This window comes from Neofelis nebulosa, chromosome 2 (genome assembly GCF_028018385.1).
Source record: "Neofelis nebulosa isolate mNeoNeb1 chromosome 2, mNeoNeb1.pri, whole genome shotgun sequence".
In the NCBI taxonomy this organism is placed as follows: Eukaryota; Metazoa; Chordata; class Mammalia; order Carnivora; family Felidae; genus Neofelis; species Neofelis nebulosa.
In genome coordinates, this window is record NC_080783.1 from 44877831 (window position 1) to 44949919 (window position 72089).

At 35.4% G+C, this 72089-nt stretch overlaps 1 protein-coding gene across 1 annotated transcript; it reads left to right on the plus strand.

The window, feature by feature from the left end:
• The first annotated feature begins 17881 nt into the window (after positions 1 to 17881).
• Positions 17882 to 25574, plus strand: MSTN (myostatin). The gene is made up of 3 exons (XM_058711326.1): positions 17882 to 18401; positions 20169 to 20542; positions 23674 to 25574. Exons 1-3 carry the CDS (start codon positions 18029 to 18031, stop codon positions 24052 to 24054), a joined length of 1128 nt encoding a protein of 375 aa, XP_058567309.1. The 5' UTR covers positions 17882 to 18028; the 3' UTR covers positions 24055 to 25574.
• Positions 25575 to 72089: the final 46515 nt, after the last annotated feature.

Below are 72089 nucleotides of genomic sequence, written 5' to 3' on the forward strand. Positions count from 1 at the left end.
AAATAATACAAATAGAAGCTCTGTGACCTGTAGGACAACATCAAGTTGTCGAATTAATTTATGTGCAATTAAAGTCCAAGAATGGGATGGGAAAGAAATAAGTATTCGAATAAATAATGGCTAAATTTTTCCAAATTTGATGAAAACTATAAACTCCCAAATCCAGAAAAGCCAATGAAGCCAACAAAGAAAACCACATCAAGGCACATTATAATGAAGTGGATGAAAACCAATGATAAAGAAAATAATCTTAAAAGTAGTCAAAGAAAAAGACAAATTGTACAAGAGCAATGACATGAATTACTACTAATTTCTTGTGGGAAACAATGTTACCTAGAGGACAATGAAATGGCATTGTTAAAATGCTTAAAGGAAATTTTTGTTAATAGAAAATTCTACATCCAGTGAAAATATTCTTCAAAAATAAAAGTAAAATAATGCCTTTTTCAGACAAACAGAAGCTGAGATGACTTGTCACCAACAATCCTGAAGTAAAAGAAATGTTCAAGAATATTTTTTTAGGCTTAAGGAAAATAATTTCATATAGAAACTTCAGTTGACTCCAGTAGTTCTCAACTGGTGACAGTTTTATCTTTCAACTGGTAATAGTTTCATCTCCCAGGGAACTTGTGGCAATGTCTGGAGACATTTGTTTGTTGGCAAAAAAATTGTTTTCAGGTTGGCATGACCTGGGGGAGAGTTGTTATTGCATCTAATAGTAGAGCCAGTGATGTTGCTAAAGATCCTACAGTGTATAGGACAGTCACAGTAAAGAATTATCCAGTCCAAAGTGTCAATAGTGCTAAGGTTGAGAAAGCCTGGTCTACACAACAAAATGAGGAACATCGAAAATGATAAATATATGCATAAGTATAAAAACTTTTTCTAGAAAATTGACTGTTTAAGGCAAAAAATAATAATGAATGTATTAGGAGATTTATAATGTAGGTATGACAGCAACCACACAAAGGATGGGAGAGGAGAAATGGAAGTACATTGTTATGAGGTTCTTACATTATACATGAAGCAATAAGATATTTAAAAGTAGACTGTGATAAATTAAAGATGCATATTATAAACTCTAGAGCAACCACTACATACATAAAACAATCAGGCATTGTGAATAAATCAATAATGGAGATAAAATTAATCACTAAAAAATAATCTGAAAGAAGATAGAGAAAAACAAACAAAAAAACCCAGGTGGGACAAATAGAAAACAAAAGCAACATGCTAGACTTAAACTGAGCCATACAGATAACTGCACTAAATGTAAATTATCTAAATATTCTAATTAGAAGGCAAATGTTGCAAGACTGAATTAAAAAAAGGAAAACTCAATGATATGTGGTCCTCAAGAAACACACTTTAAAAATAAAGGCACAAATAAAATTCCTACATGATTCCACAATTCCATTACTGGGTAATTTACCCAAAGAAGACAAAAATACAAATTTGAAAAGATATATGCACTCTATATTTATTGTAGCATTATTTATAATAGTCAAATTATGGAAGAAACCCAAGTTTCATCAATAGATGAATGGATAAAGGAGATGTGGTATATATATACAATGGAATATTACTCAGCCATATAAACAAATGAAATCCTGCCATTTGCAACAGCATGGATGGGAGAGTATAATGATAAGTGAAATAAGTCAGAGAAAAACACATAGCATATGATTTTACTCATATGTGTAATTTAGGAAACAAGGCAAAGCAAAATACAAACTAAAAAACAGACTCTTAACTATAGAGAACAAACAGATAGTTACCAGAGGGGAGGTGGATGGGGGGATAGGTGAACGGGATTAAGAGTACACTTATTATGAAGAGCACTGAGTAATGTGTAAAATTGTTGAATCACTATATTGTACACCTGAAGCTAATATAACACTGTATGTTAACTATACTGGAATTAAAATTTTTCAAAACAAAAATAAACATTCAGACACAGATAGGTTGAAAGTAATTGGCTGGGAAAAGAAATTAGTGCAAACACTAATCTTAAGAAAAATGGAGTAGCTATATCAATATCAGACAAAGCAGAATCCAGGACAAGGAATACTACCAGAGATAAAGAGGAACATTGCAAAATGATAAAAGAGTCAAATTCATCAAGAAAGATTAGAACTGTAAATATGAATGCATCCAATTATGCAGCTTCAAAATACATGAAGCAAAAACTGACAGAAATGAACAGAGAAATGGTCAGATCCAACATTTTAGAGCTGGAGACTTCAATATTCCTCTCTCAGTAACTGATAGAACAAGTAGATAGAAATAAGTAAGGATGGGATGCCTGGGTGGTTCAGTCAGTTAGCCAACTGACTTGATTTTGGCTCAGGTCATGATCCCACAGTTGTGAGATCCACCCCCACCCCCCCAACCCCCACCACCACATTGGGCTCCACACTGGGCGTGGAACCTGCTTGGGATTCTCTCTCTCTCTGTTTATCTTTCTCTCCCTCTGTCCCTCCCCCACTCGTGCATGTGCTCTTCTCACACTCTCCCTCTCTCTCAAAAAAAAAAAAAAAAAAAAAAAAAGAAGAAGAAGAAAAAGAAATAAGGATATATAAAACTTAATCATATTTTACCTAATAGACATTTTTTGAATCCTACAGGCAACAATAAAAGGATACATATTCTTTTCAAGTGCTCATGAAATACCCACCAAGATAGACCGTCTGCTGGGTCATAATACCAGCTTCAATACATGAAAAAGGATTGAAATCATATAGAGTATGTTCTCGGATCAGAACAGAATTAAACTAGAAATTGGTAACAAAAGTATATCTAGAAAATCTCTAAATATCTGGAAATATCTAAACAACATACTTGTAATTAACAATTAGGTGAAAGAACTAACCACAAGAAAAATTAGAAAATATTTTATGTTGGGTACCTGGGTGGCTCAGTTGGTTAAGTGTCCGACTCTTCATTTTGGCTCAGGTCATGATTTCTTAGTTCGTGGGTTTTAGCACTGTAAGGGGCTCTGAGCGGACAGTGGGGAGCTTGGTTAGGATTCACTCTTACTCTCTCTGCCCCTCCCTCTCTTGCTCTCTCTCTCTCTCAAAATAAATAAATAAACTTAAAAAAAAGGAAAATATTTTGTACTGTGCATGACTTTTTTTAGAGGTTTTCTTTGCCATGCTAAAATCAAAAACTTTTACTGAGGCACATTTATCAAGCTACAATAGAAAAAATTGATAAATGTGACTAGTGAATTTTAAATTTCCATCATGGGAAAGAAAACCTTAAACAAATTCATGTGCATATATATGCTTAGACCGTAAGGCACCACTTCAAAATTTACATAATGGTATACAAAAAGCACTCACATTTTTCTTTTCATACTTTTCTAGTTTCATTTTTGAGATTTAAATTTTTGACTTATATGAAATTGTCCCTGCTTTTATGGAGCTTACAGCCAGGGGTCCATGTGACTCTTGGTCTGTCTCAATACTAATACATAATGCATCTTTTTAGTGGCCTAACTTAAAAATGACCCTTGCTTGGTTCTATTTTTCACTCCTTTTTTTTTGGTGTCACTTCTCTACCTTTTTATTTTCTGTCAATAACATGCTATTTTAAATGACCAGTTCTTAAAATGTTTTCATATCCATGAATGTTATTCCCCTCTCATTTCTCTGCCTTTGAAAAACTTACCTAGCTATTCTGAAGTACTTCTTATGTTTAAAAACTGACTGCTATTTTAAGTGGAAATTACACTGCATTTGTAGATTGAAGAGAATGGGATTTATACAACATTGAGTCTTCCTATCCATGAATAGGATGTGTTGTTCCATTTATTATGATTTTTAATATTTTCTTCATATGGAGCAGCAGTTTTTTCTTTGTATTTTACAATCACTTGGATGGAAAAATACAGATGTTTAGGCCCTACCCCCAAAGGCTTAATTGGCTTGGTGGCGAGCACAGGCGTTGTGTATTTAGTAAGAGCTTCACCCCAGTCAGGGTTAAGAACTACTAATGCAGAGCCCACACACCTCTAGCTGAGTTCTCCTTAGGTGTTTTTTTTATCTGGTTTGGTTTAATTTTGGCTATTATTTTGAATGACATCTTTTTTTTGTTCATTACATTTTCTTGTTATTTACTTTTGGCATAGAGAAAAATCTGTGATTTCAGACTATATTAATTTTGTAACATGCCATCTTACTAAATATATATATATATTTTTTTTTTCAGTTGATTCTTTAGATTTTTTTTACAGGCATTAAATTATACCATCTGTAATATTGTCTTTTATTGTCCTCTATCTGTGGCTCTTTTTTCCCCCTATATTTGCACCCCTTATCCTACTATCTTGTCTATTTTTCATGGCTAGTAATGCCATAAAAATGACAAGTAATAGTTATAATTATATATATATGAAGTTATGAAGAAAATTTATGATTATATATGAATATATAATTCATATATTTCCAATTTTAATGAAATATGCATAGTGTTTTATCATTAAACATAATACTGATTTATCACTTTAACAAGCTCTCCAACTCCTCATATTTTACTGAAGGTTTTTAAATAAAGACTGATCCTAATTAAAGGACTTCTGTCATGTGCCTTACAGGAATCTATTAAGACAATCATGTTCCCACCTCCTTTTACCTATTAATATGTTGAAAGGTATTAATAATTTCAGATATTGAACCATGTCTGCACTGCTGGAATGACTGGGCTTGGCTACAGTATGCTGTTCTTTCAATGTGCTGCAGAATTGTACTTGCTAATATTTAATTTAAAATTTTGTGTCAATATTCTTTTCTTATTATCATTGCCAGGTGTTAGCATCAGTACTATGGGAGCTTAAATTTTTTTGTAAGCTTTCTGTCCATTTATTTTCATTCTTTAATTTACTAAAATTCTAGAAAAGTTAGCTTTCAGAGTGTTTTGCTTGTGACTCACAATAAGAAATGCAGCTTTAAAAGGAAACCTGGTATAAATATATACATTGAACCAAAAGTTTCACCTAATAATACTTGCCTTTACTATGAGAATACAGTTTATATTGTTATATTTCAGTAAAAAAAATGCTCACCTCAAAACACTATTTTGAAAAATACTATCTGTCCTTTGAAGATTTGCAAGAATTATCTATAAACTGGCACATTTCAGAAACTAGTTCTCTGGTAATTATTCCATGTTCTTTCTTTGTTGTGTTTTTCTCTAGAAAATCTTTATCATCTTATTTTCACACAGGTCTTTAAATTTATTTGTATAATACTTCTGCAGTATACTCTTAATTCTTTAATTATCTCACAGTGTCTATAAATCTTTTCTTTTTAATTTAGAATATTTGTGCCTTATTTGTTTTGATGAGCTTAGCTAGTGTATTATGGCTTTTTTTTCCGCAAGAAAACAGGTCATAGTATTAATTCTACTGCTTTGCTCTTTCCAACTCAATTTTAGTTTTTCTTCTGCTTTTTAAGGTTTAATTTATAGTTTATTTTGTTGCTTTGGGGATTTTTTTAATTTTTTTTAAATTTTTATTTTTATTTTTTTTTATTAAGTAGTCTTCACGCCCAGGGTAGAGTCCAACATGGGGTTTGAATTCATGACCCTGAGATCATGACCTGAGCTGAGATCAAGAGTCAGACACTTAACTGACTGAGCCACCCAGGTGCCCTTGTAGTTCATTTTCTAATTTTTTTGAGTTAAATAGTTTGCTATCCTCATGTTTTTTAGTTTAGCAATACATGTTTACAGCTATTAATATCTGCTAAACACACTGATAGTTATATCCTATAGGTCTTGGTATATAATGTTTTAATTATTATTTTCTACATAGTGTTTTAATTATTATTTTGTACACATTCTGCAATATCAGTTTTACTTCCAATTTGTACCCAAAATTCTTTTAAATAACTTTTGTATTTCCAAGTAGTGGATACATTGAATTTTATTTTGGTTATTCATTTTTGCTTAATTACACTGTTATCAGAGAATGTGGTCTAGATTATTTTTAATTTTGGGAATTTATTGATAAGTTTTTTGGGTAGAAGCCAATATATTTAGTCAATTTGGTAAATGTTTCATGAGTTTTTTAAAATAAGATTATCAGTTAACAGGATATCTATTTCATCTATTCCATTAACCACATTTATTTCATCAACCTTATTGACTTTGTTGCTCAGGTATATTCTTACTAACTTTTAACAGCTTGATCCATGAAGTGAATTAAAGTAGGCTGCTACTATTTCATGTCTGATCATTTTTCCTTGTATTTCTGCAGTTTTTCTTTATTTATTTTTGTTATTATATTGTTAGTGATTGAATATATATGAAAGGTATATCCTTTCTGTAAATCCTTTGTCATCATAAAATTTCCCTATTTGTCCTGTCTTACACTTTCTGCCTTAAATTTAGTTTATCTGTGATTAATATCATGACCCCAGCTTTCTTTTTGTTAACATTTACCTGGCATATTTCCCCCCCCACATTTTTCTTTGTAGCTTTTTTTTTTTAGTCATTTTGCTTTAGATATTCCCCTTGTGTACATCATATACAGCTGACTCTTGAACAACACAGGTTGTGTTGTGCAGGTCCATTTATACACAGGTTTTTTTCAGTAAATACAGTACAGTACTGTAAATATATTTTCTCTTATGAGTTCCTTAACATTTTCTTTTTTCTAGCTTACTTTACTGTATATGTAATACATTATTTTTATCTAATAACATACAGAATATGCATTAATTAGCACGTATGTTATTGGCAAGGCTTCTGGTCAACAGTAGGCTATTAGTTAAGTTTTGGAGAAGTCAGAAGTTATATGCAGATTTTCGACTGCATGGGGGCTGGGGCCTCTAACACCTATATTATTCAAGAGTCAACAGTATACTCATCTCTCACTTTACAAAATTTCAATTAATAAATTTTCAGTTTTGCAAAGATTTCTAATACAAATTAACATTAATGATATACATATTGTTAGGTACAACTGATATTATTATTACATGTTGACAGTGATTTTAACATTGAATATTTACTAAGTGCTTACTCGGCACCAGGCACTGTTCTTGGCACTTCATCTCATTTAGGCCTCACAATGTGACCTATATTTCCATTTTGCAGAAAAGGAAATGAAGGTCACTTAATTTGGTCAAAGTCAGAGAGCTCATAGAGACTGTTTAGGGAAGAGTATTTATTTATTCACATGTTTTGGAAAGGGGAGGTTTTATAATCTTGTTTCCAGTCTCTCATTTGTCCACCACCCTCCAGCCTGCCTCCCATGTACATAAATTGTTCCGGCTATACCCAAGAAACTGTTGGTTTGTCCTACAGTCCATACTCCATTCCATGATTTCACATTTGCTGAGTGCTGTTTTATAACTATTATCCACTGAAATGGGGCAATGTTTTCTATAAATATACTCAGTGCCTACCTACAACCAAACACTAGGTATTCCGCAAATATTTGATGAAATGAAATGCTAAGTAGAGCCTTTCCCACATTTTTTCAAGTATTTACATTTCACCTGTTCTCTTATCAGATTTCTCATCTGAGTTTGAGTGCAGATGAAAAATATTAGATTTCTTCATACTGAAAACCAGGGTACAAAATTTGAATTATGGTAGATTTAAATTCAATGTGCCATGTAAAAATGTCCAATATTTAACACAGATTTCGAATTTCAATAATAGTAAAGCATTAGCTTTACTTACAGATTTTATTTAATACATTTCTGTATGTTACAAAAAAGAGAGAATATATATAAAACTGAATTCAAGGTTTAAGTCCTTAGACCTTAGAAAAATTGGTAGTACAAGCGATGTAGTTCTTAGAGTTCCCAGCAGGGGCCAGAACGTTCATGTTAAATCTAATTAAATGAAATGTTTTTCCTATAATTAAAGGTGGTATGTTTTTTTAAACTAATAAAAAAAGGTCAGAGCTCTCTATGGTTAAAATTACTAGAAACTACTGACTTATTCATTTGAAATTTCCAGAATGCAAGTACATAATTCAAAATATTGAAAAATGAGTTTAACAGAAAGGGTGACATTCTATAACAAAAGGCTGACCCCCAATATCTAAGCAAATGGGCAATCAAAGTATGTTTAGTCAGTAGACACTAAAACTCCTATACTAATTGCCAAATGCAGGTCATTGGGTCTTTCAGTTGCCAAGCCAGACTATGGACTGGTTCCAAGAACAAAGGGCACCACTGTGGCATTGACCCAGGAAATTGAGCACTGACCTTATTTGTTAATTTTAGAACATTAAAAAAAAAAATCTTAACTCAATATAAAAGAAATACTTGGTGCTTCAAAAGTACTTCAATGCAAATTACCTTTGTAAATCAAACAAGCTTTTTAAAATTTCATAATTTAAGTTATGCAACCTTTCTCTGGGCCTCAGTTTCTCCATGTGCTCACAAGTAGATTAGACATAACAATCTTAAAATTCTTTTATTTTTAAAATTCAGAGTTTTTTTCCCCTAGGCAAAAAGCATCATTTTCCCCCCCTTGTTTCCAATTCTTGGCATAGTACCTATCATAAACCAGGTACTAATAAGTGTTTAATGAACAAGTAAATGAAAACATGACCAAATGGATATTATTTTTTGAAGAGTTCTTTCTAGGAATTTACAAAAGAATTTGGAAACGGAATGCTTCTGGAAGCCAATGCTCTATGAATTATAAAAAACAATGCTGCAGGCAATTCCAAAAAAAGAAGAAAACATTTTCTGAATACTCTTGGAAGGAACTAAACTCTTCTAAGGCTATCATTACTGCCAAGCCACTAATTGAGTACAAAGGGAGTTATTTTTTTAAAAAAGCATTTTAAGATTTTACATTTTAAAACCCAAATCTAAAAAAAGTTAAAATATTTCTTTTTATTTCCAGAAAAACACTCTTTATTGGGACTACTATGGTTTCCAAAGGCCCCCAAAACAAGACCCTGAAAACTGCAAGATTTTCTCTTGAGAAGTGGTTCTTTACCAGAAAGCTTAACTCAATAATAAGGGTAAAGATTTTAAAACAAAAGATATGCCTTTGCCAATTCAATCTATATTGTTATCTGCTCTGGAAACCCTGTGCTTGTTCTAAAGTAAATCAAAATATTATGAAGGAAATTGGTCATCAAAAATAATGAATATTAACTTCTTATTATACTTATTATATTTCTCATTTGTAAATTTTAAAAATTTGACTTCATTAAATTTTGGGAAAGAAAATGTATAGGTGCAGGCAGAAGTTTGTGCCTTCTTAATCCAGGATGACGGGCAATGTGTGGAAGTGTAGGCTGAAAGTGAGGGTGTGGCTGGAGCAAATTAGAGAGCCCAACTAAAGACTGGTATAACTTGCAATCAGGCAGTCTGAAACATTCGACATGCTGTCTCACTGCATATACATTCAACATACACAAAAAAGAAAAAAAATTTTTTTTAATATTTATTTATTTCTGAGACAGAGAGAGACAGAGCATGAGCAGGGGAGGGGCAGAGAGAGAGAGAGAAGGAGACACAGAATCTGAAGCAGGCTCCAGGCTCTGAGCTGTCAGCAGAGAGCCCGACGCGGGGCTCGAACTCACAGACTAAGAGATCATGACCTGAGCTGAAGTCGGATGCTCAACCGACTGAGCCACCCAGTCTAAATTTTCTAAAAAGAAAATTTAGCTCCAGCAAAAAGAGATAAATTAGTGAATTACAGACTTTTTCCAAACTAAGCCACTGTCTTTGGGCAAAGAACTGAAGTAGCTATGCTTATTTACTATGGATAAAATAAGGAAATTATTTGAGCCAGGTTCTCAAACTTGAATAATGTAAAGATACCTTTCAAAAAAAATTTTTTTAAAGAATTCCCATGAGTAAAAGGTAACCCCTATCACTCTAGGTGGTACTTGAAGTCAGCTTGATTATAGCAAAAACAAAACAAAACAAAACAAACAAAAAAACAAAACCCTCACCTGTAAACCCTGTATTTGCAGACAGTGTAGAAAATGAAGACATTGAAGCAGTAATCAGATGTAAGGTGGTTATCTGGATGATCTAGAAAATGCATAAAGAGCTAAGTTTTATGAAATTACTTATGGAACTCACAGACACCCCTGGGAGCTAAGGAACTTTATTTAAGAGGGCATTCTGGGAAATAGATTGACCTCTGGCCCACCTTGGCTGTTCACTCAAAGAGCTATGCCATCCTGGGTAAACTGAGGTGATAAACTCTATCCCAGTTTTGGAGGAAAGCTCCTTCTTTCTCGTATGAAAAGAAAGCAGGGAGAGAAGGATCACTGAGAAACTTAGTACTTTACAGAAAAGAATATGAAGGAGAAGTGAAGACTATGGCACATATAATCAGTTCTCAGTTCTCTGCATTGGGTCAAGGTAAAAAAGTTGTTCTACCTTTGCCTTGCTTAAACACACACACACACACACACACACACACACACACACAGAGACATACACACTGCTCTTTTGAGATTTCTTTTCTCTTCTCTGGCTACCTTTGATACTCCTGAAAATCAATTTGACCTAAATATGACCTATGTTGGGTGGGAGCTCTCGTCTTAAGGTCTTAAATAGTGGTGTCATGGCCACTCCCTAGCAAGGTCCCCATTAAGAGCCACATGATGTCTAAGGGTAGTCATAATTATTAAATGCAAAAGCTCCACTGGGACGTTCAAAGTGCTCATTGCTCTACCAGAGAACTACTAGAGGTGGCAAAGACAACACGGACCTGTAACACCAGTCTCCCTACCAGTTTGCAGAGGAGGGACCCCAGGAGAAATGCTACAGACCATCATCAGCGCAAACTAAAAACATAACTAGAGTCACTTAGAAAAGCTTTAAATAACTAATTCTACCATTGGAAAATTAGTAAGTTGATGTTTCTTGTATTTAAGGAAACATTCATTCATTTATTAGTTTAATTATTAAGTGAATACCCTTTTGCCAACATAATTATGTGCTGGCTGTTGAACCAAGAGCTGAAGACACAAAAATGAACACAATAATTCCCAGCCTTTAAAGAGCTCAAAGTCTGTTTGGAGTTGCAGGAAGACAAGTAAGGGGGAAAAAGCAAGCAATTTAGAATTTTAATAATAAAGGCATGCACAACCTATACAATGTTAGCACTAACTCTTTGAGTATAGCATCTTTTTTTCAATGGAAAAAATGAGAAAGCTAAATTATAACTCTATTCTCTGTATTTCAAATCTCTAATAAATAAATTAGAGTTCCTACTTTGGAAAGGAAAGAGAGCAGAAATCACATTTTGAAGTTGTTTTTTTTTTTTTTTTTGAGTTAATTCTACCTCTAAAGTAGGGTAGAATGCAGAAACTTTACTATCTGGGACATTATTATGAAGCATTGCCATAATATGGATGTTATTATCTCAAGACTGAACTGAAGACCATATACAAAAATTCCTCACGACCACAGATTTCAGTCAATACCCTAGAATTGACAAATGTGAAAATGTTCTCTCGATATACTGTAAGTTGGTAGTTGGTGATTATAGTAGAGTAATATTTATATTTCTGCTCTTGGCTACAATTATGTGTCAGTAAATAAATACACAATGTTTAAAAATTCCCATATTTGATTTCTCATTAAAAGCAAAGCTACAGGTACTAGAAAGAGGGTATTCAAGTTACAGGGAAACAATATTTAATTGAAGTATAAACATTATCACTTGGGGCATGGTTCTCAAAGTGTGGTCTGGGAATCTCTGGAGTGGAGACCCTTTCAGAGAGTCTCTGAAATAAAAACTATTTTCATAATGATGCTAAGATGTGTTTTTACTACTCTTATTTTTTTTCTTTTGTGTACAGTGGGGTTTTCCAGAGGCTCCATGACATGTGACAACATCATCACTGTCAGCAAATACAATATATACTTGTGAATGCTTATATTCTAAAATTTCTCATTTTTAATTTTGTGATACGTTAAATATTGTTAACTATGACCAATATAAACAAAACCTTTTGAGGATTGTTTATAATATTTAAGAGTATAAAAGAATCCTGAGACCAAAAAGTTTAAGATTTACTACCTTAGAGGATAAACCTTAGCTGAAGGGGCACACCTAATCAAATCTCTTCATGTTTTACACAAAGAAACTAGACTGTAGGTTTTATGATGACAGTGACAATTTCTGTCTGGCTCGTTGTTTTCTCCTTAAACTCCAGCACATTTCCAGGTACATGTAGGCATTAAAATATTTCATAAAATAATAAATTAATTAATACATACATACATACAAGGACACCTGGGTGGCTCGGTTGGTTAAGCATCCAACTTCAGTTCAGGTCATGATCTCAGTTCATGGATTCCAGTCCTGTGTCAGGATCTGTGCTGACAGCTCAGAGCCTGGAGCCTGCTTCAGATTCTGTAACTCCTCTCTGTCTCTGCCCCTCCCCCGCTCACTCTCCGTCTCTCTCTCTCTCTCTCAAAAATAAACAAACATTAAAAAATTAAAAAGAATACATACATACCTAGATTCATAAATGAAGGCTTTGCTAATCGACTCATTCAAGGTCACATAAAACCTCAGCAGCAAAGTCAAAGTATATTTCAGGTCTCTTATTCCTATACTGTTGGTCTCTAGCTCAAGAATACTTTTGTTTCTGTTAATTTTTGTTCTAATCTATTTAAAGCATTAGTAATTGGACATCAATGTGGGATGACTACCTTCTCATGCTGCTGTGTGAGTTGGACACTATAACACTATACAGTCTTTTTTTCTGGCCTTAAGCATAATTAGCATAGAATGACACTAAAGGGCTGTCATTACAAGGAAATGGCAAGAGTGATCAGATAAAATATCTTTCTGTTTTTTTCCTACAACAGAGTTGAATAACTCATGATCCATTCTAATTCCTAGTCTTCTCCTTTCTTTGGCCACATCATTTAAAATCTGGCAAGCCTTAGTATCCAAAATCTACAAAGAGCTCACCAAACTCCACACTCGAAAAACAAATAACCCAGTGAAGAAATGGGCAGAAAACATGAATAAACACTTCTCTAAAGAAGACATCGGGATGGCCAACAGGCACATGAAAAGATGCTCAGCGTCGCTCCTCATCAGGGAAATACAAATCAAAACCACACTCAGATATCACCTCACACCAGTCAGAGTGGCCAAAATGAACAAATCAGGAGACTATAGATGTGGAGAGGATGTGGAGAAATGGGAACCCTCTTGCACTGTTGGTGGGAATGCAAATTGGTGCAGCCACTCTGGAAAACAGTGTGGAGGTTCCTCAAAAAATTAAAAATAGACCTACCCTATGACCCAGCAATAGCACTGCTAGGAATTTACCCAAGGGATACAGAAGTACTGATGCACAGGGGCACTTGTATCCCAATGTTTATAGCAGCACTCTCAACAATAGCCAAATTATGGAAAGAGCCTAAATGTCCATCAACTAATGAATGGATAAAGAAATTGTGGTTTATATACACAATGGACTACTACGTGGCAATGAGAAAGAATGAAATTTGGCCCTTTGTAGAAACATGGATGGAACTGGAGAGTGTGATGCTAAGTGAAATAAGCCATACAGGGAAAGACAGGTACCATATGTTTTCACTCTTATGTGGATCCTGAGAAACTTAACAGAAACCCATGGGGGAGGGGAAGGAAAAAAAAAAGTAGGTTAGAGTGGGAGAGAGCAAAAGCATAAGAGACTCTTAAAAACTGAGAAACTGAGGGTTGATGGGGAATGGGAGGGAGGGGAGGTTGGGTGATGTGTATTGAGGAGGGTGCCTTTTGGGATGAGCACTGGGTGTTGTATGGAAACCAATTTGACAATAAACTTCATATACTGAAAAAAAAAGAAAATGCAAAAAAAAAAATCTGGCAAGCCTTTATATTTGTGTACTCAGTAGTTCCCAGATTATAAAGAGTAAAACCATAAACCTGCTTGGGGAAATATGCTTTATACTCTCAAAGTTATTTTAAAACACCCTCTGGTATTTGTATCAGAGATGAGAGAAGTTTGCTTACTACCTTACTTATGGTTACAGAAATGTGAGGCCCGAAGTGCCTTGGGTGGCTCAGTCGGTTGAGCATCCAACTCTTGATTTTGGCTTAGGTCATGATCTTGCAATTCGTAAGTCAGAGCACTGTGTCAGGCAGTGCAGAACCTGTTTGGGATTCTTTATCTTCCTCTCTCTCTGCCCTCCCCCCAATCTCTTTCTCTCTCTCTCAAAAATAAATAAATAAATAAACATTTAGAAATGTAAGGCCCACTCAGTGCAAAGAAGCATAGGGGAAAGAAAAATACAAGTCTTGTGAAGTGCTGCATTAATCACCTAAAATCTGATTCCTATGAGAAACTGCTTTTAAAGATGGCCAACCTAAGACAAAGCCAACAAGCTGGCTGACCAACTTCTCCCAGTCAGCTAAAAGAAATTCTTCTCTGCTCACTCATCCTAATCACACACTGTCCTGTCTCCTTCATGAAACAGCCAAAGCCAGGCCATCAGCAGTCAGACCACAGTGAAGGTTCCTACTCTGAGGCCTTGGGAAGGTTGCAGTCCCAAGCAATATATGGAGAAGCAATGTATGTTCACGAAATTTCTTCAGTACCTCTTAACTCATTCAATGTTGATCTCTAGAGAAGTTGGTTAGATATAGATTTTCAATATTCACAGTAGTTATGTTCTATAAAGTCACTGCCAGCACTGAACGAGTGATTATTGAACCTCTCTGCTCCTAGAGGAAATACAAGGCTACATTCCTGTGAGCCTCTGGTCACAACATTTTTACCAACCAATCAATATATAACCCTGTTTATCTGTTTAAAAATATCTTATTTAATACATACTGTGGATTCATTAACATTGAACTCACAGCCAACAGGTTATAGATAACTCAAGCCTGAATAGAGCTCATCTAACAACATAGTTTTCCATAAGGAATTTTTTTTCTAAGACATATCACAACCTTATTTCTTAAACTCTAGTAAAACATTTATAACATAAAATTGACCTTTTAACCATTTTTAAGTATAGAGTTTGGTGGCATTAAATACATTTATATTTTGTGCAGCCATCATCAACATCTACCTCCAGAACTTTTCGATCTTCCCAAATTGAAACTCTGTAGATATCAAACAGTAGCTCTCCCACCAACCCCTCCTCAAAGCCCCTAGCAACCACTATTCTACTTTCCATCACAGCCTTCTCGTTCTTAGGAGCACAGCACCTTAGCACTAGGCACTGGGGACCACTGTAAACAGTGGTCCCACCAAAAAATGTAAAAAATGTGGTACTAAATAGATTGCAAAAAGGGCATTTGTTTACAGTATGAGAGCTGAAACAAGTCAGAGCATTGTCTTGTATGACCTCAGCTGGGAACCTGTGCATTAGAAGATTCAAAATTTCACCATTCTGTGCATGTGCATGAGTGGCCACAAAAGCACCCTGCGCATTGATTTTGGGTTAAAAATAAATTTTAGCAAGTAGGCAAATTTGCAAATATGGAATCCATGAATAACAAGCATTGACTATATGTGGAAATGACAACCTTTGTTTACTTTATTCTATGTAGTAAGAATAAAGAGCTGAAATATGCCTGCAATAGGCCTGCATTAGAAAATTCTAGTTACCTCAGAGGACTAAAGAGGTAGTCTACATGAATTGATAATTGGCAGCTACAACCGGTTCTAGTTCATGGGGAGGATATATTTAAGCATAATCTCAAACCCCTCTGTAGGAAACAAAGACTGAGCACTCAAGTAACAGTTATCAATCACTTACTATATGACAGGCACTATATTCAACAATTTACATGCATTATTCAACGTTTTTTTGTTTTTTTTTTTTTTATTTTTGGGACAGAGAGAGACAGAGCATGAGCGGGGGAGGGGCAGAGAGAGAGGGAGACACAGAATCGGAAACAGGCTCCAGGCTCCGAGCCATCAGCCCAGAGCCCGACGCGGGGCTCGAACTCACAGACCGCAAGATCGTGACCTGGCTGAAGTCGGACGCTTAACCGACTGCGCCACCCAGGCGCCCCTACATGCATTATTAAATTACATCCCTCCAAAGCTCTCTGAGGAAACTGAAGGTTAGATAAGTTAAGTACCTCATCCATTATCACATAGTTAGAAGTGGCAATGTTGAGATTTGAACTCAGGTCTGCCTGACTCCAGAGCCCGGGTTCCCAACTGCTATGCAATTCTAATCAAGTTTAAAAAAAAAAAAAAAAAAATCCTTGACTTACTCAGAAGTATACAGGAACATATGTTACAATGATTATAACCTTGCCAATATTTATACATAGAAAAATAAATTTACTAAATAAAACTTTATAAGCCTGATCTAATATTGTTCCACAATAGAGTATCTGAAACCCTTCAGGCATCTGGTTTGTGTCTGGTTTTCCTTAATCTTTAATGATGGGCAAATCTAATGCATTATGTAAGGCCATTTTTTTCTCAAGAGATGTAGATACCTCTTAAGAATTTGATGAAAATGCATTAACTTTTCAGGCTACTGAGTTGCATTTTAGTGCACTGAGGCAGTAAATTAGTGTACAATGTGCAAAAGTGGTAGTGACCTAAAAAATAAATATTTGATATGAGCCACTGCATTCTCTTGGGGGTGGGGGGAAGTAATGGATTAACTCTCCTAGGAGTCCTTAGCTTACCAAAAAGCAGTAGGAAGAAGAAATCTCCTGTGGCCTGGAAACAGCTTGTTTCTCACTGGCTATGTTTGCTTAGCTCTTTAACAGTTCATTTGATTAGATCTTGTGGCTCCCAAAGCTAAGGTTGAGAGTTTGATCCCTACACAGGCCACTTAAATTTAGAGAACAAAAAGCTCCATTCTCTGCTCCCAGACCTTACCCCAAATCCCTGCCAGGTGTCTGCCCTCTGGTCAAAATGAGAAACTGGCAAAGGGGTGCAAACCAATCGTAGTATTGGGGAATGTTAAAAACGGACACCCCTTTATTATGATGCTCTTTCACTTTTATGTGCTGACAGTATTTTGATATAATTTATATAGAAATGGATACTATGCTTTTAATTTTTGCCAATGGAAATCTGAGGCAAACTGTGCTTAGGTGCTGCATTGCCAGTCGCAAAACCCATTGTCTTCTTATTCTGAGTTCAGAGATTTTTTCTACTAGCTGACATTATCCTCTTGGTAATAAACAATGAAGAAACACATCTTCTGAATAATACTAATCTGCAGCTTTACAAGAGGAAAGAACTGAATAGTAATCAGCCAAAAATTGAGCACCATTTTCATAGTAATGAAAAACATTAAATTATTTAAAAATAATTCCATGTGTAATATAACATTATAATAAGTTGATTTTTAACGTGTGCTAAGAATTTAAACAGGAAAACAAGCCTCTCAAATTTTAGCTGCCAATCTTTTACTAGTAACACTATTTTAGCTTTTCTTTAAATTCAGGTCTTCCTAACTTAAATTCATATTTCCCTAATTACACGGCACTTAAACATAATTTAATACAGTAAATAAAATTATTTTTACTTCAAATGCTTGCCTAAATAACAGATACTCATTTTAATTTTTAAGGAAGTAACATTTCAACTTTTTAAGCATGAAGTGTAAAACTAAGATTTACTTATTTAAATTATAACCTGAGTTTCACATGTAAAGATTAAGAAGATTTAAGTGTAGTTTCTATTATTGTTAACATAGACTTTATTTTTTTTCAAATGTCACATATATCTTTCATTATTTGTAGATTTATTTCTTTTATGAAGTAGTCGAATGAATCAGCTCACCCTTGACTGTAACAAAATACTGTTTGGTGACTTGTGACAGACAGGGTTTTAACCTCTGACAGCGAGATTCATTGTGGAGCAAGAGCCAATCATAGATCCTGACGACACTTGTCTCATCAAAGTTGGAATATAAAAAGCCACTTGGAATACAGTATAAAAGATTCACTGGTGTGGCAAGTTGTCTCTCAGACTGTACAGGCATTAAAATTGTGCTTGGCATTACTCAAAAGCAAAAGAAAAGTAAAAGGAAGAAATAAGAACAAGGAAAAAGATTGTATTGATTTTAAAATCATGCAGAAACTGCAAATCTATGTTTATATTTACCTGTTTATGCTGATTGTTGCTGGTCCAGTGGATCTAAATGAGAACAGTGAGCAAAAAGAAAATGTGGAAAAAGAGGGGCTGTGCAATGCATGTACTTGGAGACAAAACACTAAATCTTCAAGAATAGAAGCCATAAAAATTCAGATCCTCAGTAAACTTCGCCTGGAAACGGCTCCCAACATCAGCAAAGATGCTATAAGACAACTTTTGCCCAAAGCTCCTCCGCTCCGGGAACTGATTGATCAGTACGATGTCCAGAGAGATGACAGCAGTGATGGCTCTTTGGAAGACGACGATTACCACGCTACCACGGAAACGATCATTACCATGCCCACTGAGTGTGAGTAGCCCTCTTAGTGTATATCAACAATTCTGCTGACTGTGGTTCTAGTGTTTATGAAAAACAGATCTATTTTCAGGCTCTTTTAACAAGCCGTTGGCTTGTATGTAAGTAGGAAGGAAGAGTTTCTCTTTTTCAAGATTTCATGGGAAATCTACTAATGAGACTGAAATCTGCTGCACTAAAAACCCAAAAGGAGATAAAATAAAATGTTTTCATGGCATTAATGTTTAGTTTAATTTGACAAATAGGAAATGCTTATGCTTTCACTGCTCGGTACCTGCAAGGCAACAATTGGGAGATACTACAATGTTAAAAACCTACATGAAATTTCATGATTGCATTTAGTTGCCTGAAATAGGCATCTGTAATAACAATTTTTTTTTCTCTAATAAAAGAGAAAAACGTCTTCTGCTAAATGCCTAGAATGACTTCTGTTATTCAAAGCTACTCCTCACGGTGTTTCTATGTTCTTTACAAATTAAAATATTTAACTTTGAAAGCTTTTACACTGGAGAGTATAAAAAATGTTTTTTTTAATTTAATGTATTAGTAAGACCAGTGATGAAGTGACATAGCAGAATGATAATCATGAGCTTATTATCAGAAAATGCTTAAGAAATAAACATTTTAATTAAACAGGTTATGGCTCACAAAGTCCCACTTCTCCCTTGACCCCGGCACTATTGTTGAGAGTCCCTGGTTTGCATGTTTCCAGGAAGGCACATTGTTCAATGGCCTTCTAAAATATTGTTTTCTTCTTCATATGAGGGAGGAGGACTATTACCTGTAGTATCTACCTTGCTTCTGAAAGAGAATATATTTTGTACCATTGCTTTTTCAGTCATTTCAAAACGACACTCAAGGAAAGGCAGACAGTCATCTTAACAGAGAAGGCAAGACAAGAAAGATTTTATGCTATGTGTCTGCAGTCTTGCTCTAAACAGTGCTTTTATACACTTGAAACCTGACTCAAAACAGTTTCAAATACTGTTTTGCTTATTAGGCAATCACGTTACAATGCAACAAATAATTCTCTTTTAAGACTCTGCTATCTAGTCCTGGAGTAGATTTACCTTATTTGTAAACAATCTTGGAAAAACAAAAGGGGGGAAGAAACTGCTTGTGCTGCTTACAACGACAACCTGGCTCTAAAGACCGTGTTTTCTAACTTTTGAGATAAGCCTGAATATAACATTCACATTTTTGTGCTAATTACCTGATTCGTTTTGTTCCTTTAGGGCTATTCCAGAGCCAAAACATAACAGATGTGCTATATTTTCTACTAATTCCCAGGGCTCAGTTAGTTGCTCAGCGTGTCTTGTCCCCAGGTAATTCAGGCCTGGGGGAAGGGTTCCTTCTTCCAGACTGATTGGTACAGCTGCTCAGTAAGTGTAACTACTCAGATTCCCAAAGAATTCTAAGTGGATGTTCCTCCACGGTGTCTCTTGTTCTCTCTAATCATCATCATTTTAAAATTTCATCCACTGCTCATTCTTTCATAGAATTCTCTTTAGCCCACAGTTCTCTGGGAGGGAGCAGATACCTCATAAACAGCTGAAAAAACATATATCTAAAAAATTCTGAAAAGCTAGAGTAATTATTTTCTTTGATATTTTTCTGAATTATGAATGAAATCTTACATGGTTTTTCACTTTAAAATATGCATTCACTATTCCAATGGGGGAAAAATGCTCACCAATTTTTTATTCATTTTTTATGAGAAATAATTTCAATAACTATTTTTCTTTTCTTATTCATTTATAGCTGATCTTCTAATGCAAGCAGAAGGAAAACCCAAATGTTGCTTCTTTAAATTTAGCTCTAAAATACAATATAATAAAGTCGTAAAGGCCCAACTGTGGATATATCTGAGACCCGTCAAGACTCCTACAACAGTGTTTGTGCAAATCCTGAGACTCATCAAACCCATGAAAGACGGTACAAGGTATACTGGAATCCGATCTCTGAAACTTGACATGAACCCAGGCACTGGTATTTGGCAGAGCATTGATGTGAAGACAGTGTTGCAAAATTGGCTCAAACAGCCTGAATCCAACTTAGGCATTGAAATCAAAGCTTTAGATGAGAATGGTCATGATCTTGCTGTAACCTTCCCAGGACCAGGAGAAGATGGGCTGGTAAGTGATAACTGAAAATAACATCTAGCAGCAAACATTGCTACATTTTGATTCATCATGTGAATGAATAATAGTGGAAAAATCACTACCCATTTCCTATGCTCATAAACCAGACAAAAGTATCTTACTCCAATGGTAGCTCTGTACCCAATAAAAAGTAGGTGTCTAATTTCATATCCTATGAAACACCCTCTTGATACTTTTATTTTGCATGAGGATTAAAAAAAACAGTTATGCCATAGTCCTTAACTTCTTAGGGAGTTCTTTAGAAGCGGGGATGAAATATAAAGTGCTTTTCATTGATATGCTACATGATTTCATGGATAAAAACATGAAATCTTCATAGTGGATTCTACTACATAGCCAACAAATTTAAACATATCTTTTTATCCCAGAAAAGTGCCAAATATGTTGAAATTTTTTGGTTTAGAAAAGCAGAAAAAACAAACTTGAAACATTATAATTAAAATAAAATGCTTGTATTTATAGCATGATATGTTTATATATGTTTACATAAATATGATATTTATAGTATGATACGTTTAGGCCTATATCTTATTAAATGTATCATTTTCAAGGTTCCTCATAATAAATATGTTTATTATTTTGTAGACTGTTGACTGATGTACATGTAGATTACTTTGTGAATTACCCCTAATGAAATTTAAATTTCCAGGCTACTTAACATTTGTCACCTAGCTTATTTCGAAGCTGCCTTACCATTTTTGTGCAAGGGTTTACTTAGGTGATGCCAACTAATTTAATATCAGACCAAGCAGATGACAATACTTCATATATTATAAATTTTATAAAAACCATTTTAAACCCTAGTATAAGTTTAGAGTTACTCACTGTTCTGCTTTCACAAACTTATTTAATGTGACCACACTTTTTACTTCTGAAACCTATTGACATAATTTAGAACAAAACATCATACTTGCAAACAATAAATGCTATCTTTTTAGTCTTTAAATGGTCTTGGTTTTAAAGAAGTATATAATTATTAAGTCAGATCTACTTTATTTTTTTAGTTTTATTTTTTTTTTAATTTACATCCAAATTAGTTAGCATATAGTTCAACGATTTCAGGAGTAGATTCCTTAATGACCCTTCCTCATTTAGCCCATCCCCCCTTCCACAACCTCTCCAGTAATCCTCAGTTTGTTCTCCATATTTAAGAGTCTCTTGTTTTGTCCCCCTCCCTGTTTTTATATTATTTTTGTTTCCCTTCCCTTATGTTCACCTGTTTTGTCTCTTAAAGTCCTCACATGAGTGAAGTCATATGATATTTGTCTTTCTCTGACTAATTTTGCTTAGCATAATACCCTCCAGTCCCATCCATGTAGTTGCAAATGGCAAGATTTCATTCTTTTTGATTGGCGAGTAATACTCCATGGTATATATATATCACATTTTCCTTATCCATTCATCTGCCGATGGACATTTGGGCTCTTTCCATACTTTGGCTATTGCTGATAGTGCTGCTAGAAACATGGGGGGTGCATGTGTCCCTTCGAAACAGGACACCTGTATCCCTTGGATAAATGCCTAGTAGTGCAATTGCTCGGTTGTAGGATAGTTCTATTTTTAGTTTTTTGAGGAACCTCCATACCATTTTCCAGAGTGGCTGCACCAGCTTGCATTCCCACCAACAATGCAAAAGAGATCCTCTTTCTCTGCATCCTCATCCTCGCCAACATCTGTTGTTGCCTGAATTGTTAACGTTAGCCATTCTGGCAGGTGTGAGGTGGTATCTCATTGTGGTTTTGATTTGTATTTCCCTGATGATGAGTGATGTTGAGCATTTTTTCCTGTGTCAGTTGGCCATCTGGATGTCTTCTTTGGAGAAGTGTCTATTCATGTCTTTTGCCCATTTCTTCACTGGATGATTTGTTTTTTGGGTGTTGAGTTTGATAAGTTCTTTATAGATTTTCTATACTAACCCTTTATCTGATATGTCGTTTGCAAATATCTTCTCCCATTCTGTCGGTTGCCTTTTAGTTTTGCTGATTGTTTCCTTTGCTCTCCAGAAGCTTTTTATTTTGATGAGGTCCCAAGGTCAGATCTACTTTAAATCAAAACATATTCTTTAAAATATTATATAGTTTTCCAAATGATATATGTTTCTTTAAATATGCTACATGACAGGTGATTGACTCACAAAATGATGTGATTTTTTATAATATTAAGTAACAATAATTACCAAGTCGATTTTGATTTTGATTTTGATATAGGATAAAAACCATTATTAATTATTTAAGAAAGTACTTTTTATGGGTAGTATTTTAATGATCAAAGTTGGTAATGTGACAGAAGTTTAAATTATTATTAAACAGATTATTATTAAACAAGTTAAACATAATTATTAATATGACATACTCCTCAGATCTTTCCATATAAAAAGATAAGTCTCAAATGCATTAAAAGATTGGGGCAAGGGAAGAACTAGCAAATTATTGTTTAAATATATGAATAGAAACATTCAGTGAAAAAATAAAATGAAATATTTTTTGTATCTTCTGAATCTGTCCCTCTCTTCCTCAGAGTTTTTCTTTCCAACCCAGTATGCATACTACCACCTTCATTACCCTACCTCTCTTTTTCCTATTACAATCCATAAAGGGCTGGGAGGGAACTATTTTGCTCTGGCTTTAATAGCAAGTTTTCCCAATTAAAGATCTAGGGAACAGAGGATGGATGAATATACTTATCCCTCCAGAAGTCATCAGACACATTTAGCCAACATATTTAATTAGAAGAGAGAGAACTAACTGCTTTCTTCATCCCTGCTGTCCTCCCTCCTCCTTGACTCTACTCCCTCTGTCCCTTCCTTCCCATAAATATTTTCAGAGTACCTGTTATGTGCCAGGCATTCAGATACTCAAACCAGTAAACACAGAAATTAAAAAGACATAGATCTGACCACAGGAGAATTAGCATTGTTGCTATGTTCTTATGAGCCACAAGGGAAGAATCACGCCTAGTGTAAATTAAAATCCTTAATGCTGTGCCTTTAAAAAATAAATGTGGTATGAGCAAAATGATTAATTTCTTCAAGAATGACTTCTTGAAGTAGGAAAGTGTTTCAGGACCTATTAATATTACTGATTGTTCTTTTCCTTCTCATGCAGAATCCCTTTTTAGAAGTCAAGGTGACAGACACACCAAAGAGATCCAGACGAGATTTTGGGCTTGACTGTGATGAGCACTCAACAGAATCTCGGTGCTGTCGTTACCCTCTCACTGTGGATTTTGAAGCTTTTGGATGGGATTGGATTATTGCACCCAAAAGATATAAGGCCAATTACTGCTCTGGAGAGTGTGAATTTGTGTTTTTACAAAAATATCCTCATACTCATCTTGTACACCAAGCAAACCCCAGAGGTTCAGCAGGTCCCTGCTGTACTCCCACCAAGATGTCTCCAATTAATATGCTATATTTTAATGGCAAAGAACAAATAATATATGGGAAAATTCCAGCCATGGTAGTAGATCGCTGTGGGTGCTCATGAGATTTACATTTGGTTCATAACTTCCTAAAATATGGAAGGCCTTCCCCTCAACAATTTTGAAACTGTGAAATTATGTACCACAGGCTATAAGCCTTGAGTATGCTACAGTTACTTACGCACAAGCTCAGTATATGGACTAAAAGAGAGAATATATGCAATGGTTGGCATTTAACCATCAAAATAAATCATGCAACAAAAAGTCTTATGATTTCCAGAGTTTTTGAACGAGGAGATCAAATTACTTTTATGTTCATATGTATTACAACATATCTAGGTAAATGAAAGCAATTCTCCTTGTGTTCTCATGAATTAAAGGAGTGTGCTTTAAAGTCTATTTCTTTATGGTATCATTTAATATCTACAGTAAAATCTGTATGTAGTATTGGTAAAATGCAGGATTGTTAAATACTGTCATTTGAATCATCCTCCAACACTTGAATTTATATTGTACGATAGCATACTGGTAAGATGAAATTCCACAAAAATAGGGGTGGTACACCATTTGCAAGTCCCCATCCCTATTATGATCTGTACAGTACACTAACAATCCATGCCAATGGTGCTAATACAATAGGCTGAATGGCCGATATTATCGGGTTTCTCGAATAAAAAACATTCAGTAAAATAGTAAGTTTCTCCTTTCTTAAGGTGCATTGTCATACACCTCCAAATGGGGAATGGATTTTCTTTAATGAAAGAAGAATCATTTTTCTAGAGGTCAGCATTCAATTCTGTAGCATACTTGAAGAAACTGCATTATCTTAAAAGGCAGCCAAAAAGTATTTGCTTTTAATCAGAATTTCAAAATTACAGCCTGCCTTTGCAACACTGCAGTTTTTATGATAAAATAATGGAAATGACTGATTCTATCAATATTGTATAAAAAGACTTTGAAACAATTGCATTTATGTAATATGTATACAATATTGTTTTGTAAATAAGTGTCTCCTTTTTTATTTACTTTGGTATATTTTTACGGTAAGGACATTTCAAATTAAGTCTTAAGGCACAAAGACATGTCATGGATCACAGAAAAGCAACTGCTTATATTTCAGAGCAAATTAGCAAATTAAATAGTGGTCTTAAAACTCCATATGGTAATGGTTAGATGGTTATATTACAATCATTTTATATTTTTTTACATTATTAACATTCACTTATGGATTCAGGATGGCTGTATAATGTGAATGTGAAATTTCAATGGTTTACTGTCATTGTATTCAAATCTCAACGTTCCATTATTTTAATACTTATAAATATTATTAAGCATACCAAAATGATTTAACTCTATTATCTGAAATGCAAAATAATAAACTGATGATATCTTAACAAGAATTGTTAATTTTATTTTATAATTTGATAATGAATATATTTCTGCATATATTTACTTCTATTTTGTAAATTAGGATTTTGTTAATCAAATTCATTGTACTTATGACTAAGTGAAATTATTTCCTACATCTAATGTGTAGAAACAATCTAAATTATATTAAAGTGTTTTCACCGTTTTTGAAAGACAAGTTTTATGTTATAATGGTTAATTCTGCATTTCTGATTTCACTTTATTATAAAAGTCTAATGGTTTAGCAGAAAAGTTTGGGTTAGGAATTGTAAGTCTGCTGCTCAAGTTCTCATAAGTGAAATTCCCATTAAATTGGTTCTGGTCAAGTTGCTTTAAATATACGAAAGCAAGAACTAGTTATACTTGTTTCATTTCTCTTTATCTTGACCTGAAAACTATTTATATGTTTTCATAGGTTCAATTTCCAAATGCATTGCTGTTGGCAAGGGTATATAGTCCTAGAGTTACAAGTTCTACTGAAGCCACAGGGACACGGAGAAGCTGAATTTATTTTTCTTAGCATTTAATTATACTGGAACGTTTATTTGAACTTTGGGGGCACCAATTTTCAAATTGAATTGAAAAACAATTATAAAGTACCTAGAAATCCTTAAGTGTAACACTGTATGTAATGTCTTTGAAGTGGACTCTCTTCAGTACACCCTCAGTAGCTTAGTAACTTTGCTATAAAGCAGTCTCTAAGTCTAATAGAAGAGGTAATCAAAATTCTGTCTAGTGTTATGGTTCCTAAATAAGTAATTTATAATTAATGTAAATGTAATTTTTAACCACCAATGATACTACAGCAATTTACACTCATACAAACTAAGTGTAGAACTTTTTCTAACTTTAGCATGAATATATTTAACATTGACCAGTCTAGAGCTGTGAGGGGGTTGCCCCTGTTGAGTGAAGGACCAACTATGGTGATGGGGAGAGGCCACTTTCAGTTACACACACACCAGAACCTACTTCTTCTAGGGCCATGGATACACCTGATCCCAAAGTCTGGGTTAGTTGGCCCATTCACGTACCTTGGGCTCTGGAGTACAAATAACTGGGGACCTTGGTCTCTGTCATGGGAGGAACAAACACCCTTGGTTTCTAAAGACTCAGTCACAGGACTCCCCAATCTTTATACTCACCTTTACCAAGGAGCCCCAGGATCACACCAGCTTCACTGTGTGGTAGCCCTCTTTGAAGCCCATATGATCATGAAAGAAAGCAGCAGGATCAATCTCTTTTGTGACAGGACCTAGGCATTTCCTTTTCTATTTTGCTAAGGTCTTAGAAATGGCAAGAGTACTCATAACTTTCATTGTCAGAACCTCAAGAATATCCACTTGTGGTATCATAGTAACCTCTGGGATTTTCAGAAAACATCATGTAAAGTTCAATCAGTGCATCAGTTTTAATATTCTAACTGTTTTGTAAGACTTCTCATACTTCCTACAGACCTATAGTAGTTAAAAATACATACATACACGCATACATGAATATAAAAACAAAAACCCTTCCAAACTCAACAGTCCTTTTTGTATTCAAGTTGGTTTTTACACTTTTGTATAGAACCTTATTTTCTTAAAAGAAGGCTGTCATTTGATATTGACAGTATTTAAATTAGAGCCAAATTACTCAACCCTAAAAATGAAAACAAATTTATTTCACTTTAAATCATGACAGACACATTTTAGGATGTCAATGACCCTTTTGAAATCTGTTGAAAACTAAAGACAGTCTCACCAGAAGAAATAAAACTCACAACTTTGCATATAATTTCAGGGAATTTAGGGCCTTCCTAGAGTGCATCCGTAGAACCTAGTTTATAAACGCTTGGGAGGGATCTTGTATTTTTCTTCCTAAGATAAATATCATTTATGAAGTAATAAAATATATTTATCATGGCTGTTTCCCAATTAATTAGTTTTACTTGTTAAACAATTTGAGTGTTACAAAAGGAATATAAATTTCAAATCAGCCTGGATGTCTTAATGTGCTAAAACCCTTATTATTTACAAAAACATTTTGTTTCTTAAAGACTATCCAATCACCAACTGGCAACTCTATGATAGGTTAAACTAGATAACTAAATAAAATGGACTTCAAATTATAGAAGCATATTCTTTTTATGTTTCAAAAACAAAATTAGGATATCATCAGGACTAGTGATGTGTGGGTATCAGAATTAGGAGGGTATGAGATGGTAATATTTATTGAGCACCACATTTGTGCCACGCACTTTTGTGACATGCTCAGTACATAAGACATTATTGTTCCCAGTTAACAGGAGAGAAAACCTTGAGGATCTGTGACAATGGGAGGTATCTCAGTGGCCAGCCTGGATGTGAACTAAGAGCAGTTTAACAAAATTTATTGCTCTGGTTACAATTCTTCACCAAGCCCTAATGGAAGAGTGAAGCTATATATTTTTTAATGTTTATATGTTGTAATATGTCCTTACTGGATTTAGTGTTGGCTTCTGCAAAAGGCTCTGGGGCTGCATTTTAGTGGGGGAGAATAGAGCTGGTATTAATGAGAAGGAGGACAAAGACAGGGTGATTAGCATAGCACAGAAATGGGCACAGAGAGGTGGAAATGGGTCAGTGTTATGTGAGGTCTGGAACAAACCTTAGAAATCATCTGATTTATATATGACAGAATTGAGGTCTAGAGAGAGGGTTGCCCAAAGTTGTAAAGCGAATTGGTTCAAGAACTGAGACAAGAGCTCTAAAATGCTAGAGAGAAATGAAGGGTGGGTCAGAGTGGGAAGAATGATTCCAGAGGACAAAATGCAGGAGAGCTAAAAACAAACAAGAAGCTCTAAGTCATGGTTTGCTTGCTGGGAAAAGTCAATACAAGACACTAAATAAATGTTCATAGGATTATCACAATTTACATCTATTTAAATAAATTTTATCGACCTGAAGATTTTCCTGGATAGATAGTCTCTAATGGGAAATCTATGGTACTATGCACTTAAATCCATTACTTTATTGTATATAGTAATAACAAGTAAATTAATAATAAATTAATAATTAACAGTTTTCAAAGTGCTTTCACATTAATGATGTAATTTCATCTTCATATTGCTGAAAGTTAACTATTATCATTGTAACACTCATTTCATAGTGGGAACTGAGGCTAAACAAAATTAATCAAATGGCCAAGGAAACATAGCATTTATATTTGTATTTTGATTATATAAGAAATAGGAATCTAGATCAGTTACACTTGTTTGATCATTCCAATAGTACTTATTAAAAGTGTAGTATGTTAAAAAATTCATTTAAAATATCAGATGATCACTTTTTTTAAAGTTTATTTTTGAGAGAGAGAGACAGAACACAAGCAGGGGAGGGGCAGAGAGAGAGGGAGACACAGAGTCCAAAGCAGGCACCAGGCCCTGAGATGTCAGCACAGAGCCTGACACAGGGCTTGAACCTATGAACTGCAAGATTGTGACCTGGGCCAAAGTCGGATGATTAACCGACTGAGCCATCTAGGCACCCCATCAGATGATCATGTTTTAAAATAAGACACATGTTGGGTTGGCTTTAGCTCAAGCGGTTACTTCGCATGTGGTTCCTAAAATAAGACACATGAATACTACCCTATGATACAACTAAGAATTAAACCATAGGCTAAGATGTGATATGCAACCATGACTTGCCTGGCAAGTACATATACTTACATGTATAGTGTTAAATTTCATTTCCATGGTCACTCAGTTCTAGTTTACACATTGCAAAACATATCAAAGTAAACTACATTCATTTGGGTCATCTCTGTGTAAGATGTCAAACAATGCAAAATGATACTAAATTTAGTTCATTCACGTCTGGATGGAATTTTACAGAGAATGTCTTTGGAAAATGAACACATTGTAATTAGCATGCATGATTTATAGCAAAATTATCTTTCTTGCCATTTAAACATTAAATGGAGGGAATATTTACATTTATTTTACTAGGTTACCTATAAAAATAACTCAATGAATATTATATCCTGTCAAGAACACAGGATACTCTTGAACATAAGATTTTATATATGAAGCTGCCTATTTCATTTGACAGGCATAAAATGTATGTGTAATAATGATAAACAACTCTCTAATAATCTGCTATAAAAGTCATACAGGCAGCCATACATCACGTCAGCTATGGTGGAACATTACACTAAACATTCCTGATACAGAAATGCATAGCTTGGCAGTAAGCAAAGGTGTGCATGTTTAGTTTCATTGATTCTGGTTTTGGGTTACTGTAAGACAGAAAAGTTTTTAACAATGTAACGCTATTATTTCTGCTCCATAATAAAGGTAATTTTTTATTCAGCAACACATACCTATGTACTTTCTTAAAAAAATTGACTTAACAAAATTTTATTTTATTAGTTCTACATATGCACTCTAGGCAAAACACGATTCACTAGATTTAAGTTATAGAGATCTAAATCATATTCCCAGATTCTGATCTTGAGATGTTGAAAAGTTCTCCTAAGAAGGAACAACAGCAATTTTGATTCAATTAATCATAAAGGTAACTTTAAAATTCAAACAGATGAAACTACTAAGTAACTTCTTTATTTTCCCTAACCATTCAAGATTATTCTATTACGAAAAAATTTTTCCAATAAGTGTTATGTTCTTTTTTTTTCTAACATCTTATGAAGGACCCTATTCAGAACAAAATTTGATTATGCGGTTTTGGCCATGGATCCTCTACAAGACTTTCCCAGATCCGCTCCCACGGACACTAACTCCAACTGAGAAGCCAAACGTCTCTTGGCTCTATTCCCATGGAACTCAGAATTCTGGCATCCTCCACCAGCCAAAAACAAAACATGTCAATACAAGAACGTTTGCCTACATCATGACATCAGATCCTCATAATGCTGAGACAGAATTCTGAAAGTAAAAATCAAGCATAAAACACCAATTTACTGAGCACACTGAAGTGACTGTGGGAGAAAATCCAAATTGTTAAACGGAAACAATCAGGCAGTCATTGAGGCAACTACTTGGCTTCAAGCTCCAAGAATATCTTCCTGAAAAGCTTCATACTTCTCAGCAGCTCATTACTCAAGTAATGGCATGAGTTATATGCTTGCCTGTACCCTAAGTAAAGGATTCTATTAATGAACCTTAGGTCATCATGGGCTCTAAACCAGGCCAGGTGCCATGGGATAGAAATTATAACAAAAAAAAGTAGATGAGGGTAGTCCTCCCCACTTGTAGATGTGCCTTGGCAGCCAGCAATATTGTCCCAAAGACTAGAATCTACCAGAACCTGTGTATTACAGCAAACTGAAGATTTTTATAGCTCCAGAATCAGACAAAATTCCGAGGAAGTTGCATAGGACTGATTGATGGGAATCAGGCTGGGTTCTCATCTACTCATAGGCCAAGATGTACTCCTATGACCGAAACACCGCAAGTGGGACTCTCCTGGAAGAAACAGTCCTGCAACTGCAGTGCCAGAGGAGCTCTCTTCTTTGCTGATAAAGGTGGGTAGACTATCAACATTAAGCCCCCACCTTGCTTGACCAGGTGTTTGACTACAGATTCCTGGTACTGGCCAAAGAGAGTGGTGTCATTGCAGGGCAGAATGTATGCCAGAGCCTGGAATATGGCTTTATATCTGTTGACACAATGTATACTGTGTTGACACAATACATATAATTGCTGACTAGGTATATTACCTAGTTAGTGTACTTGGCTCCCATATACTCTATTCATCTTGGCAACAAATAAACCACCCATAGGATCCAAGAAGCAGGAGCATTTATTTACAATAAGAAAGCATATTATATAGATATTATTATCTACATTTTTATTTATTTTAAGAGAGAGAGTGGGGGAGGGACAGAGAGAGAGAGATAGAGAGAGAGAGAATCCTAAGCAGGCTCTGTGCTGCCAGTGCAGAGCCTGATACAGGGCTCAATCCCATGAACCGTGAGATCATGACCTGAGCTGAAATCAAGAGTTGGACGCTTAACCGACTGAGCCACCCAGGCACCCCTTTTTATCTCCATTTTTAAAATGAAGAAGATGAGGGGCACCTGAGTGGCTCAGTCAGTTAAGTGTCCGACTTCGGCTCAGATCATGCTCTCACGGTTCATGAGTTTGAGCCCCACTTGGAGCTCTCTGCTGTGAGTGCAGAACCTGCCTCTGGTCTTGTGTTCCCCACTGTCTCTGCCCCTCCCCCACTTGTGCTCTGTCTTTCTTTCTCTCAAAAATAAATAACATTAAAAAAACAAAAAAAACCCATATTCTTAAAAAAAATAAAATGAAGAAGTTGAGTTCAGAGATGCTCGTGACTAATAAGTGACTAAGAGATTCATACATAATGGAAGAAATACAAATGCAAATGTAGTCGTACAAGTTTTCAGTCATTAGCTCAAAAGTGAAAAAATATGACTTTCTAATTGTTACACAACTTATGTCAGCTTTTAGCTCAAATCCCCTTGTGATATATTACCATTTCTACTTTATAGATGCAACATTATAATGTTGATGGGGACTGCATTAATAATATTTATCACCTCCCTGGACCTCACCCAGAAAATGATGCACAATATCCCCCTATGGTCAAATCTCCATACTTAGAGGAGGATTGTGTTTCTCCTCCTTATGTCCAGCTCAGCCTGTGAGATAGGGCACCAAAAGAGACTAATGACTGAAGCTTCTCTCTTCCCAACAAATTCACTCCAATCATCAGCTCATGAGATCTTTATGTGAGAAGATGTAGTGATAAGTTCTGGCTGACCAAATCTATGTACTAACCCTTTATATTTCATTCCTGAACCCTATACTCTTGGACTTAAAATTTTGCTAGATACTTGCAATCTTATTTTATTTTATTTTTTGTGATTCTGATCTGAAAAGCACCCTCTGGAAAAATGTAACCTTTTTAATAAATCACAGTGTTCATTCTCACTAATAATAAAAATGTAAATTAAAATTACTTATCCTTTCATTTACAAATGCAGCACATTTTTATGTTAATATCTAGTGTTATTAGTAAGGGTGATCAGAAATGAACACTCTACACATTGCCTGACCAGTTGCCTTCCAATATCTAACAAGACCCTTAAAGTTTCCATACAGTGATTTTATTTCTAAAATTTTACTCAAAGAAAACAAAGGTATAAACATTTTTGTAAAATCACAATATTATTATTTTTAAAAATGGGTAATTAATAACATATTCCAACAATAAGGTATGGTTACATTGATTATGATAGATTTCACAATAGCATACTCAAATTTAAAGACGTGTGTGTATAGATATATACATGATGCATATATGTACACACATATTTCCTTATTTATTTAAAATACTTTCAGCTGTAAGTAACAGAAACCGCAATTCAAATATAGCTGAAGCAGTAGAAAATGTGTTTTCTTGTATAAGTGCAGATGTAAGGCAGCTCTAGGTACAGCAAGATCCGTAGCTTAATAATATCAGTGAAGAGTTAGACTCCTTCTACCTCTCTGTCATCCTCTCAGTGTTTGCTGGGCCTTAACGCTATCACCTTGTATGGTACAACATGGTTGCTGCAGTTTGCATGACAATATCCATGTAGACTGAAAGAAGGGAGTGTGTGTGTATGTGCATGCGTGTGTGAAAATTCTTTTTGCAGAGTCAAAGGATATGATTTTCCTTAATTTAATATATATTCCCCATTTATGTTCTCTAAACACAAATTGGTTATGTTGTACCAATTTATATTTCCATTAATAATGTAGGAGATTACATATTTTCCCTTCCTATTTCTAGTCTGATAGGTGAAAAATGGTATCTGATCATGATTTTAATTGCATTTTTCTTATTTTGACTGAGATGATTAATTTTTTTATGTTTAAGAATCATTTGTACTTCCTTTTCTGGTAACTGTTTTTCTCTTTTGCTCACTTTTTCTATTAGGTTGGTAGTATTTTTTTAAATCTACGTAGTTAAGAAATTAGCTACCACTACTTCAGATTTTTATTTTGCCTTTTGACTGTGGTTTCTTGTGTGTGTGTGTGTGTGTGTGTGTGTGTGTGTGTGTGTGTGTTTTAACACAGAATTTAAGTGTTTGTATGATGTCACATATTTTAGTCTTTTTTTATGGCTTTCCATTTTTGTTTCGTACTCAGAAAGGCCTTTTCCACTATGTCTTTATATTTTAGAATGCATCTTATATTTTCTAATATTTTTATGGCTTATTTACTTTAAAAATCTTTAATCCATCTCAACTCCATTTTGGCATAGTGTCCAATTTATTTTCCTTCAGATAAAGATGATTATTCAGCTGTCATCATTTATACTATCTTTCCCACGAGAGTTATTTGAAATGTGGAATGGTGCATAACAGACACTTATCTTGACCACATAGATCCTTAGATCCAAAAAGTTATTTCCATAAAATTAAGCAATAACACAGGATGCCTAAGTGTCAAATCAGGCACTCTCTTGAAATCTAACCATAACCAGTACAGATGAATGTGAAAACAGTAGAATGATTGGCAACAGTGTTTCTGTCTGGTCAGAAATGACCGGCTGCAGCCCTTCTCATATATTCATCCATTTATTCCCTCAAAAATGTTAAGTCTTCTATTGTCATATGTTAATTCCTACTTCACTTTAGGTGTGGGATATTTAGCCCACAACAATCAAATCCTTCCAGGATAGTGTCCCTTACCTCTACAGATGCCAAGCCAAGATCCCTTTCTCCCAGGACCTCAGAGGAAAAATATTACACATATCCTTCCCCTACAAAGTAACAAAGCTTCTCCACAGTTACACCATCCTTCTCAAAGGGTGTATCATTCAGCTTCCCAAAGAAGCAACGTTTCCCCCCTACTATTATCGGAAAAGGAGGGCATGAAAATAATTCAGTATGTCTCTGGTGCTTTTCCTCTGAGATAATATCAATTCTGTTGATATTTGTGTGATACCCGATCGGATTTTACCCATTCATTGAGTCCTAGATACTACTGCAGGAGCCGAGAGAGGAGAGGAGATGCATAAATCATGGCTCTCACTCAAGGAACTCACAATCTAGTGAAAGCAGAAAAGTAAACAAATTTAATAAAATGTGAAAAGTGGTCTACACATGGTGCTGTGGGAGAGGAGAGGAAGGTCACCTCAGTCATACTGGGAGTTCACTGAGGACCTGAAGGAGGAGATGATGTCAGCATGTCTTTAATGATGAGTAAAAGTCTGTTGGATGAACAAGGAGAAGGAATAAATGAGGAAGAAGAAGGAAGAAGAGCATTCCAAAACAACTTCCTCCCCCTCCCAGCCCCCCCCCCCCCCCCCCATGCACACACATGCAGGCATGGAAGAGCATGATGCCTTCCAGGTCCTGAGACTATTTCAGGATGGTTGGAGGGACAATAGGGCCTCAAGGATATACTGAACATACAGTATATGCCTTGTATATCTTCTTAAGGAGTTCGTGCTTTAATATGGTCAGTGATGAGAGCTTGTGAAAGATTTTAATCAGGAAGCAAAATGGTTAGATATAAGTTTTTTTAAAAAACCTACTTCAAATAAGGTATTTTAACCTCTTTTGTGCCAAGGTCCCTTTGATGTCTGGTGAAGCCTGTATATCCCTTCTCAAAATAATGGCTTAAATTGTAATTATAAAAGTACTTTAAATGTAATATAATAAATCTGATAACACAAGAACTTAATGAAATAAATAACAACACCTAGTAGCGAGATGAATAACTATCATAATTTAAAAGTCGTGACGGCCATAAATGAGATACTTGCAAAAACTACAATGTGACACAAAATATTTGTGATTTCTGTTGGTGACATGGCCACACATATAAATTTTGTGCTTTCAAGCCTACGTGCAGAATAGAAAGAAATGCCAAATTTTGGTTAAATAAGAGGTAAATAAAGATATAATTTCTCCCACATAATTCTCAGATCCTCTGAATTCTATATAACAGTATAAATGAAGACGTCTAGGGGTAGAAATAGGGATAATGAATTAAAATTAGAAATCTATTTTACTAGTCTAGAGAAGAAGTGACGACGGTCTAAATCCTAAAACCTAACATTAACTGAGTAATTACTATATTTCAGACACTGTTCAAAGTGTTTTTCTACAATTACCTCATCTACAGAGTTAGGGCTATTATTTAACAGGTAAAGAAACTGAAGCACAGAGAGCTAAGGAACTTCATACATTCACATAGCTGGTGAGTTAGCAGAACCAGGTGTGAACTGAGGTAGTTTGATTCTAGAACTTCACTCTCACCCACTACTGGGGCACTAAAAATAGTTGTAATGAATGTAATTAGAAACATGTAAGAAATAGAGTGAACAAGACATGGAGAAGCAGGAAGAGAAGAATCTACAAAGAAGCCCAGATGAAGTGAAGATATTGTAAAAATATTTGCCACGCAATTTTTTTTTCCTTCTTGGTAATTCCTTACCCTCCTCTCCCAGTCGATTTGTGGTCAAGGAGGGTAAACCATGAGGCTGAGGCTCATTGTCCCTGGGAAAGTAGAGAAAACACTAACTAGGAAATTGGGATATGATATAATTTTTTTTTCCGGGCAGAAGGAAAGAGAAAGAGAGTAAGAAAGTGAAAGAATATATCCAGGTATTCTTGCTCCTGTTTTGGGGTCAAAACTTGGCTGAGAGAAGTAAGTAGAGGGGAAAAATACAGACAAATCTGAAAGAATCAGAATACTGACACTGGTGCCCTGATTCCTGTACAGCATGGAAACTCAGAAACCTTTAAGAGACTTCCTTTGCTTGACATCGTCCTATATCTAGTATGATGCCAGAGTGGCTAAGTAGCGGTGACTTGGTAGATGGCTACAACAAAGGACATTCATTCACATGGGATCCTGAACTCTCCAGACAGTTTCTGAGAAAGTATCTAAGAACCTCTAGGTCTCCAAGGGGGGGGGGGGGGCAGCATATTGAACGGGCTGCTGGGCAGGCTGCTGGGTTCAGATGAGGATGACAAAGTACAGAGACCTCATAACTGGAAGCAATAGTGTGGACATTGACAACAGGTGCCAGCACAATGCTTCAAAAGTTAAGTGAAACCAGCAATGTATCAGTGGCTACCAGACAGGATACTCAGTCACCAAGTAGCCTAGCTAAATTAAAGTAGATACATCAAGAGGAAAGGATGATGCCCTTAGGCTAAGCAAAACAAATCATCTCAAGAAGCCTGAGGGGAAGGAGCAGAAAACCCTTCTGCAATACCAGGAAGTTAGGTGAGGCTTTCTGTTCCAGATTCATTTAGAAAAGCAAAATAGGCATAAGGGGAGAACCCTTTGGAAATGAGGAATGTTGAAAAAAGTGTAATAGCCCCCCGCCAAAACCTGAATTTTTTGGTGATCTCTAATTTATTTTTATTTTAAAAATGTGTAAAATGACACATGACATAAAATTTACCATCTTAACATTTTTAAGTGTACATTTTAGTAAGGTTAACTATATTCGCATTGTTGTGGAACAGATCTCTAGAACTTCTCCGTTGTGTAAAACTGAAACTATAAACACATGGAACAACTCCCTCCTCGTTTCCCCCTCCCCACCACCACTGCCACCACCTGCAGCCCCAGGCCCACACCATTCTACTTTGTGTTTCTAGGAGTTTGATTACTTTGGATATTTCTATAAGCGGAATCATTCAGTATTTACCTCAAAAAAAAAAAAACAACTAAATTTTTAACTGGAAAAGAGATAACTTTGATGAGCAAGTTTAATCATTTTCTTTTTTTTTAATTTTCTTTTTTTTTTTTTTTTTTTTTTTGGGACAGAGAGAGACAGAGCATGAACGGGGGAGGGACAGAGAGAGAGGGAGACACAGAATCGGAAGCAGGCTCCAGGCTCCGAGCCATCAGCCCAGAGCCTGATGCGGGGCTCGAACTCACAGACCGCGAGATCGTGACCTGGCTGAAGTCGGATGCTTAACCGACTGCGCCACCCAGGCGCCCCTTAATTTTCTTTTCTTAATTTACATCCAAATTAGTTAGCATATCGTGCAACAATGATTTCAGGAGCAGATTCCTTAATGACCCTTACCCATTTAGCCCATCCCCCCTCCCACAACCCCTCCAAGCAACCCTCTGTTCTCCATATTTAAGAGTGTCTTATGTTTTGTCCCCCTCCCTGTTTTTATATTATTTTTGCTTCCCTTCCCTTATGTTCCTCTGTTCTGTGTCTTAAAGTCCTCATATGAGTGAAGTCATATATTTGTTTTTCTCTGACTAATTTCACTTAGTTCCATTCACGTAGTTGCAAATGGCAAGATTTCATTCTTTTTGATTGCCAAGTAATATTCCATTGTATATATATATCACATTTTCTTTATCCATTCATCCATCGATGGACATCTGGGCTCTTTCCATACTTTGGCTATTGTTGATAGTGCTGCTAGAAACATGGGGGGTACATGTGTCCCTTCAAAACAGGACATCTGTATCCCTTGGATAAATGCCTAGTAGTGCAATTGCTGGGTCGTAGGGTAGTTCTATGTTTAATTTTTTGAGGAACCTCCATACCGTTTTCCAGAGTGGCTGCACCAGCTTGCATTTCCATCAGCAGTGCAAAAGAGATCCTCTTTCTCTGCATCCTCGCTAACATCTGTTGTTGCCTGAGTTGTTAATGTTAGACATTCTGACATGTATAAGGTGGTATTTCATTGTGGTTTTGATTTGTATTTCCCTGATGATGAGTGATATTGAGCATTTTTTCATGTGTCGGTTGGCCATCCAGATGTCTTCTTTGGAGAAGTGTCTATTCATGTCTTTTGCCCATTTCTTCACTGAATTATTTGTTTTTTGGGTGTTGAGTTTGATAAGTTCTTTATAGATTTTGGATACTAACCCTTTATCTGAAATATTGTTTGCAAATATCTTCTCCCATTCCGTCAGTTGCCTTTTAGTTTTGCTGATTGTTTCAATCATTTCTATCATTAGAAAGAGTGGAGGTTTCAAAGCAAGATGAGATCAGTTTAAGGAAATAAAGTTACATCTCTTCAACCCCAGTTTGTGACTATTACAATTCAGCCTCACTAGATGGACCCTAACGAAAAAAGACTCCTTAGGCTCTGGAACTGGACACTCAGGCTCAAGAGCAACATGGATATCAGCTGAGCCTTGTCTCTTAGAAAGCCAGCATAACTCCACTATGATGGTCTTGGCTGTTTTAAACCATTCTTCACACCCACAGTACTAGCTGCAGGTACTCCTTCTACCCTGGCTTTGCAGTCTATTCTCTAAATAGGCAACACTGTATTTAGGACCTGAGCTGTCTCTGCCTTCCCCTTCTGAAAAGTCTCAATACTTTGAAAATTCAGAGTTCAAGCAAAGGGAAATGCCCTTCCAAACTCTGCATAACGTTTCTATTTCTTCTTACTTTCTACAGGTTTCTGGCCCACCCCTCACACTAACTTGGTTTTCCAATCTAAGATTTATAATCACTCTATGGTGCAGATATAAGCTGTGTCTGAAATCTTGGGCATCCTAGACGGGTTCTGAATGACTACAGCATTTGGTGCAAATAAATATTACTGTGGGACTGTGTCCAGTCTGGGTAGCTATGGCAAAGAATCAGATCAAGTTTTAGAAATCCAAAAGAAATCAAGTCTGCTTACTCTGTGGGTAGACTTCAAGGCTGTCTGATCCCTAGGGGTTGAGTCATTTCAGGTCTCACTGGAACTTTCTCCCAGTTCGAGGAATCATCAACAACATCCTTATCCAGCAGTTATTCGGCCTTCTCTGAAAATAAAATGAGACCTTACACCTTCTTGGTTGACAGTTTATCTGTTGTGTTGTGCTATAAATTTCAAGGATAGTTATATAGATTTTTTCTTTTAAAAATTGCCAAAATTTGTTTAATAGCAGAGAGTAATTCCTGTGCACTTCCATCACAGATTGGATAAAGCTTGCACGTTGCTAAAGCTGTCGTGTACTTGGTCTTCTAGGAAACTGTTCCAGTTATCTTAATTTAATCTGTTATGCTTAAAGATAGAGATCTAGTATGGGGCCTCATTGTGTGTGGCATTCAACTAATGGCAGTTGAAAATGAGATGTCGATAATAATAATAATATATGTGAATCTATTCTACACCATCTCAAAGCAAGAACTAAATAAGGCACTTTTAATTTTCTAACAAAATTGAAAATATGTCATTCTCTTAAATACAGGATTTTTCAGAACTCTGATGACCAAAAAAAAGTACTATCAAGAGCTGGAACTCCTGACTTAATCAAATCATTTCACCAGGTCAAAGGATAATGTTCTAGGATGCCATTGTTTACACTTTCCTTCCAAAATACTTACTGGCAGTGATACTTTTCAATTTAAAAATAACCTATTTTAACCCTACATATAAGGTTTGTTTCTTCAGTGGCAGCTTCATTTAACCAGAAAAATGAATGTTCTGGAATCTGCAATCTTGTAAGATACAGCCTGAGTTAAGCCCTGACTTTCCTAAATCCAAACACGCTGCAAAGCTCAAGTCAGCTGTACTGCACCATGGCCCACAGCCACGTTGTGATTTTGGGAGCACATGGTTGGCAGGGCTGGACTGAGGTCTGTCCAAGAGAACTCTAGCCAGGACCTTGCCAGCAGTAGGCAGCAAGATGTCTTGATAGTTGCCTCAGTGAGTCTCATTGCTTTGAGTAATAAAAATAGCCAAGCACTTTAGATCAAAGATTTATTGGTAACAGAAATTTAAAACTCCAGAATTTGGATAGTTTTCTTAGTTTGAAATTTCACACTGAAACTCACTGGATTTTCCCCCTAAATGGTGAGGCCACTTTGGGAAACAGTTTAGCCATTTCTTATAAAAATACCCCTACGCATCCTATGACCTAACAATTTCACGCCTAGGTATTTATCCAAGAGAAATAAATACATATATATCCAGGGAAAAGCCTGTATGTAAATGCTCAAAGTTGTTTCACTCATAATAGCCTAAAACAGGAAACAATCTAAATGTCCACCATCTGATGAATAAACAAATTATATAGTACATCCATAAAATAGAGAAAACTGAATAATTATTGATACATGCAACAGCATGGATGAATCTCAAAAGCCTTATATTAAATGGAAGATACCAGACACAAAAAGCTCCCTACTGTTTGACTCTATTTACATGAGATTCTAGACAAAGGCCAAACTCCAGTAACAGAAACAAACCAGTGGTTGCCAGAGGAGGGGTGGGTAAGGAGACTGACTATGAAGTGGCATGAGGGAAATGTTTGTGGTAATAGAGACATTCTGTATCCTGAACACATATAGAACTATGTACATTTATTCCAACTCTTTGACCTTTACCCTTTAAAAAGCATACAGTATATTTTATATAAATAAGACCTCAATAAGTCTGCCTTTAAGAAAATCTGGTGCAGGGACAATGCGTAGGGAGTAGATGAAACAAGCCTGGCCATGCGCTCAAACGCTGAATGCTGGATGATTGGTCACAGGGAGTGCACTGAACTATTTTCTCTGTAGTTTTGAATATGTTCAAACTTTTCCATAATTAACAGTCAAAGATTTATTTTTGCACTGTAGATTGCTAGGTTTGTGCTATTTACAATCCTCCAACCATCTTGCCACATTTTTCCCTGGAGTAAAGTATAAAACTTGTGGAACTTCACATGACTGATCAAAGAAAAGAGTCTGTTAGCTAATTTTCAACGTATGTACACCAATTAGCAATCATGAAAACTACCTCAAATACCAGTCAGTAAAATTATAGTCAAGATTTTTATTTTTACTTTATTTATTTATTTATTTATTTATTTATTTTAACCTTTATTTATTTTTGAGACAGATCATGAATGGGGGAGGGTCAGAGAGAGGGAGACACAGAATTTGAAACAGGCTCCAGGCTCTGAGCTGTCAGCACAGAGCCGGATGCGGGGCTCCAACCCACAGACCGCGAGATCACGACCTGAGCTGAAGTCGGACGCTTAACCGACTGAGCCACCCAGGCGCCCCTAGTCAAGATTTTTAAAATTAAGTTCATTAGAAGCAAAAATACTTAGAAGTGCCTCTATAGATATTTCTCTGGTCCTTTAAAAATTCATCTGAGACAAAACACTTATTTAAATATAACAAAATTGGAATGAATAAAGCTATAATTATTCATTCAATCATTCATGCCCTAAACATCTCTAGGGGTCTACTACATGTTAAACACACAATAGTCTCTCCTGTAATGAGCCCACAGATACAAATACAATCGGCTACAACACAATTGCTAAATGTGTGGAAAGAAAAATTAATACTGCCGAGTGGAGAGTGGATATGGCTGGAGAGAGACAGAGGACTAGAAAAGAATCTGCAGATACTCTAAACCTAGAAAGATGAGTTAGAAGTTTACTGGACCAGGAGAGAGGTGTGGATAGAAGGGGAGAGTGAGGAGAGAGGAAGGGAGAAGTATAGGGAGCAAGTTCTAAGGAGATGGGACACCACAAGCAAAGATATGAAGGCAGAAGGACAAAGCATATTTGAGAACTGCAGAGGCAGAAAAGCAAAGCTGAATAATTCATCTATAATCAGCCCAATCTGTTATTGTGCAGTTTATAAAGGCATGATGATAATAAATTCATGAATTTATTCCACAAATAGATTAACCAGTTTTGCCCCATGGTCACAAGTTATGTCCCCAACTCTGGTCAGGTAGTCTGCAAAGGTATGCTGTTAACCTGGAGGCAAGACTCTGGACATATATTTATTGCCTTGACTGGAAGTCAATTTAAATTTCATGCCATCATTATTTTTGTCTATCAACACATACATTTGAGATTTACTCTGTTTCATCTTTTCTTAGCAATCTAGAAGAAGCTGTAGAAGGAGAGAATAATTTGCTAGTTAAATTTAAGACTCCCCATAACCACTAACCAAGGAGCACTATCAAGCCATTTTCTAAGCAGCACAATCATGTTCCTGATAGAGAGTAGAAGTTGCAATCAACAAAACTACTAGATTATTGTTAAAAAGTTTGCTTCTTTGTTCTACCTGGCTAAAATCTTGTTGTGGTTCAGGCTAAACTCACATGTACAGTTCCGCACATCATCATGGTCCTTTATTGAGGGAAAAGAATTTGTTATTATATGATACCAGTGAGGATCAGCACTTTTATTTCTCCTCTCCTTTACCCATTACCAAGTAGGGAGGGCTGGATTGGCTTCTTTCATTTTTGACTCTCTAGTATATAAAGTAATGATATTTGAATGACATATTAACTACATTGAAAAACAATCTTTTCAGTAATATTTGAGTGATATAAATTCTTATACATTTAAGAGCATAGCATATTCATGCTTCTAAGTTAAATTCCAAGGAGAGACTACATTAAAGGAATGGACCTACTTATCCCGTGGGTGATAAGTAGTAGGAACTTGATGCTTTATAGTATCTGATGACTCAAAAGACAGACAAAACATTTTACCAGGAAAAAAAAAAACAACCCTCCAATGTAATAATAAAGGAATCCACTGTGAAAAAACATAGATGGCCAATTTTAGGTGTAAAGTCATGTAGTCAAAGAGCAGGCCCAAACACACTTTCCTACTATACAAGCACACTTGAGCCTATTTAAAAAGGCACGTAAGTAGGGGTGAAGGGAGTTCAGGTCAGTTAGTCCTTGGCACCTCGATCAAGATTGCCAGCATAGTTATCAATTAATGTTTCAGTGGTTTCAGTAATGCATACACGTGTCAAGTAGGAACTATACTGAGTCTGCCACTTCATTTTACACACGATCCTGAACACCTGTCAGGTCGTGATGATTTTCAGTCACTACTGACCCAGGATAAATTTTAACAGGTGACAGGCTTTGGATCAAATTACCAATTCCCTGAGGCATCCAGTCCTCCCAATCCTAAGTATTTTTGGCATGATTTATATGCTCTTTAGCTTCCTTTATAATGTAATTTAGAGTTAGGTCAATTCTAGAACTATTCCTGAAATGTGAGAAATACTTAGTGTTAGGTTTTCAAAATCTCCTTAACAGAAAACTATAAGCAATGGAACATAAAGGAAAAATGGTTGTTTTTATTATGGCTTTAATGCTTTACTATGCAAAATAAAAGCAGGTAAATCTATGTTGGTCTCATAAACTGGATGTGAAATTTTAATAGTCTATAGATCTAAACGTCTGAGGAGAGCTGAATTATAAAGATATGGCAAAAACTAATTAGTATGGGATTTAAGATCCTTCACAATGAGGTTTCCCAGACTTCTCTGTACTGACCTTCCCTACCCCACACTTCATACTATTGAATACTCAAGTATACACAATTTCCAGAAAACACTATTTCCATACCTTCAAGCCTTTGCTAATATTGCTCCTTCTGCCTGATACAACCATTCCCCCTCTGCCTAGCCAAATCTTCAAACTTCTGAACCCTTACTTCTCCGTCTCAGCAGATGATAATAGCTTTCCACTTCATGGCTGAGGGGGTGGGGAGGGGGAAGCCAGTTTCCCCTGTTTGTACATGCCAGAAAACTGAGTTATCTTTGGTGGACCCTCTCTTTCACATTTCCAAATCTACTCCATCACTAAATCTTGTTAGTGTTCTTCAAATCCCAGAAGCCATTTACTTCTTTTCATTTCCACTGTAATCCAGCTTGTTAAAACCACCATTACACCTTGCCTAAACAACTACATGCCAGACTAATTGGTTTCTCTACTTGTATTCCTCCTCTCTCCAAATACATATCCAGAAGGCGCCAAAATGCCTCTTCCAAGGCTGATATTGGAAATGTGGTTCACAATCTAGGCATATTGTGGTGATCCAGATGTTAAAGCTGAGTTAGTAAATCCATATTTGGCACATCTATAGTAGGACCTTGATGGAAAGCTAAAGCCTACATGAGGAGCTGAAAGTAGTTATGGGTAACTTGTTATTGTAAATTGGTGTGGGTTTGAATAAATTCCCAAGACAGAATTGGCTGTCATTTATGTTCATGAGTGTCTAGATGAGTCCTCACATTAGAGGTGGTATTTGACCCCACAAAAATGCCAAAAGAAACAATGTAGCAAGAGATGAGAACAAGGACAGAAATGTGGGGACTTTTACATTAAGAGACTAGGAAAAGAAACCAGAAATCTGGCAGTAACAGAAATGGAAGAGCCAGGAAAGTAGTGTGTGTGTGTGTGTGTGTATTTATTACAAAATTGGATTACTTCTGATAGATCCTAGAAAACCTAGATAATAGAATTCTACATAAAAAATACACTTAGTTAAATTTGGCAATTGTGTCTGTACCAATAAGAAGAAGGGCTATTAAAAACCAGCAGCAAGGATAATATTAAAATAGCAAGTACAGTAATGCAGGCATGAGGTGATTTTGTACCAAATAAAATGGTTAACTCTATTTAAATACTACTGTATTTCATATTTACGTATGTAACATGAAAGATCTTAAAAACAGAACTCTCAGGCATCTTATCCTATGAACCTATTTTTCTGCAAGGCAAACAGAGTCTTACCTTTCATGAAAGAATTAGGAATCTTTATGACTTTTTCTAATGTCTGTAAACATCAAACAATATAGAAAATACAAGTAACAAGTAAAAAGCCTCTACAATCCCTCCTATGTAGCCATACTGTTAACATTTGTGTGAACACTCCTCTAGAAATGTATATTCTTTCTACACACACACACACACACACACACACACACACACACTTCTACATATATATTAAGGGTTAGCAAGCTACAAGGTGGCTGGTTATTTCTGTAAATAAAGATTTATTTGAACATAACCATGCTCACTTGCTTACACATTGTCCATGGCTATTTTTGTACTTGAATAGTATGACAGAGACTGGATGACCCACAAAACTTAAAATATTTACTACCTTTTACAACAAAAGTTTTCCCACCTTGATATGCAGAATCATACTACACATGCTGTATTTTAATCTGCTTTTTCACTCAACAATATGTCATTACTATTTCTACAGATCAATAAATACGGATCATCATTATAATGGCCACATGGGATTCCATTATATAAAGGAATCACAGTCTACTTAATAAATTTCCATTGATGGATATTTAGAGTTTTAATTCTTCTAATAATCAATGCAACCACAAATACCCTTACATAGACATTTTACCCCACTTGATCATAGCCTTAAGATAAATTCTTAGAGAGAGAATCGTAGGGTCAAAAATTCCATATATGTTATATTTGATGCATATTTCCAAACTGCTTCCCGGAATAAATTGAAACAATTTTCACTTCTATCAATAGAGCATGAAGGTGCACAGTTTTCTCTAACCCCTGGAAATCCTGAGGATAAGCAAATATTTTGAATCCTGAAGGAAAAAAAGATACACCATTCGTTTCCACTTATATTGCTTGATTCTTAATGAGGTAAAACATCTTTCATGATTATTGGCCATTTGTGTTTCTTTCTTTGTGAAATAATGGACTGCATTACCTTATATTTACATAAAAATGTACATCATGTACTTTGCCAGTTTTTGTGTTGGAGCATTTCCTAAACTGATTTGTAAGTGTGCCAGATGTTAAATAATTCAACAAATACCTACTAGGATAAAAGAGAGGATGTGACTATTTTCCATACTAAGAAGAATCAGGTTGGTTCCTGCCTTCATAGCAACAATCTAGTGAAGAAAAGAGTTATCATTTTGTCTGACATGTAAAATGCAAAGACCTTCCTAATATTCAGTGAACTGTTTCATAAACATCTCTTGGTTAGAACAACATCATTAACAAGTCAAATAAATTCATTTGGAAATAAATCTAATCACAGGAAACAGCTTGTCTCTAAAACCTATACATTAAGAATCCTACTGAGCAAGTTCTTAAAGTTTCTAGGATGTTAATGCTAGATTTTTACGATCAGAATAATCATTTTTTTCATTTTTCTAATGCTTGTAAACCTCAAACAATAAAGAAAAATATAAAGGAGAAAATAAAAACCACCGAAAATCCTTTATACAAACATGTTTTTATGTTTATTTTCACTTCTCCCCACCAATCATACATATCTGAGGCATAGGGCAAGGAGTGAGGACAACAGAAAAGCTAAGCAAAGAAAGGAAATTAAAACAAACCAGAAAATAAGAGAAATTTGTGTGGAGAACAAGGGATTATAATAGAAGAAACATCTCCGCTCTTGAGACTTCTTCTGGGATACAAAAAGCAGGCAGGTAAGAACTGAATTTCATATACAAAATTACATTTTAAAGTTCTATAATGACTGGTCTGATCATTTGCTGTAACTTTGCACAATAAAACAAATAAAAAAAGTATCCTCCCATTGAAATTTATGGGTTCTGAGTATTGTTATTCAAGAAAGAATTTAAAGAAATTCTAAACACTTTTATTACCTGTTATAAAATCTAATAGTAGACTGCCATATGCTTCTAGTTCTTGCAAAATATACAGGGGAAATTGATAATCAAACACCACTGATGACAGATATTTTTATAAAAATTCACATAACTATTCCTAATTATAAATATAGATATACATTCCAGGATTATCCACAAGTATGTACTCCTATTAATACTTATTGCAGTTACATATGCACATTGAAAGGAGATATGCCCTTTCACCTTTTACGTACTACTCAGAAATATTAGAGCATCACCAGCTGCCTGAAAGGTCACACTGAATTTTGGGTGCTAATTGTGGCAGACTTATGTACATCACTTAATTTAAAAATAAAGATGTTTTAAATCTTCATTTTAACCTACTTCCTCCTTTTTAAATGGAAACCAAAAGTTTACTAAGTGGTCATGTTTATATGTACTCCTCCCTGTATGCAGAATGTGACTGGTATAAAGTGTGTGAAACCTGATAAATTAGTTAGTTGAAACCTCAGGTCAAGTTTGCTCTCTAGTACATACAGCCACCATATGATTCCCATTGGCTCTATTAAGAGTAGAGCATTGTGCATGCATGTGCCAGTCTTGGATATGGAACATGGTGTGGCATGTGGGGTGAGGGCAGGGGTTAGGGGGCAGGAAATTTTACTCTTTTAACAAATGGTGTTGAGTATAAAGTTAATGCTAAGGTACATAATCTTTCCAAGGGCCAGCTTAAGTACTTGTATTTTAGTACACGCAATAAAACCGTTCTCAAATTCTAATCATGGAATTTTGTATCTGGGTTACACTGAAATCCACAATTGAGGTATATATAAATAAAGGACTTAGGAAAATTAATGTGTTTTATGGAATAATAACATTTATTATATTTTTCAAAACGTAAGTACTTTAACATAAAAAAAATTTCATTAAGTTACAGCTACCCTGTACTAACTCCCCCCAAAGGCCATTTACTTTTGCATCTTGTTACTGTGGTTCCTGTTTTTCCCTTTCAAGTGAATTTTCTCTAATCTTTTCTGTTTCGAAAACCTTTTTAATTCCTAAGGTATATACCATTTCCACCAAGAAGCCATCCCATTACCATCCTCCAAGCTGAATTCTTCTTTCCATTTGCCTTCTTTTTGCACTTTCCCTGCAATCTCTATTCACCAGCTATTTACATTATACTTCAAGGCACAGCCGGTTTAGTTGTTTACACTTCAGCCTTTCTCACCAGACTGGTTTACAAGCAGTAGATTGTAAACTACTTAAAGGCAAGAAGTGGTTTTATTAATCTAGGCATTCTGTGAAGTGCCTAGCACACTAAATGACCAAAATGTTCATTCAATTTAATTCAATACACTTTAAAAAAAATATTCAAGTATAATTAACATACAGTGTTGCACTAGTTTTAGATGTGCAATATAATGATTTGACAATTCTATACATTTTTCAGTGCTCATCAAGATAAGTATACTCTTAATCCCCTTTATCTATTTCATCCATCTCCTCATCCACCTTTCCTCTGGCATCCATCAATTTATTCTATGTGTTTGCATCTGATTTTTGGCTTGTCTTTTGTTGTTGTTTGCTTGTTTTGTTTCTTAAATTCCACATATGAGTGAAATCATATGGTAAGTATTTGTCTTTCTCTGACTGACTTCTCTCACTTAAAATTAAACCCCAGTGAGATCTCACTTTTCACTTGTCAGAGTGGCTAAAATCAAAAACATAAGAAATAACCAGTGTTTGTGAGGAGATGGGGAAAAAGGAACCCTCATGCACTGCTGGTGGGAATGCAAACTGGTGCAGCCACTGTGGAAGATGGCGTAGGGGTTCCTCAAAAAATTAAAAATAGAACTACCTTATGATTCAGTAGTTCCACTACTGGGTAATTCAACAAACTTTAATATGAACCTACTTTGTGCACAACAGCCAGTGTGCCAGATATTTTTCACTAACACGCAGTTCCTACACATTCATACCCTTGTGTTCATCCTTGAACCACCGGTAATAGTAGTGAGGAGCTTGAAAACTAGTAGTGTTTTAAAACTATATAAAAATAATTATTTATTGTGGGCATGTGATATGGAAAGATGGAAAGTAGGAAGAGGAGTTAAGAATCTGAAGGCAACAAGGGGCTAGGTTCTGAAGCATCTCCTGTGCCCTGCTAAAGATTTTGAAACATACCTTGTATTAAATAGTGTGTGACTGAAAGAATTCAAATTTGCAAGTAGTCCAATTACTTTTGGAAAGAATCACTCTAGTATTAACATAGAGTGTTAATGAAAAAGAGATGAGGAGACCCTGGGTGGCTCAGTCGGTTAAGCGTCAGATCTAGGCTCGGGTCATGATCTCACGGTTCACCAGTCAGGCTCTACTGACAGCTCGAAGTCTGGAGTCTGCTTCAGATTCTGTGTCTCCTTCTCTCTCTGCCCCTCCCCTGCTTATACTTTGTCTCTCTCTCTCAAAAATGAATACAACATTTAAAAAAATTTTTTAAAGAAAAGGATGAGACTAGAAGCAGGGAGATGAAGTATGAGGTTGTCACCCTAAATGGATATTTGGGAGAAAAAACTAACAGATCTTAATGATCAGTTGGATGTGAGAGCTAAAATGGAAGACACGTCTAAAAAGAATATGCCTCCACCATGGGCAATTGGATAGATAATGATGTCCAGTGTGGAGATCAGAAATACAGGGGAAAATATTAGGTTTCACATATAAGATAAATTCTATTTTTAGGATGTTGAATACACAGTGAGCACAGAATATAACCAAGGTTATATGCTCAATAGGAGACAAGAAATAGAAGTCTAGTAAGATTGAGCAAGAGCTATAAATGTGATAGCACTAGTGTGTAGAGGGTAACTCATGCACTGGGGATAAAAGAGAGTCAAGAATAAAATTTTAGGAGATATCAAAACTTCAAGGAAAGGCAGAAAGAGGAGAAATCTTGGAGGTTAGAAGAAGGCATAAAAAAAGAGAGAAGAGAACTAAGAGAGCAATATAAATGGAGGAGAGAAACTTTGTAAGAAAAGAAATAGTGGCTAGGGAAAATGGTAGTGAAAACTTGAATCACAAAACCTCCCTTCTTTAAAAATATAATAAAATGAACAATAGCAAAAGCAAAATACACCAAAATGAAAACAACAAAAATAACCAAATCTGAAAAATATATACTAGTAGCACTCAGACTAAGAATGATACAAAATTCCATACTATAAAATTGAAAAGTATTATCCAGATAAAGAGGAAGAAGATTCTAATAATTAACAGCTGGCAACAAATGCCTCTGCCAAATTTGGGGAATAATATGAGTTTGTAAACTCTGAAAATTCTCATGAATGCTTCCTAATCTGAAAAGAAGCAGATCAAGAAGGTTGTTACAAAACCCATGGAAATAGGAGAATTGCAACAGGTGTCATTTCCCACTATCATGGATAAATAACATATAAATAAGGGAAAAGTTAGGATCTGGCATTTTGATGGCGTTTTTCTGTTTGTTTTTATGTCATTTCTGATGGTGTGTGTGTGTTTGTGCATGTGAATGCACATGTGTCAGGTAGAAAGATATAATAATGGCCGATAATCCAGAGCTAACCATCTCCATTAATAAACAGTGATTTTCTAGATAAAGAAATGAAGACAAGAAATAATAAGGAGTATACCCTTGAAAAATGTCTTTCACTTGGTAGGATGAAAAACTAGGTATTAATAGCATCTTAACCAAAACCCTTAAGTTTTGCTCAACTCCAGAAAGGACTGTCATGGTTAGAAGTAAAAGTTTAACATTCACCTTGAATAAGAGATTACAAAGTGCGAAGGATTTTTGTCGAAGTAAAGTGAAATCAGGTACAGAATGATTGTTTAATTACAAAAATAAAGAGTAGAAAGTAAAGAGTAGAGAGGAAATCCAAATATCATGGTTGCCTACAGACACAGCTAAGTATTCCCTGCTTACTCACACCTCCACTTTGAACAACACACATGCAGAAAAGTAAATGCTTTATTTCTTAAACGAGTGATGAACACATGCATGTTCGTTTGATTATTTCCAAAATCTCTTATTTCACATAATTTTAAAAAATGTGATAGGACATAAGCCCTAAAAAATCTGCCTTCAAACTAAAGCTCTAAAGGAATGATATAAACATGATCTTTCAAAGTGGAAGGGAATTGAAGAATAAAAAGAGATAGCATGACTTCTATAAATATACTACAGTATAAAGGAAAACTTATGGAGGGAGGGAGAGGAAAGAGAAAACATAGCGTGCGGCAAACAAATGAAGAATGCATTCTGAAAGTAGACATCCCTCCAGGAAACAGAAGAAAATTTTCAACAAAGCTCTCATATTAAAGAGAGCATGAAATCTGTAGAGCAAGAAAAAATTTAAAAGCTCATGGCAAAATGGAATGAAGTTAAAATGGAGACGGACAACAAAGAAAAGGAACTGAGCATGAAAACAATAATACAGAGCTAACAAAAAAGACATACTAAGATATGGGGTACCTGGGTTGCTCACTCAGTTAAGCAACTGACTCTCTTTTTTTAAATAGCATTTTTATTTATTTATTTTTAAGTGTTTATTTATTTATTTTTGAGGGGGTGGGGAAGAGAGGAAGACAGAGGATCCAAAGTAGGCTCTGTGCTGACAGCAGAGAGCCTGATGCGGGGTTCGAACTCACAAACTGTGAGATCATGACCTAAGCCGAAATAGTCCCTTAATCAACTGAGCCATCCAGGCATCCCAGCATCTGACTCTTCATTTCGGCTCAGGTCATGATCTCCTGGGGGATTCTCTCTCTCTCTCCCTCTCTGCCCCTCCCCTACTCATGCTCTCTGTCTCTCTGTCTCTCTGTCTCTCTCAAGTAAAACAATCTAAAAAAAAAAAAAAAAAAAGAAATACTAAGATAGACAGTACTGAAAACCTAATTGTCAAGGAAAAGGAAAGCCTTTAAAAAGTGCCAAAGAATGAAGAAAAGGACAAAGATTAAATCAATTATAGAGAAAATACACACATAATAGGCACTTAATAAATATTTAGTGAATGACCAAAAAAATGGTTTGAGGTTTTATTATGGAGAACTTTAAATGCAGGGTAATAAGTCTGTCCTACATATTATATAGGAAATGAGGACACACTGAATCTTTTGAATGTGTGTGGAAAGGGTGGATGTGATAGAAAGGACAGTAAAAATTAATGTGATAAGAATATCATGGTCTTTTTTTAAATCTTATTTGTTTTGAAAGAGAGAGAGCAAGAAGGGGAGGGTCAGAGAGGGAAGGAGGGAAAGAGAATCCCAAGCAGACTCTGCACTGTCAGTGCAGAGCCTGACTCGGTGCTTGATCCCCCTATCCATGAGATCATGACCTGAACCTAAATCAAGGGTCAGACACTTAACCGACTGAGTCACCCAGGCACCCCAAGAGTATTATGTTAAGAACAGTAATCTGGCAGATGAATCAGAGAAGGCATGCCTGGGAGGCTAGAAGATCAATAAGCAGATGATTGAATTTATTGAATTTGTGGGATTTCAAAGAATAACTGTCTGATTTTTGTTTACCTTGCCTAGTAGTTCCCTATTTGTCCAGACATGGAACAATCTGGGCTAGTTTTCATCTTATCTATAACCTACTAATAAATGATTGCATCTTGTGGACAGGTATTTTCTGATAGAGTTAAAAAGAATAATTATTTGGATTACCAAATCTTACTTAGAAACTTTTTAAAAAGCCCCAACCAATCTCAACCCTGTGTTCCATAGTAGTAATAAGTATAGATAGAGAAAAATACAGCAGTCAGAATGTAAGAAAGAGTTGGAGGAAGGCAATTATATTCAAGGCAAATAAGACATTCAGCTCAAAAACAGAGATACAAAAAGGATTTTTTAAATAATTGCTAATGCTGATTCCCTGGTTTGGGGACACAAATGTAATTCCTCTAGACATAATCATTCCAAGCAATTATAAATAAATTTAGAGATTTTCCTTTACAACAAAGTAAAAGACATATACATATGGTGCATCAATAGTCTCAGTTAGAAATAACAAATGGCTGGATTATTAGATGCATGTGGTATTAAAACCAGATATTTTAGAATATATAGAAAATCTTAGACTAATTTGGAAGTTTATATATGACCCTACAATCAACTTGAGTTAATTCAAGTATCCACTGGGAATTACTCAAGCCTAGATGAGGTTCTGAACAAATAACATGTTTGCACTGGTTTTCAATGACATAAGTCTGAATATGCCTCAATGTGCCTTCTCTTCAGAAATGCAGTCTAAATATACTTTTTCCAATTTAGCATTGCATAGGAGTTGTGCCCACTCTACAATTGCACAAGGTATATATAAACATGACTTTACTTCTCTGTGTCCTTTTATATGGAGTGGAATGAACTAGGCATCTTGATAAATGAATATATGCCAGTTTTGTAAACCTTAACTTGGTTTTTCACTCAAAAAAACTTTTATGATTCCAAGTGTGTATCAGCCACATAATTGCTTTATCTAGATGCATATCCTTAGGAAGTCCACATTTACTAGGATACTGCTAATTGACAACAGCTCCAATAGGAGCACCATGGTAGTCATGCTGCCCTCGCATCTCATTACTTCCCCACACTTGTCATTTGTATTTGCTTTAACATCAGATACACTCACTATTGCATCTAGTGCCCCCTGGAGGACATCTTGAATTTTATAAGGCAATAATGGTATAGATTTATACTTATACTTATTACCCAGGTATGGGGAAATTACTATAAGGAAAAATTGGTATGTTTCCTCTTTAATGGAGTTTCGGTGGTCTCTCAGAAAACATCTAAAAATTGTAATCATCACTAAATTAGAAAATGTTATATTCTAACTAAGATATCTTTACTTCAAACTATTAAAAATGGATTGGTAAATTTTTATACATTACTTACAGCACAGTGAATATGATCTTTTGAGGTTCTGTTTATACTCCAAAAGAAATATAATATGGTTTTCTTTTTCCCTATGTTCCTAGTAAGATAATCCTCTTAAAACTAAAGAGATTGGTCTATTATAAGAAAAAAATGTAATTTTAAAAGTTTGATGTTTTAAAATAAAAAGAAAATATTGGAATAAAAACAGAGAAGGATTTTTCTCCAGAATGATAAATCTCTATAATATTTTTCAAGCTTTCCCATCAAAGTATCTCTTTTTTTCCTTCCAGTTTTACTAAGATATAAGTGACATATAACATTGTATTAATTTTAGGTGTACATGATTTGATAATATGTATATATTGCAAAATAATTACCATGATAAATTTTAAGTAAAATATTAAAAAATGTAATACAGCATTGTTTCAAAAGAATAATATTCTATCATTAAGTAAGTTTTAACTCCAACAATACAAGGATGATACTATATCAAGAAATCTGCTAACATATTTTCTACATCACCAATTAAAGGAGAAAAACTGTATGGTCATATCAGTAGATGCTAAGAGGTATTTATATATAAGATGACTTAAATGTGATAAAGATTCTTTTCTAAAAACCATAGCAAATATCATCTTAAGTAAGATACAAAAATAATTTAAATCAGTATCAGATATCAGAAAGTGATACATACTATCTAGAAATTCCAAGAAACCATAATAAAATTCTATTGGAAATCATACAAGAATCTAAGGTGATTAAATGTAATAAAATCAATAGCCTTTCTTTCTGTAATAGCAATAAACATCGAGAAATGTAAATGATAAAATGATCTGTTTTACATAGAAATAAAATCTATAGGGTGTTTAGAAATCAGCATGGTATTGGCATAGAAATTCAGTTATTAGATATATACCCAAAAAAACTGAAAGCAGGGAGGGATTCAAACAGATATTTGTACACTCATGTTCTTAGAAGTATTATTCACAATAGCCACAAAGTGGATGTGACCCAAGTGCTCATTGATGGATGAAAGGATAAATAAAATGTATCATCTACATACAATGGGAAATTATTCAGCTGTAAAAAGGAAGGAAATTCTGACACACACTACAACAACATCAATAAACATTGAAGACGTTACATCAAGTGAAATCAGCCATTCCCAAAAGGACAAATACTGAATAATTTCACTGATATGAAGTACCTACAGTAATCAAATTCATAGCTACAGAAAATAGAATGGAGAGAATGGAGAGTTATTATTTAATGGATACAGAGTTTAACTTGGGGAAGATGAAAGATTCTAGAAATGAATGGTGGTGATGGTTGCACAACATTGTGAATGCACTTACTGCTATTGAAGTGTATACCTATAAATGGTTAAAATGGTTTAAAAACCATCTTTGGTTAAACAGAATAGATCTGAGTATAGATGACAAATGTGGTGTCTCAATTCAGTGGGAAAAGGATGTGATACATAATAAATGGTATTGGCTCAATTGGCCAATCATCTGCAAGAAATAAGTCTGGACCTTGATCTCACATCACATACAAGCTTACGTACAGGTTGATTAAATACTTAAAAGTAAAAAGTATGACATTAAATCATTAGCAGAAAAGTTTAAAAATTACACACATAACATGTTTGACCAAGCTAAAATAAAAAATATGCATGGTATAAGAGATTATAAACAAATTCAACAGACTCAACACATTTAGGAAAAAAATATTTCCATTGCAGAGGTTCCTCGAAAACTTAAAAATAGAACTATCCTATGATCCAATAATCACACTACTGGGTATTTACCCCCACCAAAAAAATTAATTTAAGGGGATACATGAACATCTATGTTTATTGCAGCATTATTTACAATAGCCAAATTACGGAAGAAGCCCAAGTATCCATCAATGGATGAATAAAGATGTGGTAGTATATACAATGGAATATTACCAGCCATAAAGAAGGATGATATCTTGCCATTTGCAACAGCATGGATGGAACTAAAGAGTATAATTCTACACAAAACAAGTCAGTCAAATAAAGACAAATACCATATGATTTCACTCATATGGAATTTAAGAAAAAAAAAACAGCAAAGATAAAAAAGAGAGAGGCAGACAAACCAAGAAACAGATTCTTAATTATTGAGATCAAACTAATGGTTACCAGAGGTGGGTAGGAGGGTGAATGGATGAAATAGGTGATGGGGATTAAGGAGCACACTTATCATGATGAACACTGTGTAATGTATAAAATTGCTGAATCACTATATTGTACACGGGAAACTAATATAACACTGTGTGTTAACAGTACCAGAATTAAAATTTAAAAACTTACAAAAATATTTCTATTGCAAATAACAGATAATGGGCTGCCTTCTGTGATATAGCAAGAGCTCTTAAAAATTGCTAGAACAGGGGTGCCTGGGTGGCTCTGTCAGTTGAACATCCAACTCTTGATTTCAGCTCAGGTCATGATCCCAGGGTCGTGGGATTGCACCCTGGGTCCGGCTCTGCATTGAGCATGGAGCCTGCTTGGGATTCTCTTTCTCTCTCCTTTTTTCTTGTTGCTCAGAACCCAAACCTTAGAGATATCCCTGACTCTTCTCCTTTCCTCATAGCTTTAAAATTACTTCCTATCCAGGAGCACGGAATCTTTTTCCATTTCTTTGTGTCATCTTCAATTTCTTTCATAAGCTTCCTATAGTTTTCAGTGTATAGATTTTTCACCTCTTTGGTTAGATTTATTCCTAGGTATTTTATGGTACCTATGGTATTTTATGGTGCAACTGTAAATGGGATCGATTCCTTGCTTTCTCTTTCTGTGGCTTCATTGTTGGTGTGTAGGAATGCAACTGATTTCTGTGCATTGATTTTATATCCTGCAACTTTGCTGAATTAATGAATCAATTCTAGCAGTTTTTTGGTGGAATCTTTTGGGTTTTCCATATAGAGTATCATGTCATCTGTGAAGAGTGAAAGTCTGACCTCCTCCTGGCCGATTTGGATGCCTTTTATTTGTGTTGTCTGATTGCAGAGGCTAAGACTTCCAATACTATGTTGAATAACAGTGGCGAGAGTGGACATCCTTGTCTTGTTCCTGACCTTACGGGGAAAGCTCTCAGTTTTTCCCCATTGAGGATGATATTAGCGTTAGGTCATTCATATGTGTCTTTTATGATCTTGAGGTATGTTCTTTCTATCCCTACTTTCTGAGGGTCCTTATCAAGAAAGGATGCTGTATTTTGTCAAATGCTTTCTCTGCATCTATTGAGAGGATCATATGGTTTTGTCCTTTCTTTTATTAATGTGATGAATCACATTAATTGTTTTGCGGATATTGAACCAGCCCTGCATCCCAGGTATAAATCCCACTTGGTCGTGGTGAATAATTTTTTTAATGTATTGTTGGATCCAGTTGGCTAATATCTTGTTGAGGATTTGTGCATCCATGTTCATCAGGGAAATTGGTCTATAGTTCTCCTTTTTAGTGGGGTCTCTGTCTGGTTTTGGAATCAAGGTAATGCTGGCTTCATAGAAAGAGTTTGGAAGTTTTCTTCCCATTTCTATTTTTTGGAACAGTTTCAAAAGAATATGTGTTAACTCTTCCTTAAATGTTTGGTAGAATTCCCCTGGAAAGCAATCTGTCCCTGGGTTCTTGTTTTTTGGCATATTTTTGATTACTTATTCGATTTCCTTACTGGTTATGGGTCTGTTCAAATTTTCTATTTCTTCCTGTTTCAGTTTTGGTAGTGTATATGTCTCTAGGAATTTGTCCATTTCTTCCAGATTACCCATTTTATTGGCATATAATTGCTCATAATATTCTCTTATTATTGTTTTTATTTCCGTTGTGTTGGTTGTGATCTCTCCTCTTTCATTCTTGATTTTATGTATTAGGGTCCTTTCCTTTTTCTTATTGATCAAACTGGCTAGTGGTTTATCAACTTTGTTAATTCTTTCAAAGAACCAGCTTCTGGTTTCATTGATCTGTTCTACTGTTTTTTTGGTTTCGATAGCATTAATTTCTGCTCTAATCTTTATTATTTCCTGTCTTCTGATGGTTTGGGGTTTTATTTGTTGTTCTTTTTCTGGATCCTTAAGGCATAAGGTTAGGTTGTGTATCTGAGATCTTTCTTCTTTCTTTAGGAAGGCCTAGATTGCTATATACTTTCCTCTTATGACCGCCTTTGCTGCATCCCAGAGGTTTTGGGTTGTGGTGTTATCATTTTCATTGACTTCCATATACTTTTTAATTTCCTCTTTAACTGCTTGGTTAGCCCATTCATTCTTTAGTAGGATGTTCTTCAGTCTCTAAGTATTTATTACCTTTCCAAATTTTTTCTTGTGGTTGATTTCGAGTTTCATGGCGTTGTGGTTTGAAAATATGCACGGTATGATCTCGATCTTTTTGTACTTACTTAGGGCTGATTTGTGTCCCAGTATATGGTCTACTCTGGAGAACGTTCCATGTGCACTGGAGAAGAATGTATATTCTTCTGCTTTGGGATGAGATGTTCTGAATATATCTGTTAAGTCCGTCTGGTCCAGTGTGTCATTCAAAGCCATTGTTTCTTTGTTGATTTTTTGATTAGATGATCTGTCCATTGCTGTGAGTGGGGTATTAAAGTCTCCTACTATTAAGGTATTATTATCGATGAGTTTCTTTATGTTTGTGATTAATTGATTTATATATTTGGGTGCTTCCACATTTGGTGCATAAATGTTTACAATGTTGATACTACCCAAAGCGATCTACATATTCAATGCAATGCCTGTCAAAATAACACCAGCATTCTTCACAGAGCTAGAACAAATAATCCTAAAATTTGTATGGAACCACAAAAGACCCTGAATAGCCAAAGCAATCTTGAAAAAGAAAACCAAAGCAGGAGGCATCACAATCCCAGACTTCAGGCTATACTATAAAGCTGTAATCATCAAGACAGTAGGGTACTGGCACAAGAACAGACACTCAGATCAATGAAACAGAATAGAGAACCCAGAAATGGACCCACAAATGTATGGCCAACTAATCTTTGACAAAGCAGAAAATAATATCCAATGGAATAAAGACAGTCTCTTCAGCAAGTGGTACTGGGAAAAGTGGACAGCGACATGCAGAAGAATGAACCTGGACCACTTTCTTACACCATACACAAAAATGAACTCAAAATGGATGAAAGACCTCAATGTAAGACAGGAAACCAACAAAATGCTCGAGGAGAAAGCAGGCAAAAACCTCATTGATCTTGGCCACATCTTCTTACTCAACATGTCTCTGGAGGCAAGGGCAACAAAAGCAAAAATGAACTATTGGGACCTCGTCAAAATAAAAAGCTTCTGTACAGCAAAGGAAACAATCAGCAAAACTAAAAGGCAAACGACAGAATGGGAGAAGATATTTGCAAATGACATATCAGATAAAGGGTTAGTATCCAAAATCTGTAAAGAACTTATCAAACTCAACACCCAAAAAACAAATAATCCAGTGAAGAAATGGGCAAAAGACATGAATAGACACTTCTCCAAAGAAGACCTCTGGATGGCCAACCGACACATGAAAAAATGCTCAACATCACTTATCATCAGGGAAATACAAATCAAAACCACAATGAGATACCACCTTACACCTGTCAGAATGGCTAACATTAACAACTCAGGCAATAACAGATGTTGGCAAGGATGCGAACAAAGAGGATTTCTTTTGCATTGTTGGTGGGAATGCAAGCTGGTACAGCCACTCTGGAAAACAGTATGGAGGTTCCTCAAAAAACTAAAAATAGAACTACCCTACGACCCAGCAATTGCACTATTGGGCATTTAGCCATGGGATACAGGTGTGCTGTTTTGAAGGGACACATGCACCCCCATGTTTATAGCAGCACTATCAACAATAGCCAAAGTAAGGAAAGAGCCCAAATGTCCATCGGCAGATGAATGGATAAGGAAGATGTGGTATATATATACAATGGAGTATTACTAGGCAATCAAAAAGAATGAAATCTTGCCATTTGCAACTAAGTGGATGGAACTAGAGGGTATTATGACTAGTCAGTCAGAAAAAGACAAAAATCATATGACTTCACTCATATGAGGACTTTAAGAGACAAAACAGATGAACATAAGGGAAGGGAGGGGGACAAAACACAAGAGACTCATAAATATGGAGAACAAACTGAGGGTTACTGGAGGGGTTGTGGGAGGGGGGATGGGCTAAATGGGTAAGGGGCACTAAGGAATCACTCCTGAAATCATTGTTGCACTATATGCTAATTTGGATGTAAATTTAAAAAATTAAAAATTAAATTTAAAAAATGGTGTCAAGGAATACCAACTTTGTAACTGCAATTCTTGAATATTCTCTAGTCCTCTGACACAATCTTGTCACAGACTAATCACTCATTCATCTTGTGAATAAGTGATAAGAACATAAAATATTATATATTTAGGGCTATGTTTTTCTCACTAGACATATTGGAATGTTTAAATGGCCATCTTTAGGTACCTTTAGGGCTCATTTGCACCTCCACTGGATGATAACGGAAACTTATATGTATTGAGCACCAGTATAGTACATTAGATACTATCAAGAAAGAAGGCTAAAGGACAAAAATTCAGATAAGAAACACTATCTGCCTCCCTTCTTCCCAATCCCAACTAAATTGACCAAGGAAAATATAAAAATGAGGAAAAGTTGAGTTAGTGTTTACAGCTAAGGAAAGAATGCCAAATGCTCCAAAATTGAAAATATTTAAAGGGAGTTCTAAACTAAAGAAGGACACTGCAAGGTAGCCTGCCATTCACTTCCACAGGAAAATAGTATTGCCTTTTGAGAATAAAAAAAGGCAGACTCTAAACCCCATGGTCTTCTCTCCTAATTTAGGGAAACAGAAATGGGAAAACCATGAGACTAATAGGGAACATGCCACTGGGAAATCTTTTGTCTGCCCTACAATGCCAAATATAAAGGTTGTGACAGGACTCTGTAGGTAACAGCATCTGGGATACGTAGAAGTCCTGTGGCAGAAATGCAGGAGGCTGAGGAGAAGGTGGTGAGATTACTCCCAGAGTGGTAGACCTGATACCTTAAGCAATTGATCCTAGAGCACTGTCCCTTGAGTTCACTGAAATATCCAATAAAATCTTGGTACTTCTCCCTCCCAGAAAGGTAGACACACTCAAAAGTTTATACTAGAATGTCCTCCTGCTTCTCCTCCCCTTACTGCTTCCCCTTCTCCATGTGTATCTGCTGCTTCTGCTACTGTTTCTTAGCTGATTCCTTCCTTTGCAAGGGGTCCTGGTAAGGCAGAAGTGCCCTAAGCTCATGGTAAAATGATTATAGTCACATGACATAATCATATAATCATATGATATAAATGGAAATTAGATGATATCTAGGGCAGAGGTGTGAAAAACAGGTGTTTGTTGTTTTCAAAATAAAAGGATGAAAAAACATAAAATAAGAAACAATATGATTTAAAAGAAAATATTTCTTGACACAAAATAAGGAGAATATTAGTACCTAAGGGGAAGGAAGGCATACTTTTGAAATAGATCTGCTGGAAAATAGTATTAAGTGCTAAGGTAAGTGATAAAAAAGAGATCATAAAAGGCCTTATGAGGCATTGTAAAAATTTTGACTTTTATTCTGTATAAATTAAAACTAGGGGAGGATTTTGATCAGAACACTTATATTATGTGGCTTACATTTTCATATACTCACATTGGCTAAGTTGAATGTGATTCTAAGAGAATAGATTCTTCAACAAGGATGGAAACAGAGAGATTGGTTATGTCATTACAATAATTCATGCCCCCTTCCCACCGCCAACTGATGACATCCTGGATCAGGTAAAATCAGTGATTAACTGTGAGAAGTGACAAGATTCTTGAAATTATAAACTGAGAGTTAAAATTGAATGACAGAATAGGGGTGCCTGGGTGGTTCAGTCTGTTAAGCATCTGACTTTGGCTCAGGTCATGATCTTGCGGTTCACGAGTTCAAGTCCTGCATCAGCCTCTGTGCTGACAGCTCAGAGCCTGGAGCCTACTTCAGATTCTGTGTTTCCTTCTCTCTCTACCCCTCCCCTGCTCATGCTCTCTCTCTCTAAAATAAATAAACATTAAAAAAAAAGATTTGGTGACAGAATAGATGAGGGTAATGAAAGAAAGTCAATTAAAATTTATTATAATTACTAAAAATAATTTGGAGGACAATTTTATGTGTATATATAAATTGTCCCATATTTCTATTTTTAGGAATTTAGTCTATGGAAATATTCATATAAATCCCCAAAGATATATTGTTTATAACAGGAAAAAGTTGGAAATAATCTAAATGTCAAAAAAAACTGTTTACATAGATTATGGCAGAATGATATAAGTAAATAATATGCAAATAGCAACAAAAAAAGAATTAGCTCTATAAGTACAGACATGGAAGGATATTTATGAAGTTTAAATTAGAAAAGGTAGAAGAAAAATGTAATTATCTACATAAATAGATAGCAGTCTTCCTAGAATATCCAAAATGAACTTTTAAAATTTTAAACTAAAAAGAGGTTAGTAAGGAATCCAGATGCCAGACCAACCTGCAGAAGTCGATAGTGTTCCTATCAAAAAATGTAATGAGAAAAATAGTTTTCTGCTTTTAATTGCAATACATACTTTAACTTACCTAGGAATAAAACCAACAAGAAACACTAAATACCTTTTAGGGGAAAAAAAAGTAGACAATTTAATGAACAACATAAAGATCCAGTATTCCAGGACATTCACAGCACTGGAGCACTGATGGCATAGTTTGCATATTTCTGAATCCTCACATAAAAACAGAAAAAGCAACTAAATTTAAAAAAAATCAAAATTCTATAGGCATTTACGAGAAGGCTGGGTGACAAAGTATTCCAGAAAACCCAAAAATCAGACACGCAAGGACAGACCTTAAGACATTTAAGAATTTAGCATCTGTGAAAGTAAAGACAGAGGGAAAAATAAACCATCTGATGGCCCTGATAACCAAAGTCAATAGCAGGTATTCAATGGAAAGCAGTGAGTTACCTTGAGAAGAGCAGATGTGCAGTCCAGTAGCAGGTAAGTACAAAGGGTCCATGATAAGGGTGGGAGCTGACTAGCCCCTATGAATTCATAGAACTGAGCCACTAGGACCGCTTTCTACAATGGTTTCCCACACTGAAGAGAAACTACAGAGAGTGAAATAAATTTTCAACAAGATAAGAAAAATAGAGATGAAGAAAAGAGAAGGTCTAGATAAAAGCAGAGGACAAAGTTTCTGGCTATAGCATAGTGATGTGTTCAGCCAACACTCTCCCAAAAAGTAACTATAAATTGGGCAAATGCACAAAAATAACCATCTCATCACTCTGGAAATTACAGACATAAACAGTCTAAGAAGCATTTTAATGCTTGCTGTATGGCTGAATGTCAGGTAGAAACAGTAGGAATGTGTGGTGTCCGGGCCTGAGGCTGTACCTACCACATCTGTCTTGGTCTATGTAGAGGTTTTGTCAGGTGGGGCAAGCTGTGAGGATTGGCAGCTTCTCTGCTACCTTCAAAAGGGGATCACTTGATTTGGAATGGCATTGCTGATGGAAGGGACTTCCCAATGGCTGCCCAGTGGGGGACAGCCAATAGCTTGACTCTACTTCCCCAAGGTTTCAGCCTTGGCTGGGCAAGTATATTACTGACTGAGGCTGTAAATGTATGCAGTGGCTAAGGAGTCGTCCCAAGTTAATCACACACTCCTGAGAATTTACTCATGTGGTATACAGGAAACTCAAAAGGGCTCCATTGAAAGTAAAACCCGAGCCAGGTATTAAAATGTCCTGAATGTGTTCCCCTGCCTACATATAGATCTATCTGTAGATCCTAGAACTTTATTGGCTCAAGGTATTTGAACACAATATTTGTCAATCAATGATAGACTACTAAACTATGCAGATGAAAGGCAGAGCCTAGAAAGCTAAGTTTGCAAAAAAAAACAAAAATTTTAAAAATGAATAGAGACATCAGTGGTAACACTCCACAAGGGAGATTTCACAGAATAAGCCCAGGCAAGTAACTAAACAAATGAACAAACAGAAACCCAGCACGACTTTACAGGATTAAGAGGTGGGAGGAAAGGGGAGATTAAGTATTCAGAATGCTACAGTACATTACCTAATATGTCCAGTTTCCAACAAAAAAAACTATGGGATATGCAAAGAAACAGGAAAGTGAGGTCCTCCTTAGAAAAAAAGCAGTCAATAGAAATTATCTCTGAGTGTCTTCAGATGCTCCAGATGTTGTGATTTAGCAAAGATTTGTAAAGCAGCTACTACAAATATGTTCAAAGAACTAAAGAAAACCATGTATAAAGAATTAAAGTATGACAACAAAGAATCAACAGATAGAGATTTTCAGTAAGGATGCAGAAATTATTAAAAGATGAAAGAAATAAATAGCAAATCTGGAGTTGAAGATTAATAAATAATTCACTATAGGGTTTCACCAGCATATTTGAGATGGCAGAAAAAACAATCAGAGAAGTGATGATAGAGCAATTGTAAATTATACAGTCTGGTGAACAAAAAGAATAAGGATTGAAGAAAAATGAATAGACCCTCAAAGACCTGTGGGACAACATCAACTGTACCACCACACATGTAATGGGAGTCTCTTCCAAAAATAAGAGCACAAAAGAGCAGAATAATATTAGAAGAAATAATGGCTAAAAAAATCCTGAATTTGAAGAAAAAAATTCTATAATCCAGGAAGCTCAACAAACTCAAAGTAAGATAAATACAAAAAGATCCTTAAGTAGACATTACCGTAGTTTAAAAGTTGAAGGATTTAAGAGAAATCTTGACATCAACAAGAAAACAACTCATACACAAAGTAGCACCAATACAATTAATAGTTGACTTTTCATTAAAAACTAATGGAGATGAGAAAGCAAGAGAATGACATATTCCAAGTGCTGAAATGAAAAAATAGTCAACCAGTAATTCTATACCTGATGGAACTATCCATCATAAATTAAGGTAAATCTCCAGAAGAAAAAGAGTACCTTTCTCATAACAGTTCCAAGAAAAAATCATGGAATTGAAACTTCTCAGTTTGAATTGTCCTCACTAGGGTCACATATGCATGACTAGACCTCCAGTCACACGAAATGGATACAGGAAAGGATATCTAAGGAGTAATAGAGTACTATTAACATAAAAGGAAATAAATCCTGGGCAGGCAAAAATAATGACCAACTTTTAGTCAAGTCACATGTGGTATGAAGAAGAGATGACACAGTAAATTTAGAGTATAGTTTGCTTGGTTGTCCAGTGTCCCTTCTCTCTCTTTTGATAATAGCAAAGTTTTTACTTATGGAAATTATTTACTTCATATGGTTAGTGGGACTGACAATCACAGGATTCTTACCACTAAGGTGGTCATTTTACCCAAGTTAGCCAATCTTCTTTGGGAAACATAATCATTAGGTTTGAGGTACAAAGACCAAAGGTGGTTGTAACTGAATTATCCAGTAGTCTGACCATTGAAATCCTGAGGATATTAAAAGAGATGGCCCAAGAAATCTCATTTCTAGTGAGTCTAAAAGTGAATTCCTGTACTTTTAGAAGTCTAGCTACTGAACTCTTACTTTGATTCTGTGAGCAAATAAGTATATAACTATAAATGTCCTTCTATTGTTTATGTTAAGGACAATTCCTGCTGTAGGCAACCTCAAACACTTACAACTGGTCTAGTTTTGTAGGCTCTCTTAAGAGTCCACATTACCTCAGATGTCTAAGAACAAAGACTTCTGTCAAAATCAATGCCTGACCCTAAAATAGTAATACACCAAAAATATTTCAGTCATGGAAGGAAGACTGTGAGAGGCCACAGTCCCCAAATGGACAGTACACTGACTTCAAATCTGTACTTGTGTACCCTATCCTTCCTCAGATACCTAGTCCCTAGAGTGTCAAAAAAGAAAATTAAGCAGTCAGATGCAGGGAAAAACCAAACCAAATCAAATCAGATTAAATCAAATCATTCCCAGATAACAAATACTGAGAGAAATCACTGCTAGTACACTTGCCCTGCAAAAAAAGTACTAAAGAAAGTCCCCCAGGCTCTAAGAAAGTGACTGAAATCCATAGGAAGACATGAAGAGCACTATAATGGTAAATTTGTGTACTCATGCAAAAAACTATAAAAATATATCTTTTCACACAGAGTTATATTTTCTAACCACAAAGAGATTCAATTTAAAATTAACAGAAACAAATCTTTGAAATCCTGAAATATTTGAAAGTTAAATGCATTTCAAAATAACCCAGATGTCAAAATAGCTATCACAAGGTAAATTAGAAAACACAAGGTACCAAAATCTATTGGAAGAAACTAAAGCAGTGCTTACAGCTGACAAAGAAAATAAAAAGACACAAGTTGTCATAATTAGGAATAAAAGAGAGCATATCAATTCTGACTCTGTAGAAATTAAAGATATTAAATAAATAAATATCATAAACAACTTTATACCAATGAGTTAGACAAATTTATGGAAGTGAAACATTCCTAAAAAGATATACAGAAAGAAAGATATAAAGAAAATAATTTAAAAAATAGAAGTCAGTCAGAGAAAGACAAATACCATGTGATTTCACTCATATGTGGAATTTAAGAAACAAAACAGATGAACATAGGGGAAGGGAAAAAAAGAGGGAGGCAAACTGTAAGAGACTCAATGATAGAGAACAAACGGAGGGTTGACAAGAGGGAGGTGGATAGGGGATGGGCTAAATAGGTGATGGATATTAAGGCATGCACTTGTTGTGATGAGCACTGGATGTTATATGTAAGTGATGAATCTCTAAATTCTACTCCTGAAACTAATATTACTATATGTTAACTAACTAGAATTTAAATAAAAATTAAAAAAAAGAAAAGTCAAATTGTCCTTTTCAAAACTCTTTTTTTTAAAAGTTTATTTATTTTGAGAGAGAGAGAGAGAGAGAGAGAGAGAGAGAGAGAGAGACAGATGGACAGGAGCAGAGAGGGAAAGAATCCCAAACAACTCTACATTGTTAGTGCAGAGCCCAATGCAGGGCCCGAACTAACAAAAAACAAGATCATGACTTACTTGAGCTGAAGTTGGATGCTTAACTGACTGACCCATTCAGGCTCCCCTTAAAATTCTTTTGTTATTCTATGTTCTTTATATTTCTATAGAAATTTTAGGATCAGCTTGTCCATTTCTACAAAACAAAGTTTGCTAGGATTTTGATAGGGATCGCATTGAATGTATACATTAATTTAGGCAGAAGTCCATCTTGATAATATTGAGTCTTCCAATCCATAAATATGAAATATTTTTCTACTGATATAGATCTTTAATTTCTTTTAGCAATGTTTTAGTTTTTTGTATACAAGTCTTGTGCTTCTTTTGTCAAATTTATTTGAGCCATCTTGCTCAATTTGTTTAGAAGTTATAGTAAATTTTTTTGAGGATTCCTTGAAATTTTCTACATCCAGAATCAAGGATACTTTTCCAGATAGGGTTAAACCTCTCTTAAAATAATCCCCATGTATTTCATGACTGTGTTATTAGGGTAATACAAATTCAGAATTGTTACATCTTCCTGCAGAATTGAAATTTGTATGTAGTGACTCTTCTTATCCCTAATGATGTTTCATGTGTCAGAGTTTGTCTAATAGATATAAAACTACTTCAATACTATTTTGATAACAGTAAACCTTGGATTATGAGTAACTTGTTCTGTGTTCTGCAAGGTGAGCAAACATTTCTAATAAATTTTAATAAACGAGCGATGTCTTGCCATATGAGTAGTATGTGATGCCAAACACCATATGATCACAACTGAGCCAATGGTTCTTGAAATTTGCCTTGATATACAAGTGCTTTAGATTACAAGCATGTTTCCAGAATGAATTATGCTCACAAACCAAAGTTTTACTGTATTTGCCTAATATATATTTCTATTCTTTTATTTTTAATCTTTCTATATTCTTGTGATTTTAATTGGTGAGTTCAGCTTGTTACATATATTGAGACTACTTATATTTCTGGACTTGTTTCTATAATCTTACTTTATGCTATTTGTTCTGCTTTTCTTCTTTGCTTCTACTTCTTTTTTGGAAGGGGGGTAAACATTAAGATTTTTACACTGGAAGTTATGCACTCTATTTCTGTTCTTTTAGTGGCTACCCTTGACATTGTATGTATCATGCATATTTAACAAAGCCTAATCTAAGATGCTATCTTAGCCTCTGGTAATTAGGGAAAAGGCTAAGCTACTCAAAGATACAATCTCTTAACAAAAAGTTGACTTTTCCTTCATGTAATAGTCCTGAAGCAAGCAGTCCAGGTTAATATGGTGGCTCTGCTCATTAGGTAATTCAGAGCCCTAGTCTGCCTCTATGTCATTGCATTGTCATGTCAATCCTCACCTGCATTGTCAAAGCTGGATTGCTACCACATCTACATTCCATAGGAAGAAGAAAGAGAGAAAATCCAGCGCAGGCAATTTTCTTTTAAGCCAATGAGGCCAGACGTTGCACACAGCGCTTCTGTCCAACAGCAAGAAGTTAGTCATATGGTAATATCTTACTGTAAATCAGAATGGGGATTGTAGTCTCCTGTTGGTAAGACCATGTACTAGCAAGAAGGGGGCAATAGATCTTTCATGGACAAGGAGGAGTCTGACCATCGAAATAGTTATGCATACTTACTTCCCACACGTTGAAAAGACTTAATCTCTTCATGAATATAATCCAAGATCCTCTCTAGTCCAAAATCCAAGCTATCTAGGTGCTGCAAAATTCTCTCTGTTCAGTATATATGAAGCTCTTCATAGTCCTGTGAACAACATATTAATAGACAAGTTATATGAACCTGAACCCTAATATACAATGATGGTACACCTTTTGGATAAGGAAGAATGGAAAATACAGAGTCATCACTCGTCCAATATACAGGAGGAAATAACCCTGGGCAAGAATTATAAAGAAACTCTTGACCTAGTAGTAAAGAAATTTCCTTGGTTACATGCTAGTTTTGATCACTAAGAAAAACTCCCTTACCATCTATGAATTCTGCCTTTGCCTTCTAGATGTTCTTCATTGTTCCTAATCTTCAGTGGCTATACCTGATTTTAGAGAGAATGTAGGTAGGGTAGAGTGGAAATTGTGGTGGGGGATGGTGCACTGTTTTAACAGCCCACTTCATTACTAGAGTAGGTTTGGGACCTTGAGAGTTGCTTTAAATATTGAACAAACACAGCTTTTCACAAGATCTTACTGATAGACTTGTTGGTGGTATAATTCTCAAAACTACTCAGTAGAATTCCATTCTGTTTATTTCCTGTTTGTTTATATGCCAGTAATCACATCAAAGGTTTTGTTGTTGTTGGTTTGTTTAGTTTGTGTTTTTTGTTTTGTTTGTTTTTTGCTTGTTTTTTTTCTGGACAAAGTTTCTAAGTCAAACTTTTCCTGACATCTTGGCTCCTCCTCATCTTCTTTCTCATTTTAATTACAGCTACTTTGAGGTTATCTGAAAAATAGGTTTACGTTAGAAAGCAACATACTTAGGGGCGCCTGGGTGGCACAGTCGGTTAAGCGTCCGACTTCAGCCAGGTCACGATCTTGCGGTCCGTGAGTTCGAGCCCCGCGTCGGGCTCTGGGCCGATGGCTCGGAGCCTGGAGCCTGTTTCCGATTCTGTGTCTCCCTCTCTCTCTGCCCCTCCCCCGTTCATGCTCTGTCTCTCTCTGTCCCAAAAATAAATAAAAAACATTGAAAAAAAATTTTTTTTAAAAAAATAAAAAAAAAAAAGAAAGCAACATACTTAATCCAATCTTTGTCAATGATCGTCTTTCTTTGAGGAAGCTTTAGGGAAATGTTTAGAGTTGTAATTTTATCTCATGTTATTTCTTTTAATTCACTACTAAAAGCAATAAGGAATATGTGTTGGCAGCTCTTGCTGCTTTTAGCAAGGTATTATAAGAAAAAGATGAGCTAAGGCAAGAATATGCCAATTTGCAAGCAGAGAAGGAAAGGGATAGAGAATCCAGACATTTGAGCCTCACAAGCTGGAAAGAGCCAACTGCTTCTGTACCGCAAACAACATAAGATCCACTGCCTTACTACTAAGCCCTAAATTTTGCTAAGCCAAGTGCCCCATACTTTAGGTTTCTGTGATTGTTCCACTTGGTTCAGGGACTGATTTAGTTAAGGTTAAGTTTAAGTTAATCTAAGAAAGAGCTCTAGAAATACACAGTAGAAAGAGCTCTGAAAATACAGAGTTAAATAATGTAAATTTCTATCTCAAGTAATGGTCCTAAGATATGGTCACGTTAGCAGTATGGGTCTGCTTTTAGTCATTCAGGGACCCAGATGATTCCATTTTATTGTTCCACTATTCTCTACAGTCTGCATTTGTACGGTCAAAGTTAGGACTCTATATTGTCTATGTCTCAAACATCAAAAAGGGGAAAGAGAAGTCTAGGACAGGTGATTTTTTTAAGCAAATAAGGTGAAAAGTGCACACATGACTCCAATTTCATATTATGTTGGTCAGAACTTGACATATGGCCACCTCGTTGCATAGGATGTAGGGAACTGATTGAATGGGCATTTTCCCAGAAAGAAGGGGAAATTAGATGTAGGATCTGATCTTTTTTTAGGAGAGACACACCTACAAATTTCTGTCCCTGAATATAAATACCTTAGAATACTTTAACTATGGTCAATCCCTTTTAATTTATATGATATTGCTCAGAATTTTGCCTTTTTTGGAGACCCCCCAAATAGATAATATTGTTATTTTTATGTGGATGTTTGTTTCAACTTACTTACATGTTTACTAACTTATATACACCCATTTTTGTCATTGTATTAATTTTTTATTACTGCATAACAAATTACCAGAAGCTTAGCAGCTTAAAACAACACCCACTTGTTCGCTTACAGTTCTGTATGACAGAAGTCTGGCAAGGCAAGGTGGGGTCTCTGCTAAGAGTATCACAAGGCTGATATCAACCTGTCAGCTAGATTAAGTTCTCATCAGGAGGTCTTGGGGGAAAAAACTCCTCTTCCAAGCTTATTCTTTTTGTTAGCAGAATTTGGTTCTTTGGGGTTTATGACTGAGGTCCCCCTTTTCTTGCTCATCATCACCCATTGGTCCATCTCAGCTCCTTTCCACATGGCCCCCATAGGCAGTTCATAGCATGGATGCATGCTTTCATGGCCATCCAGGGAGTGTCATTCTGACTTCCTCTTCTGCAACCAGCTGAAGATAAATAAATATAAGCATATGCATATGCTAGCTTCTCAACTTCCCTTTGGATTAGTCATATCATCTTACTGAGTCAAATAAAATCTTTGATACTTGTTCATTTTTAATTTGTATGAGTTGTGTTTTTTAACATGTTTGAAAGTTATACTTTAATAGTGGCATCCAATAAAAACACCAGCTAGCCAGAGATTGCCCTATTGTAAAAATTGCTAGTCATTCAAGCCCCATAGAAGAATAAGAGTCTGTAACCAGATTTTTAGTGCCTCACTATTAAATATGAATAGTGAATTTTAGCCTCCAACATGACAATATAGCAAAAAGAAGAAATCAAATTAGGAGGAAATTAAGAGAATGCTGGAGCAGAAGAAAACTTTAAAGAAATGATAATTAAATCTTCAAAAAACTTTCAGTTCTGGGCAAGGTAGAGTAAGCATATTCAACCACATTCCTCTTGCTAATTACAAAAAAACAAAAAACAAAAACAAAACCATGGACAAAACGCAACTCTGAAAGGTGGAAAAAAGAAGACAGACTGACTATGGACCATGGAACTGAAACCTATGTGACTATGTGAGTATGCTATTTTTTTCTTGTTTATTTGTCTTGTATATATGCAATGGGCACAGACCAAAAAAAAAAAAAAAAAAAAAAAGCCCCAAAGAGAGCCCTACCCAAAGAACTAGGAAGAGGGTGGCTCTGAAGAAAAGAATTCTTTTTACTATACCCTCCCAACTCCAAGTAAACATAATGAAAGGAGCAGTGGTCTTTCCTTCCATACCAGACACTTGGGATAGAGCCCTGTTGACAATTCCTAACTTGCACTAAGTAGAAAAGCAAACAGAAGCATCTCATCCTCTCCCAAACTGAAGAGTGACCAAAGGATTAGAAAGAGGAGAAAAAAGACACTCAACCTTACTAATCATCAGGGAAATGGCAATATATAAGAATCACAATGAGATCACTTCACACCTATTAAGATGGCCATAATAAAAAAAAAATACCAGTTATTGGTGAAAATGTTGAGAAGTTGAAATCCTTTTATACTGCTGTTGGGAATGTAAAATGATGCAACTGCTATGGAGAACAGTATGGTGATTCCTCAAAAAACAAAAACAA

Coding starts and splice junctions, on each gene's coding strand:
- MSTN (XM_058711326.1), top strand. CDS start 18,029: ATGCAGAAACTGCAAATCTATGTTTATATTTACCTGTTTATGCTGATT. Junction 18,402..20,168: donor CATTACCATGCCCACTGAGT/GTGAGTAGCCCT, acceptor ATTCATTTATAG/CTGATCTTCTAATGCAAGCA. Junction 20,543..23,673: donor GACCAGGAGAAGATGGGCTG/GTAAGTGATAAC, acceptor CTTCTCATGCAG/AATCCCTTTTTAGAAGTCAA.